Source organism: Capsicum annuum, chromosome 3 (genome assembly GCF_002878395.1).
Source record: "Capsicum annuum cultivar UCD-10X-F1 chromosome 3, UCD10Xv1.1, whole genome shotgun sequence".
NCBI lineage: Eukaryota > Viridiplantae > Streptophyta > Magnoliopsida > Solanales > Solanaceae > Capsicum > Capsicum annuum.
The window spans coordinates 199,099,628-199,168,103 of record NC_061113.1 but is presented as its reverse complement, the minus strand read 5'-3'; the positions used below and the strand labels follow the sequence as shown (position 1 = coordinate 199,168,103).

The following is a 68,476-nucleotide window of genomic DNA, read 5'->3' as shown; positions in this document are numbered from 1 at the left end:
ATCATACAATACATAGCCTTTTTGAACCTCAGAATATCCCAGCAATATAGTAAATTTAGCTCTTGTCATCAGCTTGTCATGCTCATTAACCACCTTGGCATAGCACAAACAACCAATGACCCTGAGGTAATTATAACTTGGTACTTTCCCATGTAATCTTGTATAGGGCGTTTGATAGGCTAGAAATGAGTTTGGAAGCCTGTTTATTATATATACAGCAGCTAAAACACAATAGCCCCAAAGATGTATAGGAATTCCTGCTTGAAACCTTAGAGCTCTAGTTACTTCAAGAATATGTTTATGCTTCCTCTCAGCCACACTATTTTATTGAAGTGTGTAAGCACAAGTTGTCTGATGCACAATACCTGAAGCTTTAAACAATCCATCACACACAGAGTTAACAAACTCAGTCCCATTATCTGTCCTAACCACCTTCACAATTTTATCAAATTGAGTTTTAACATAAGCAAGAAACTGTTGAACTAACACACATGTTTCAGACTTAAACTGTAGTAAGTAAAACCAGGTAAATCTTGAAAAATCATCCACAATAGTTAGAAAGAATCTTTTATCATTCATAGTGGAAACTTTATAAGGACCCCACAAGTACATATGAACAAGATCAAAGCATTTTGAAGTTTTAATACTGCTAAAAGTAAATGGTAATATCTGTTGTTTGGCACTAGGACATACTGTGCATTATCTAACACTTTCATCAATTACTTATAAATTTCCATGAATTAACCTTTGTAGTACATTAGTGGACACATGACCAAATCTCATATGCCAAATATTTACTTCTGCTTTACTATGTCTTCCTTTGCTTAGACATGATCCACTTGATTCTTCACGAGGCATCACCTTGAGTTTACTTTTGATATCTTGATCCTGTAGCAAGTATACAGCTCCTTCCATTTTACCAATTGCCCTCACCTTTCCAGTATAAAGATCCTGAATACACAAAAATTAGGAAAAAAGTTTACTGAACACTTCCACTCTTTTGTCACTTGCGGTACTGAGAGCAAGTTGTATTGAAACTCAGGCAAGCGATAGACATTAGCTATGCCATTCTCATATATCAAATAGCAACTTCCAACATGCTTAACTGAGGTGGTATCACCATTTGGTAAGTAAACCTTCTTAGAGGTTATAGGATGAACTACCGTCTTACCTTCAAGCAGATTTAAGTCGGACACCATATGGTTTGTAGCACCGGTATCAATTATCCGTTCTTGCACTTTAGAAGACACCAAAAAAACATTACTAATACCTGATGCATTTCTGAATCATGAGCAGTGGGTATTTCTTTTGTCTGGTTGATCATTTGCACAATCTGATTATATTGTTCTTTTGTGAACGCTGGTGTTCCCATCTGACTTATGTGAGACACCTGAAGTCTTGATCCCTGTTGTGCTGCTTGCTTAGTGGAATAAAACCATTGTTCTCCATTTGAACCATATGAACTCTGGCCAAGAACATCTTGAACTACAGGTTGAGAGTAAGGAACTTGTCCTAAGATAATACCTAGATCCAAAGTTATATTATAGGCTGTTGTTCCATCAACTCTAGGTTTCTTCGTAATCTTGAAGTCGGCTGGATAGCCAATAATTTTCTAGCAATTATCTCTAGTATGACCCTTTATTTTGCAGAATTCATACTGGATATTATAAGATTTCTTGAACTTATGATATTGACCAGTTCCACCAGTATTTCTTGAATACATATCAATGTCACAATTTCTTGAACTCATAGCAGGAGTAGACTAAGAATCCCTACAGAATTAACCACTACTGACTTGTGACTTTCATCAATCAGGATCATTGTATATGCTTGATTGACAGTAGACATTGGGCTCATAAGAAGAATCTGACTTCTTGCTTGAATGTATACATCATTCAAGCCCATCAAGAACTGAAATAACTTTAATTTTTGCAAATGTACCACAAAGTCTCTTGACTTCTCACAGTCACACCCTGGTGCAGGTACCAAGGCTTCAAACTCCTCCCAAAGATCCTTCAACTTGGAAAAATAAGTAGTTACAGATGCACTACCTTATGTACACGTAGCTATCTTTTTATGCAAAGTGAAGGTCCTAGCACCATCAATTTTGTTAAACCTTTTATGTAGGTCATCCCAAACAGCTTGAGCGACAGATGCATACATGATACCACCTAGTAAGCTCTTAGAAACAGATTTCATTATCCAAGATAATACAATTGCATTGACTCTTTCCCACTGATTTCCCATATCTGCAGGAAATTTATCTTTGGTACATGTTCCATCCACTAATCCCAACTTGTTTCTCCCTAACAAGGCAATTCTCATGGATTGAAACCAAATAGCATAGTTTTCCATACCTGTTAGTTGAAATGAAATTATTTGAATGCCACTTACATCAGCTGGGCTGAGAAATAGGGGATGATTGTGATCAATGACTGTGGTTGAAGCTCCAACTTCAGCACCTCGCTCAAGACTTGCCATTGTTGAGTTTCACATGAAAACAGAGATGTAGTATTATAAGAAAAAATTCCCAGATAACTGGTACCCCAATCACCAGAAACCTTGGTTCAAGATTGACTAATACCATCATGATCTTGAACCCTTTCTTTACACTTTACAGATCGAATAACTTTTTAGTTATAGTATCTGGCTTACCATGTAATTATTCAGGTGTATTTGACACCATGAACCCAGTCAAGCAGAGGATGAAAATAAGAAATAGGAGAAGAAAGGGGGAAGAAGGTGAGAGCTGAAGAATTGAGTATTATCTCAGAGAAAGAGTAGTAATTCTTATTAGAAATAAAGTGGTAAACAGAATGATCCAAGTAGTAGGTATTTATAGTATGCTAACAAGTCTAGGTTTAACTAAACATGTTAACTACCTATCCATTAGTTAGTTATAACTAACTTCTTGAAAGCACCTATATACTTGTGCAGACTACATTACATCCTAAAGTTGATTTCTTCTTCTTCTCTTAACACCTTCATTTGCCAAAAAGCTGCACGCTAGTTGCCTTTCTCCAGATGTAAATAGTAATATTTATCTTATTAGCTTTTGGTAGATATCTGCAATCTTCAATGGTAACTTTTAGAGAATGACTCTACATGTCGTCTTTGTTGATAAACTTGAACGCAAGCAAGCAGTATGTTTTCACTTCTTGCTAATTATAGCCATGTTTAATGCTACATAGTCCCGTGTTGAGACTAAAGATAAATCACATCTTACTTAAATATTTTAATGTTCACCTTCCTTGATCATACATCAATTGCAGATGTTAGATACACATACTCATGGGCTAAGCTATAGGTCATTAGGAATTACACTATTTACGAAACCAATATTGTTGAATCCTCCTCTTCTTTTTAGTTACTTTTTATATTCGAATTATTTAACGAAAATTTAACTTTATCATTATGCACACACACAATGTATATCTTTGTGTGTGGCCATTAAGCATAGCCAAATATAGTGTTGCGATATCAAGTTCAAAATGAACCCGACACGTTTAATGTGAAACATAAATTTAATGAATGAAAAATCATCAAAATATCAATAAATAAGAGTAATATATATTATATAGGTCAAAAGCTATAATTTAGAAATAAATAAATTCAATAATGAAATCCTTAATGTGATTAAAATCCAAAGAGTTTAAATTGTGGACCAATCTCTACCGGTAGTTGAAAAAAAAAAGATTGAAACGGTAAATTAAAACTTAAATAGAAGGATTTATGCTCTATGGTATATGTGCACGTGTATGTAAATGAGTACATAGCAGAATCAAGTGGCCAATTAACTCCTTTTAGAAATGTTGCTTCTTGTTTAATCAACTAAATCATTCAAGTGTTTATAACCACCATAATATTACAAGTGACTATTAATCATACATATGCTCACTTTTCTGCTCCTTTTATGGAACTGATTACGGGGTAACAAAGATGTGTAGCCAATTAGTCTTACCCTTGATATTAATAATCATCAAGCACTTCACCAAATGCTAAAGATTTATTATTTAACTATCCATTATCTCCAATTGTTTAATTGGTCAGACATTCTTTCCAAAAGAAAATAAGTTTATGTGCCATTATAATGTGCCATGTCCCCGTGTAATCTTGTATACAGGAAGTGAATAATGCGTATGACTTATTAGCCCACTAATTAAGCCTACATTATGATCTCATTAGCTTAGTCATAATCCTTTTGTTAATTATTGGAAAAGTCAAGATGTAATGCACTAATTATTCTTTTGTTGCCCTGGAGGTGATTACATAATCGTAAAAAAAAAAAATTAAGGGCAATAGTAACGTAAATGTTGTTAAATAAAGAAATAGAAGTTTAGGAATATTTCAAGTAAAATAATACTCACAATTTTAACATTTTCTTTTTAAAAATAAAAAATAAAATTCAGGTCTAACCGTCTAAGCACACAATTCTAATTGTGCTAGTATTGAACGAATATATCAAATGCTTTAAACACTTAAACTCTTCTTATATGATTTTTTGTTTGTTCATCCTCATTTTCCCCCCTTACCTTATTTGTCAAATCTATTTTTTAATAATTTAAAATGTTTATCTTAATAATTATGTTATTTTACGTTTCTATTATCTGAAAGTAACTAGATTGGAGTATTTGATTTTGTACTACGCAGAGAATGAAACACTTTTTACTAACGTGGACCCACTAAGAAAATGAAATACATAGTATTCTAAGTGATTTTCTATTTTTAAAGCTCTAATCCTAAGATTTCTTATTGAAAATGAAGAAAATTCAATTCATTATTTGCAGTAAAAATCAAATAGCAATAGTCTAAATACAAAAAAAACAAGTGCAATACGAGCACTTTTTAGAGAGTCACTCATTAAACGTGCATATTAATATCAATCTTTTTAACCTTACAAACTTGGTAACCAAAACAATCACCATATAGCATGTCAGATTTGCATAATTTTTATTCTTAATAGATGAAACTTGATTATAATTCCAAAGATGAATTCAAATTTCAAAGTTAACAAGTTTCATATTTTAGAACCTTTAGAATTTTTAAGTTTTTATATTTATGATTTGTATTTTTATATCGTAGACGAACAACCGTCGACACCACTACTCTATGGCATTGTGATTTCATAATAAGGGTATTTTGGTGTTTTGTAATTTTTGATGCTCGATGTGTTGTATCTAAGTGCTTTGTCAATTTATATTTTATTTATTGGATAATAAAGCCAGCCTAGGATTGATTTATTACACACGGTAGTTTTCTATAGGTGTAGGTCCCACCTACTTTTCCATTGTCTTTCCTTTTTTAATTCCCATTTATTTGTATTAATTTTGGACCCCATATTTAAATATCGGCTATTCATTTTATTTTCTTCTTTTGTCAAGTTTCATGGATGATCTTATATTTTATTTTATGTTAATTCAATTTTATTTTTCTTTTAACTCTTTTGATATAAAACATATTTAAAAATTAAGTAATAGTATTATAAATCATAATAATTAATAATTTAAAATATCAATGAAATATAAATTTCGTTAACTCCCAAAATTATATTTATACCATATAAATTGAGATAAAGAAATACATACCACAATAACTAACAATTTAAGATATCACATTTTTCTTGACTTTTAAAATTTTATTTGTGTCACATAAATTAAGATAAAAAAATTAACACATATTATATGAAGATTATGTAAAGAAACACAGTTTAAAAAATATAAAAATATAAAACATATTTGATTGACTTCAAATTTTATTTGTATCATATAATTGAATTAAAAGCAATATATATTGGGTCAGTGTTATCAGGGGACTCTCTATACTTATATAAGGAAGTGTCACCTACTGAAGCAGGGAAGTAATCTATATTGGATCAGTGTTACCAGGGGCCTCTCTATACTTATAAGAGGAAGTGTCACCTACTGAGGCAAGGAGTAGATCGACATACCTGCTTAAACTGCCTACTTGAATATATATATATAAATAATGTAAAACATACTACAAATTATAATGATTAACAATTTAAAATATTAAAAAGACATAAAAATTTGTTGACTCTTAAATTTTTATTGATACCACATAAATTGGGACAAAAGAAAAAGTACTGCAAATCACAATAATTTACGATTTAAAATATTTAAAAGATATATACAAAATTTAGTGAACTCTCAAAACTATATCGAAGCCACATAAATTGGGACAGAGAAAGTAAATATATTATTTGATAATTCTGTAACGATTATTATGAATCACAATAATTAACAAATTAAAATATCTAAGAAAATAGATAAAAATTTTAGTTAACTCTCTAAATTTTATCAGTGCAACATAAATCATATAGAATAAAAAGTACTATAAATTAAAATAATTAACAAATTAAAATATTTATAAAGTATATAAATAATTAAATAGGCTCGTGAAATTGTATCAACACCATATAAATTAGTAGAAAGGAAGTAACATATATTCTTCAAATATAATAAAAATTTAACAACTTAAATTATCTTAAAATAATACTACCTTCGTCCCATTTTATGTGTCGCCATTTGATCGGACACGAAATTTAAAAAATAAGTGATGATTTTGAAAAATTTACAAAATTGCCACCTTTAAAGTTATTTTAATGTTACTTTTTTATTGTCTTTTCATAATAAGTTGGGGACCCACTAAAAATAAAATGGGTATAATATCATTAAATAGTTACCAAATGAGGAAAAATGATATTCTTTTTAGGACGGATCAAAAAGAAAATGACGCCACATCAAATGATACGAAGAAAGTAGTATTTAAATTATGATTGACAATTCAAATTGTTTCTTGTCTTATAAAATAATATATAGTGAGTCGTACTAGCCCGAACTCTTTATATCTAATATATTTAATAAAGTTCTAAATATAAATACGTAGATACCCTCGAAATATAAATTCACTTTGTGCATAAAAAAGTTAAAACCATTCCGGTTCGATTTGATCGAGTAATAATTAATGATTGGAAAAGTTTGTTGTATAAAATCCAAATTAGAATTACATAATCAAAATCAACCGTATAATCAGCAAGTCAATTTTTCCCCAAAAGGCAATCTTATATAGTAGTACTCCACTATTTTGACCCTTATGATAATTGGGTGAAAAATAGAAATACAGTAAATACACCAAGCTGTCATCCGTGAATTTCATTTTCTACATAAATCAAATCGGTCTACTTTGATGTCAGCCTGAGCAGTGTGTATCAGTCTCCAGTGTTGACCATAAGTGGAGGAGTCAATTCCCATTGGCTCCAACATTTTCTGGGCCCCACTTACTCCTCTCTGTTGACAAATCTTTCTTTTTCCTATTTATGTCCCAAATCTATTGAGATTGATTAAATTTAGATTTATATCGAAAAGTCTCATTAAAGTAGACAAAAACCGAGTTAGTAGGAATATACAATTTGCGGACTTCGGTTGAACCCACTATTTTTAGTTTGAAGCTCGTATTTTTCTTGCAAAATTTATTAAATATATATACATAATTTAATTTAAAACTTATTAATTTGAAAAAATTACTTACAATTTTGAATCCATAAATTTTAAATTTTGACTCTTCTAGGATAGAAGCTCCTAACAATCAATTTTATACCCAACAAGACTAACAAAAATGACTTTATATACTCAATCTTAAATCTCTAACTAAAATAAAAGAGTACTTGTCACTTTACCACACTATCATAATTGGTTGTTGACAAATCTATAAAACACCGTTTCGGTAGATTTTCACACACGCGCTATAATGAGCACGTGGTACCAGGTTTTACACGCCCACAGCCCCCATCCCCCAACCCCCTACAGCGCAGGTTGTCTTCTCAATTGTGAGCGACAAAAGTAGCATAATAAGACTCCAATGAAGTCACTTTCTTTTTCCTAACCAATTAAGCATTCTCCCTCTTTTCTCTTCTCTCAAACACAACAATTCTGTTTAACCATTCTCTCAAACACATAATTGCAAATTACCCATTTGTCAGTCTCTCTAAGTTCTTCCTCATTCCTCCAGTTGGATCGCCGGTTTCCGGCATGGATGGAACGGAACCCGCCTCGTTTCCATCGAACCTTTTTTTAAGTCAACACAATGATGGTACTCAAACACGCATAGCAAAGTGATAACCAAGTTAGTTCAGCAACAACAGTAGCAGACCTACAAACAAACCTCCTAACTTTTGGCTTTTCTGCTGAAATGGCTGACGTCAATGTTAACCTAGTTGACCCTATCTCTTCGCCTTCGGGCGAAGACATGGCGGTGAAAGCAGTACACAAGCGATACGAAGGGCTGGTTGCAGTCCGTACAAAAGCTATAAAAGGGAAAGGAGCTTGGTACTGGACTCATCTCCAGCCCATTTTGATACAAAATCCGGAAACAAACGTCCCGAAAGCAGTGAAACTCAAGTGTACTTTATGTGATGCTTCGTTTTCAGCTTCAAATCCGTCTCGTACTGCTACAGAGCATCTTAAGAGAGGTACTTGTCCCAATTTTGGCTCTCTTTTGAGGCCAATTTCACAATTGCCTCCTTTAGCTTCACCTTCTTCACAAAATCATCGCAAAAGAAGTTCACCACAAACTGGTAGTGGTACTGGTACTTCATCAAGTTCGCAACAATTTGGATTGGTGAACACTTCGCCGCGTTTCTGTGGCGAAATGGGCTATTCACCAGTCCAAACGGCTCAAGCAATTGTTACTCATACGGGTTTGAATCAACAACATTTGGTGTTGTCGGGTGGGAAAGAGGATTTAGGTGCTTTAGCAATGTTGGAAGATAGTGTAAAGAGGCTTAAAAGTTTGAAAGGTTCACCTGGTCCAGCTTTGAGTAAGGACCAGGTTGATTCAGCTTTCAATTTGTTGGCTGATTGGTTTTATGAGTCGTGCGGGACAGTGACACTTTCGAGCCTTGAGCATCCGAAATTCAAGGCTTTCCTTAACCAAGTTGGATTGCCCGCTGTGTCGAGGAAGGACTTTGTAGGAGAAAAGCTTGATTCTAAGTTTGAAGAAGCAAGAATGGAGTCAGAAGCCAGGATTCGGGATGCAGCATTTTTTCAAGTTTCTTCAGATGGATGGGGGAGGGATATTTGTAAGTATGGGGAGGATCCTGTGATTAAATTTATTGTAAATCTTCCTAATGGTACTAATGTATTTCATAAGGCAGTGTATAAGGGCGGTTTGGTGCCATCGGAGTATGCAGAGGAAGTTTTACGTGAAACGATTAAAGGGTTGTGTGGTAATGTTGTTCAAAGATGTGTAGGAATAGTTGGAGATAAGTATAAAGGTAAGGCATTGAGAAATTTGGAGATTCAAAATCATTGGATGGTTAACCTTTCGTGCCAAATCCATGGATTTATTAGCTTGTTGAAAGACTTTGGTAGAGAGCTTCCGCTTTTTAAAACTGTAACTGATAATTGTTTAAAGATTGCAAATCTTTTCAATAGCAAGTCCCAGATCAGAAATCATTTTAGGAAATTCAGGTCACACGGTGTTGAGCTTGCAGGGTTGATTAGAGTTCCTTCGGCTGACTGCAATCTCTCTAAGAACTACGGTCCTGTCATTGCAATGTTGGAGGATATACTAAGTTATGCTCGAATATTGCAGTTAATAGTGCTGGATGATTCGTATAAGGTCTCATGCATAGAGGATCCTGTTGCTAAAGAAGTTGCTGAAATGATACAGGATGTTGGGTTTTGGAATAATGTGGAGGCTGTTCATTCACTAGTGAAACTGATCAAGGAGATGACTGATGATATTGAGGTCGAGAGACCCTTAGTTGGTCAGTGCCTTCTACTTTGGGAGGAGTTGAGAGCTAAAGTAAAGGACTGGTGTGCCAAATTTAGCATTGCCGAGGGACCTATTGAGAAGATAATCAATACACGGTTCAAAAGAAACTATCACCCTGCATGGTCAGCTGCATTTGTGCTTGATCCATTATACTTAGTGAGGGATGCAAGTGGGAAGTACCTTCCGCCATTTAAACGTCTGACACATGATCAAGAGAAGGACATAGACAAGCTTATAACACGGCTAGTACCACGGGAGGAAGCTCCCACTGCACTAATGGAACTTATGAAATGGAGATCAGAAGGGCTCGACCCACTGTACGCTCAGGCTGTTCAAGTAAAGCAGCGAGATCCAGTAACTGGACGAATGAAAATTGCAAATCCTCAGAGTAGCAGGCTTGTATGGGAAACTTGCCTGAAAGAGTTCAAGTCGCTGGGGAAGATTGCTGTTAGGCTTCTCTTCCTTCAGGCAACCTCATGTGGATTTAAATGTAATTGGTCCTTTATGAGATGGGTTTCTCTGCAAGGACACTCGAGGGTTGGCATGGATAGAGCTCAAAGGATGATCTTCATTGCAGCTCACGCAAAACTTGAGAAACGGGATTTTTCCAGTGACGAGGAGAAGGATGCTGAGATGCTTGGTACAGCAAATGGTGAGGATGACATGTTCAATGAAGTCTTTGTAGATGCACCCTCAGTTTAATTTATTTTCTTCACATCTCTTTAACTCTTGTAGAATATTGATATTTAGGGTGTATAAATTCTTTTAATATTCTCTTTCCTTCATTTGTTACTTCTAATAGACGGTTTTGGATATATTGTTTGTAGACAATATGAGGAAATTGAGCATTGTAATTTTATCAATTGCCTATTGATGATATAATGACCTGTTACATTTGAAGCTAGAGGTACCTGGTTCTGAAGAAATCTGCTCATGCTTGTTTGTAATCATAATCTTTCGGGGATAGAATGGGACTTTTAGTAATATCTTGCATATTTGGGGGGTAATATCAAGAACTTTGTCAATGAGTTGAGTCAGGGGCTTCCTAATTTATGTTCTAAAGCTAAATCCTTCTCACTTCCTTTGCTGATATCAGGGGGAGTTTTGAAGTGGCTAACTTGTTTAAGTGGTAGTGTCAGCAAAAAGATTTAGGAGGTTCACAAGAAAGTGACAAAAAAAAAAAAAGAAAAAAAGGCTTGTACTTTTTTTATAACTAAACCAAAATTTCACCATATTTATGTGCCACTTTACTTTCTAACTAGTATCTGTGAATTGACTTACCTTGCCTGTTTTTAATCAATAAAAATGTTTCAGGAAAAAATTAAGGAAGAGACTAACTAGTATTATCAATTTTGTTCAGTTGTCGGTTTAATTTATTGACCTAAGCAATCGACATGCCAATATTTATCATATTGAACCAGGTTCATTCATACAGTTGAGAGAATGTATATCCATGCAACGCTTTCTCAATTTTAGTCGCCCAAAATGCTAAAGCTTATCCTATACTGTGTGTTCTAATTAATCTATACAAGAACATTTGGATTCAGCTGTTATACTCCTTGCTCTTGCCATGTACTTTCTTAATTTCAACTTTGCTTTTAAATTTTCTTCTCTTATCCAAAAGAAGTTGATATTCATGCTGATAATGATCTTATTATTTGACCAAATGCAACTTGAAGTTGATATTTCTCATTAAGTTAGCAATGTGAATTATCAGAACTTTGATATGTCACGTGGGGTCACTTGGGGGAGAGGGGCAAGAGCATCCAAGAGTACATATTTTAGGGTGGAAATATTATGGTGGTCTTATAAGCAATTCCTGGCTATCAGATCATCAACTTGTGCTAGTTTTTATGCATATATTGGGTAGCTTTAACACTTGTCATTGTACATATAAAGTTCGACCAAGTGGAAAGGGAAAGCTACTTGAAGATGTTAGTCATATGAAGTAATAACTTTCCATTAGAAATTTTTTGAAATGTTGGAAGACGTGTAGAATAGTTGTCTGAATTTGGCGTGCTTCTTTTCTCTAGTCAAGTTTCTCTTCATTGGTGGTTGCATGAAAATCTGATAAGCTTTTATGAGATGAGTCAACCTAAAAACCGTCTGGAAGAAGATCCTTGTAGCCAGAAGAATGACTCCAGAGCATCTGCTTTACGAGCCCCACAGTCATGAGTGAATCACTGGATTTCACATCAGCACCTCAGACGTTGTATCAAGAAGAAGGATTAGAGGGGAAGTTCTCTGTTTTTTCCCTATTTTCTAAGTATTTAATTGTTTATTTTATTCTTAGCAGCCAAGAGCCCAAGACTGCTTAAAAAGCTTTAGGTTAACTGTTTATTTAACCATCATGACCATCTATCTTGCTCACATACAAGTTGGTACTTTGTTGAAAATTTCACACCAGATTTTGAATTTAAAAGTAAAGGTTTTTCCCTAGTACTTGGTTATTTCACTTGATTGAAAAAAGCTACTTTGAGCAAACTGTAAGCAAGGGGTCTGTCGGCATTATGGATTGCATATCAAAGCTGAAAAGATTTTTCAACGAATTTCAACTGACTTCTGGTTCTACTTTGCTGCCTATAACATTGACTACTAATATAATTTGGTATTTATGGAGGTATGCTGTTTTTTCTTCTTTTTTCTTTCTTTCATGTTATCACATACATGCACCATTCATATGTACACTGCAGATAATAGGACTTCACTAAGTTTTGGTTCAAGTATTCGTCTTACCTCACTTTTGCCTTCAAAATTTTGTCTGGGATGAGAAGTGTTATAGACTCAGTTGCTTATAGATTTCTAAGGAATACCTACAACTCATTGACTTGCGTGCTGACGAACTAGTTCCATAGCTGACTTAATGAATTCTGATCTTGGAAACCTCTATGAAATGATTGTCAATTTATAATTACACTGAAATTGGATACATTTAACCATCATTTGATTCCTTTTCTTGTGGCATCATTCTTGGCAATCTTAACAGCATAGTACCCTACAGGAAAAATTTCCAATCTACTGGGCATATTTATGATTATTCATTAACATCTTGATGTGCAATAGTACAGGAAAGGGTGAAAAAAGTGGAGAGATGAAAAATACATAAGGTAGGGCACTACTGCATATGGGTTGTATGATTTATTTGGTTTGCAATTCTCATTATTGTTTTAAAGTTTTGCTGCTTTAATTTGCGGAATCTTCAATCATTCCTTTCTACAGTGTAACTCTGCTTACATTATATACAAAAAATTTCTTCTGTTGCAAATAAAATTAATTCCTTGATCTTGCAGGACAAACAATGTATAGTGTACAAGAAAAGAGAGATGGGAAAGGCCAATAGGAGAAACGAAATTAAAAAGCAGTTTTTCCTGGAGGATGATATTGTTACTGCTAAGTTCACTTGTGACTTGTCTATAGAATTTGCTATAGGCACTAATTAATGGAGAGACAAGAGGAATGTGCTGATAATTCTAACTACTAATAGACTGCTCAACGAACTAGAGGAATTGAAAAGGCTTTTTCACTAGTATGGTATGTTTTTTGATTTCATAGTTCAATGTTGTCATGTTCCTGTTTTAAAAAAGAGTGAAACAGAATGATGATTATCAACAGGAAACCAGTCTTTTTCTACCAGAATCTACACACTTTCATTGCTTCCTCATTATTACCCTTCTCTTTTCATTCTTGCCTATTTCATACGAATCTTGATCAAATTATTAAAAGCTCAAATTACATACTTCTTTTGCTGTAATTTTCATTGACTTGAGCTGCTTATTCTGCCTTGTTTTTTTGGCACATTCATTTTATTGAATTGAAGGAAAGCCTTGGTGTGACTGGTAAAGTTGCTCCCATGCGACCAGGATGTTACATGTTCGAGCCAAGGAAACATCATCTTGCAAAAATGTAAATGTAAATAAAGCTGCATACAAAAGACCTTTATGGTTTGGCCCTTCCCCGGACCCCAAGCATAGGCCTTTTTCTTTTTACTGGATTGAGTTACTTAGCTAGGGAATTGGAATGCTGAGTTCATTTTTTCGACTCGAATATTAGCTCAACGTATTTTCTTAAACCTTGTGGCTTCCCATCAAGTCTACTCTAGTTATGTTACCATCTTCCTTAGTGATTCAACCACAACAGATTTAAGTTAGTAAAATGAAGCGGTAGATGAGAATGATATATTGTTTTTCTTAATTTGGAAGCAGCTTTGGTCCTGTTGCATTCTAATTGGTAGACAACCTCTTTCTTAGCATTACGAATTTCTTTGTATAGTTAGGGAGTCTCCTTTTGCACCTAATGGGAAGACTTTTGCCTCTGGCCCCTTTCTCTATTTTTCTTTCTTTTAAGTATAAATTCATGTGACCTTAGTAACTTTTGCATGTTGTATATGAAATCTAGCTTTTGTGTAGACTTTGTATATGAAATTTATTGAATATTTTTTAATATTTGACGGTAAATCTTGTTACTATTGTATATTAGCTTATATCGTTGTTAGAACTAATAAACTTCGAACCGTAGATTCACCTCTGCCTTTGTTTCTTCGCTTCAGCGCTTTCTTTTGTGGCCCTCTTAAAACAAATTCTGCCGAAATATTTTTGAAATGTTTGTAACCATAATTTCATCTTGCGAAGTTGTTAATTTTAGTTGTAACTTTTGTGGGTTTGGGGAAGAGCCACACATAATCTACTCTTAACACAAATATTCCTCTCGGTCCATTTTTTTTGTCTTGTTATTTTTTTTTTTTGCATGCCCCCCCTTAAGAAGATTTTAGCTAAATTACAAGTTATTCTTATTCTTCGATCTCAATTTTGATAGTACTTTTATTCATCACATTAATCGTCTCTATATTTATTGAGTAAGGATAAAGGTGAAAGCTAATAATTAATTACATCTTCTTTGATAGCATGACAACTATTTTAAACCATCTATTTTTAATAAAGGTGACAAGTAAACTGTATCGAGAAAAGTATTAACAATTGAATTTACAGCTCAAACTCGGAACTATCAATCAAAAAATTAATACTTTGAGATACATAAATGGCTTTCCTCTTCATTCATATATATAATCATATCATAATTAATAATACTAGAGAACATGTGTTGCAACTGTAGAAAAATCTATCAATCACTTGTTATTCTCATTGTGTTATATCAAACAATAAATGTGGTCCTAGGGAGCATCTTATCGTTGTTATTTTTGTGGTCCAAACTGCTTAACTTGTTACAAACACATAGTTAAAGTTAATGGTGTTTTTTTCAAGATTATGGTTTAGTCGTCTTAATCTACAACAGTGAAAAATACACATTATTTTGAGTAGACTTTTCAAGCATTGGGTGCCCCTTTGAGTAATGATACCCACTTGAGTTAACCATTCAAAGATAAACACAACCAGCCAACTACTAATACATCTGATTAGACATAAATTGGTAGGTTTCACACTATTAATTTTGTTAAGCTGAAATTTTATACCCTCCTTTTCCAATCTTAACATTAAAGGGTTGTTTAGTATGCTAGGGAAGTCTCGACAGATTTGGAATAAAAATTTAATAATGTGGCAATTAATTTTGTGATAAAACAATGAGATGACAAAAATACTTTTGAGGTCCCTCAAATCTCTTTTTTATTAAATGTAAATAATTTCTTAGAAATTATACAATGCATATAATTTTTAGTAAACTAAACAATCAATAAAAATAAATAATATTAAGATAAAATCTCATCAAAACTAATTTCAACAAACCAAAGGATCCCTAATAGTCGGCTAAGAATTTTTACACAAAAGGAGAAAACAGAAGACTAATGAAAATTTATGTCAAAAATTGGCCAGTACAAAGGTACAGAGTTTTTAAAAAAAATTCTCTATTAGTTCTTTGAAGATTGATTAGAAGATTTTTTTTTTTTAAAGAAGAAAATCTTTAGTTCAAATTTTAATGGGAAGGAGTTTTTTTTCTTTTGGTTGTAATTCAATACAGTTTTAACCATTGTCTGCCAATGGAGGAATAAATGATTAGTGCCATCAAATCTCTACTTTGGTTATTATTATTACAGTGCACTGTAATTATAACAAAACCTCTAATGTAATTATTGTAAATTGGATTATATTCTTGTGGTTCTATTATTACATTACATTACATATGTTGTACGGTGCATAAAGTGACCACATACCTAAAACATATTATCATTTCTATCATTACAGTCTAAAAAGTAACGCATTATCTACCGTTTTGGGGTCCATCACTTTTGCAGCCACAATTATTTATTATTATCGACATACTTTTCTACATGAACCTTTTGTTTGTAACTGATCCACCATTTTCGCAATTTGTTAAATGCTTTACATCTTTTATTTTATTTTTTCCCTAAGTTTCTCCATTTAGTATATATATTCTACTCTCTACATATGGAAATCATCAATTTCTTCCTCAACAAGAGTAACAGTATCCTGTGTGACTTAAAAATCATGAGTTTAAACTATAAAAATAGAGATTAATACATATATTAGATTACAGTGTCTATATCATACTTCTTAGAATATACGCGACCCTTCTCTTAATTTTGTTACACAGAATGATTTGTGCATTTGGATGCCCGACTCTTTTAATAATTCGGGTTACTAACCATTACTGCCTCTCGTCCCTAGTATTATTTGCAGTTATCTATCAAATTAAATATATTTTAAAATATTTAATTGGAAAAACATAAAAACTTGTTTGTTTATTTTTTTCCAAATATACATGCCCTTACTATTCCAAGTAATGGAGTGTTAATTGTTGTTTTTCGGGTATACTAAATAAAATATGTATTTTTTCAATAAAGAATTCAATCATAAGTTCAAACAACTTATGAATAACCACACTTATTTTTAGATTCTATTGTAGAGTGGGCAATACATGTCTGTTTGGATGATTTCCAAGAGGCTGCTCTTCTACCAAGAGTAAATACATTTTCCCGCGTAGATTTTACTTCATTTGATCCGATGATACAATTTGCATCACTATATCTTTCTATTAATGTTGTATATTTGTTGTAATGCAGAGTATACTTTTGAGTATGTTTTAGATATCCCAAAACTCTTTTCATTATCATCCAATGAGTTTGATTAGGATTACTTGTGTACCAACTCATTTACTAATTTACAATTCATGATATACATAAAACTTCCCAATACTCTTGCATGGTCCAATTATGAGTCATTTTCATCTCCATTCTTTTGAAATGCAAAGCTCACATCTAATGAAATCTTGGCATTACTAAAATCTAAATACTTGAACTTGTCAAGTACCTTTTCAATATAATGAGACAATGACGATGCCAAGCCTTGTGGAGTTATATGAATTCTTATCTCTAAGATCACATCAGCAACTCCAAGATCTTTCATATCAAATTTGTTTTCTAGCATTCGATTCGTAGCATTTATGACAGAATATCTCTATTGATGATCAACATGACATCCATATACAAACAAACAATTACTTTGTGATTTGAAGCGTCTTTAATATAAATATATTTTTTACATTCATTAATCTTAAATCTGTTTGTCAACATGGTTTGATCAAATTTTGCATGCTATTGTTTGGATGCTTACTTTAGTCCATAGAGTGACTTAATAGGTTTGCACAGTTTCATTTTCCTACCAGGATTCACAAAACCCACATATTGTTCCATGTAAATTTCTTTCTCCAATTCTTCAGTTAAGAAAGTTATTTTGACATCCATTTGATGGATTTCAAAATCATAAACTGCCGCTAATGCAATCAATATTTGGATAGATGTAATCCTTGTTACTGGCGAGTATGTGTTGAAATAATCAAATCCTTCTTTTTGTCTAAAGCCTTTGATAACAAGTCTTACCTTGTATTTATCAATAGTTCTATTAGTTTTTATTTTTCTTTTGAAGGTGTATTTTGAATCTAAAGATTTTTTTTTTTTAGGAAGATCAATCAAATCTCAAATATGGTTATTTAAGATTGAATCAATCTCACTATTGACAGCCTCTTTTCAAAAGTATGAGTCCAAAAAAGACATGACTTCTTTGAATGTTTGAGACTTATTTCCAAGAAGAAATATTACAAAATCTAATCCAAAAGAAGTAGATATTCTTTGATATTTACTATGCCTTGGATTCTCTTCATTAAGTACATTCTCCGTTGATTCTTTTCAATGTTGTTTAAATCCTCCACTGGACAATTCATACCTAGTTTTATACTGATAAATGTGTTCAATAAACTCAACATTATCTAATTTAATTATCGTATTGTCATGAATATCCATATGTTCAGATTTGTGAATAAAAAATCGACATGTTTTACTATTTATTGCCATCCTTTTAGGGATAAGAAGTTGGACATTAGCTAGACACTCCCACACTTTAAAATATTTCAAGTTGAATTTTCTTCCTTTTTATTTCTCATATGAAATTGATTGTGTCTTGATATAGACACTCTATTTAGTATTTAGTTTTCTGTAAGGATAGGCTCCTTCTCCCCTTCTACTCCTTCCAAGTTTTATGGTGAATCAGAATTAATCAATAAGATATTCATTATTTTCTTTAATATTCTGTTCTTTCTTTTTGAGCGATTTCATTGAATTGTGGAATATATGATGCAGTATTTTGATAAATATCATATTTCTTCAAAAGGATATTCACATTCGTTACCCCGATCACTTCTAATCATTTTAATTTTCTTGTTAAGTTGTGTTTCAACTTCATCATGTATTGCTTGAATATGTTGCCTTATCTTTGTTATTACGCAGATAAATATAACAATATTGAGTGTTATCATCTATGAAAGTTATGAAATATTTTTTTCAGAGCGAGATGATATTGACTTCATAATATTTGTATGGATTAAGTCTAAGGGATTTAAAAATTTCTTTCTATTGACTTATAAGGATGCTTAGCATACTTATATTCTACACATACTTGACACTTCATATTATTACTTTTATGGCAATATTCTCAAGTTAATCATTTTTTGTAAAGTTGTATATATAATTACATATCCTAACATGCATGTCATAAATTATTTGTCTCAAGCATGTAAGAAGAAGTAGGATTTTTATACATATCAACTGCAATTACATTTAGTTTGAAAATGTCCTCAGTGAGATAACCTTTTCTTATATACATATCATTCTTGTTGATTACAACTTTATCAATACAAATAATATTTAATACTATTTTTGACTAGAAGTGGTATAGAGATCAAATTCTTTCACATTTCAGAAATATGAAGGACATAGTTAAGAGTCACCATCTTGACCAAAGTCATCTTTAAGCCTATCTTGTCAGTTTTTTCTATCTTTGTCATTGCAGAATTTACCATAAAAAGGATCTCGACGAGTGTTGATGAAGGATAAGAAGAAAATAATTCTTTATTAGAATACAAATATGGTGAGTAGAACCCATTTTAATCAACCATTCATTGATATGTTCTACCAAATTACATATAGTAAGCATTGTACACAAGTTGTTTATGTCTTCATTCATGTTTGCTTGCTTCTTTTTATTATGTTTCTGTCACGACCCGATTCACGAGTCATGATGGCACCTACTAAAATTCATCAGTAGGTAAATCAATACCGTAACTCAGAGCTAAGGAAATAGGTTACTTCAGTAGAAATGCCCAACTGAGCCTAGATACACGAATACAATTATAATCAACAATATTTCACTAAAAGAAGACAGTTAAAATACGAATGCCAATTTAACGAACTGGTAATGATAGTACAAGAGCATCTAAGTATGATAATAGGAAATACAATCTATAAGTCTAAATCAATCAATACATTCATCCCGGATACAAAAGACTGAATAAAGATAGAGAGAAATGGGCGACTCAAAACACCAAGAGCTCAACTTGTCTTCGGAAGATCAATATTGCACGATCACGACTCAGCGACGGCAACTAGTACTCGAGTCTGCACTGAAAAGGTATAGAAGGGTAGTATGAGTATCAAAACAACGGCTACTCAGTAGGCATCATCGGTCGACTGAGCTAAATCATGATTAAAGATGATATAAAGTAAGACAATATCTCTAAGTCAAGGTACAAAATCGAACCTAAATCATCTTCATCAATATCCTATATAATAAATTATCAATCTAGAACAAAAATATGACATATCAAACCAATTTACGTTAATACCACCATATGTGGGAAGTAAATGATCCAAAAGCATAAAACAATGCTAGTACAATCACAATCATGTAAATACCAATTTGACGTAGATATATCCATCTAAGCATAACGTAAAATAACTCACCATCGCGTTCCATACCACCGAAGAGTACACCCAAGAGAGCATGAAGTTAAGAACCCATCACAGAGTCCCATACCACCAGAGAGTACATAAAATGATCAATTTGTCAAGTATATAAACATGTAGCCAACTATTCATTATCCATGGGTCACAATACTTTGCATCAACAATCGTTTGCCAAAATTCATAATCATCACAAATTACCGCAATAGAAATAACATATACCAAAATAACCATAACCATAGTCATGTAGCCATTTAGATATCTATGTCATCAATATACTCCATCTACTAATTATTAACTAACCAACACTTAGTATTATTAAACTACTAATTCACTAGCCATTATAGGATCTCCAATTATAGCCTAACCAATTCTTTACAAGATCCTTATTCACGGGATAGCAACTAACTATTATTCACTAAGGCTGACATCCACAACTAATCGAGATGCAGTACTAAACCATAGTCACTATTTAACCAAAGCTTTTTTCTAGTTATCATTGATGCACTAGTCATCATATTGGGAAAGGCTACATATCATCAAATACACTTATCCATCTATCACCCAACGACTCTTACTATCTAGCACACTAAATCAACCATTCCCCATTTAACAACCAACAAAATTACACTTTAGGCATCAATATCACTAAGGATTAACAATGCTAAACCTATTATCGTCATTAGCCATGTAACAACTATAATTGTCAATTACCATATTTCAACTTAACAAGGTTCACCAACTAGTATTCTAGACTTCTAGTCATCAAATAATATAGCCACGCAAGAGACAAATAGTCACTACACAACTCATTTTACTAGGCAATGTTTCTCACGAAGTTCCTTTATCCAAACCAAATATACCCACTAGGTGAATTCGTATTTCTACTCAAGATTCCACTTCACAAATAGTCTTAACTCTTTATTAGGCATATTCTACTTCTATTCAGTATTTAGCATAACATGAGCCATGTCGCTTAACAAGTAATTAGTATTAAAGAACTATAACCAACATCCTAAGAATAACATCATCACCTTAAAACACGCACAAATATAATAATAATAATAAGACATAACCACTCATAAACACATATATACTTACCGTACATAACATTTATATATCTTTCGGATGTAACGGGAATCATCATACCTTCCATATATCTTTCATACTGACCGAGCATCATTATACCATCAATATATCCTCTGGATGTATCGGACAAAATCATAACATCAATATATCTTCTGAATGTGTTAAACATCATCATATCATCAATATATCATTCGGATGTATCAAACATCATCATATTAACTGGGTATCATCATTTTATCAAGATACCCTCCGAATATACCAGGCATCATCATATTATCAATATATCCTCCGGATGTACCAGACATCATCATATTATCAATATATCCTTCGGATGTATCGGGTATTATCATATTATCAATGTATCCTCCGAATGTACTGGACATCATCATATTATCAATATTCATCATGACATCAATGTGTGTGTGCATGTATATATATATATATATATATATATATATATATATAGAGAGAGAGAGAGAGAGAGAGAGAGAAATCCATAACAAAGGCAAGCCCCACAAAGAAGAGAGTGTAAAAGAGGTAAGGAAAAACATATCATGGTACCTCACCATTTATTATCAATACATTATATTAGTAGGTGTATGAATAAGTATATTCATATGGTATGAACACTAAATACATTACTGTGCTTAACATGATTATTAGCATGGTCAATTATAAGCCATAATTATACTTTCTAGAATTTCTCTTTATTAGCGTGATTCACAATACTAGCACAAAGGGATTCGTTTGCACAAACATTAGTTTAGTTACTAGGCTTGAACATAGTATGAGTAATGACATAATCCAAGGCTCGCATAGTAAACTACCCAATAAGTTAAGTGATTGCATAGTCATAGGTTCAATTTACAAGACTTTCCATTCCTATCCAAATAATGACAATAACATAGCGATCAAGTATGCACATTATTTACAAAATCAACATCATAAGTAACCATTTACCGGGTTTGGCCATCACATGACCAAAAACATATTCTATGCATTTAACAAGTATCTAGGTCACTAAGGACCTACATAATCCAATCTTAAGATGGGTCAAATCCCGCTTCTAATATCCCGAATTATTTCTTCAAGTCTAACTCTACGCGGGACTAAACTAAGTTATCTAAATCATGTTTTAGAGGTTTATCATACACAGGTAGTCCTACGATACAACTCTTTCTCAAGTATTACTCCTAATTCAACCAGAGCATCTAAGGACAATTTCATAATTATGCATATCTAAGGTCAACTTAATCTTAATATGAGCTAACAGGGTCACTATTGTCTAACTAGAACAACTAGAGTATTCTCATGTTATTCATGAGATAACAATTCCAACTAATCAAGGTTTTAGACTATTAGTCAAGTATCATAATTAATGAGTTTGATAGCCTACAAATCCCAAACATAAGCATTTATCATGGAAACACCTAAAACACTTCCCAATCTGAACAAGATATCAAAGTCATACTATAATAAATCTCAATCTAACCAAAAGTAAGCCTAACCTACCTCGAATCCAAATATAGCTCACGAATTGATAACCTTTATTTCCCTTTCCTCGAAGCTTCTTCAAGTAGCCAAGCTATCAAAAACATAATCTATGTATTATTACAAAAATATCAATATCCATATTGCACCATTATGATTCGGTCCAAAACGACACCAAAATCTCCAAGTGGGTCCCACATATGGAAAATGAGTTTTTTAGACCAACTCACTGTTCAAATATCATTAAGGAATCATAACCTTCAATAATCAAAGTGAGTATTAAGCTTATTTGGGCTAAAATCATGTCCTCAAGCCAATTGGGATTTTGGGTCAAAATCAAGAATTTAACACTATAAATAAAGGATTCATACCTTAGATTCAATGTAAATCACGATTACGCAAGTTATTTTTGCTACCAATCAATACCCAAGACTCAATTTGTTGACTACACACTTCATTAAGGTTTATTGGGTTCAAGGCAATTTGGAAATGACCAATTCTCGACCAAAGTAGGCATTAAATACCCCTGCCCAGGCCTTTAGATCGTGCAATCGTGAATATGCGGGCTGTGATCGCGGCATCACAATTGCGATACAACCTCTGCTATCATGGTACTTAGATGCATCAAGATAACAACTGAAACTTGGAATAAAATACCTCGAGATACATTCGAAACCCAATATGAGCAAATGAAATATGTAACCACACTGATTTTGACATTCTAGATGTGTTGGCAAAGTTGAATTTTCTATTCAAGGTCATTTCGACAAAAATATGGGGCCCACACCTAAATTTCTAATTTATTAACTATAAGATCAATAGGTTGAAATAAGTTCGGGTGCAGTAGGACCCGAACCAAAAGTCTACCCAACCTAAAATTAATATTTCAGAGTTATTCGAGCAGTTAGAATCTACATCTAATATCGTTTTACTAAAGTTTCTGCTCGATGGACATTTGGAACCAGTGAAGACTTCTAAACAGGGAAATGATTCTAAAAACCAAACAAACTGCCCCTAACCGAACTATCAGTTCCAGAAAGTCATAAATGACTTGGGAAAGCTATGGGAGAGCTCTAACAGCAAAAATAAGCAGAATCACGAGAGATAACCTGAAGGGTTATTACAAAATCCACTACTAAGAAACTTTCTTCCCAAAAGTTGAAGATGAAGAAAATAGCTGAACCCTTAAACAGGTGAGGATATTGGGCCTACATCTCACTCTCGATCTCCCAAGTGGCCTTCTCCAAAGGGTGGTGCCTTCACTGAACCTTAACTATATGAATCTCACTGGTATGCAACTGTCTCATATCACTAGCTAAAATAAGCACGGGCTCTTCTACAAAGGTCAAATGCTCGTCCAATTGGACTGAGTCCTACCTAAGCACATAAGAGGGTTCAGGAATATACTTTTAAAGCATCGATTCATGGAAAACTAGATGAACGACAACAAAATCTAGAGGCAAGTCTAACTCATAAGCCACCTCACCAACTGCATGGAGAATCTAAAAAAGACTAATATATCAAGGGCTGAGCTTACCCTTTCTTCCAAATCTCATCATACCCCTTATAAGCAAAACATGAAGGAACACATGGTCACCAACTCCGAATCTCAAGGCACCAAGTCTACGGTAGGCATAGGCCCTCTGCCTACTCTAGGCTGTTCTCAGCCTATCCTAAATTACCTTGACTTTATCTAATGAGTCTTGAAGCAAATCAGTACCATGAGGTCTCACCTCAGAAGTCTCAAACCATCTTATTAGAGAATGATAGCTCCTCCCATACAAAGCCTCATAAGGTGCTATCTCAATGCTCGAATGATAGCAATTGTTGTATGCGAACTCTGGCAATAGTAAGTGTTGATCCCATCATCCTTCAAAATCCATAAAACAGGCTCAGCCGCTCAGAGCATATCCTCAAGCACCTGAATAGTCCGCTTGGATTGACCATCTACCTGTGGTTGAAAAGTTGTACTCAAATCCACTTGAGTACCCAACTCCTCTTGGAATGCTCTCTAAAATAGCAAAGCAAACTACAAAACCATGGTTTGATATGATAGAAATTGGCTCTCCATGTAAATGAACTATCTCGCACACATAAATATGGGCTAATCTCTCAGTGCTGAAAGTCATCTGAATAGGAATAAAATATGCCAACTTGGTCAAACAGTCTACAATAACCCAAATACCATCAAGGCCATAGGGGGTACGAGGTAAACCACTAATGAAATCCATAGTAATCCATTCTCATTTTCTCTCGGGAATGGGAAATCTCTGAGTCAATCCTCCTGTACGCTGATGTTTGGCCTTAACCTACTGGCAACAAATGCAATGAGCCACAAAGTCTGACATATCTCTCTTTATGTTGTCCCACCAATAATACTGCCTCAAATCTCTATACATCTTAGCTATATCAAGATGAATAGAATATCTAGAACTGTGAGCCTTATTAAGAATAGGTTGGATCAAGTCATCAAGCCGGGGAACACAAATACGGCCCTTAAAACTCAAAATACCCTCGAAATCAACAATGTGCCTCTCAAACTCACCACTCACTACCTGATCACAAAGAAAACACAACTTGCTATCCTCATACTGACAATTATAAATCTACTCAAATAGGTAGGACCCTGCCTCTATATAAGCTAAAATCCTCCAGGATCTGAAATATCAAGGAGAACCATTAAATTGGCTAAGAAATGAGTGTCCCGTGCTATAGGCCTCTGAGAAACAAATATACAAGCCAAGATACACACACTCACTGCCTTGTGACTCAAGGCATCAACTACAATATTCTTCTTACCTGGATGATATAGGATGGAATATTATAGTCCTTTAGTAACTCCATCCATCTACGTTGGTGAGCATTAAGCTCTCGTTGGGTCATAAGATGCTGAAGGGTATGATGATTAATGAAAATCTCACAATGCACACCATATAGATAATGCCTCAAAATCTTGAGCACGAAAACTACCGTCGCTAACTCCAAATCATGAGTGGGGTAGTTGCACTCTTGTACTTTAGGTTGTTTAGAAGCATAAGCAATAACATGACCCTGCTACATTAACACCATCTAAGACCAACACCAGAAGAATCATAAAACACGGTGAATCTCTCGCCCTCAACTGAAAGAGCTAACACTGGAGCTGAAGTAAGACAGTCTTTGAGCTTTCCAAAGCTCAACTCACACTCCTCAAACCATCGAAATAAAACTTCCTTTTGAGTCAATCTAGTCATAGGGGATGAAATAGTAGCAAAGCTCTCAACAAAACGCCTATAATAACCAGCCAAACCAATGAAACTATGAACCTCAGTTAGAGACGTAGGCCAAGCCCAATCACGAATCACCACAATCTTAGTCGAGTCCACCATAATACCGACTTTAGATACCACATGCCCAAGGAATGACACTATCTCAAGCCAAAACTCACACTTATAGAACTTGGAAAAAAACACATGATCTGTCAAAGTCTGGAGCACTATCCTCAAATATCGTAGATTCTCCTCACTACTCCTCGAATACACAAGAATGTATTCAATGAACACAATAACAAAAGAGTCTAGATAGGGCCTAAACATTCGATTCATCAAATCCAAGAATATGGTTGGGGCATTAGTCAAACCAAAAGACATCACCAAAAACTCATAATGACCATAACGAGTACTGAAAGCTGCCTTCGGGATATTCTGAGCCTGAATCCTTTAATGATGATAATCAGACCTCAAATCCATCATGGAAAACATGATTGCACCCTAAATATAGCCGAATAAATCATCGATAAAAGGCATAGGATAACGGTTTTTCACCGTCACCTTATTAAGCTACCTATAATCAATACACATACGCATGGAGCCATTTTTCTTCTTCACAAACAATATAGGATATCACCACAGAGATACACTCAATCTAATGAAACCTTTACCAAGAAGGTCCTGAAGTTGAGGATTCAGCTTCTTAAGCTAGGCAGGAGCCATTCGGTAAGATGCCATAGAAATAGGTCAGGTACTAAGATCAATATAAATAGTAAAATCATTCTTAAGGTCAGGGGGGATACCAAGTAGGTCGATAGGAAACACATCAGGAAACTCACAAATAATAGAAACAAAGTTAAGTGATGGACTCTCTACACGAGTATCACATATATATGTGAGATAAGACTTGTAACCTCTCGATATAAGTATCGTAGCACAAACATAAGAAATAATCCTCATCGGCTAGTGGCTAACCACTTCCTGCCATATGACTAAGGGTACGCCAAGCATGACTAAGGTAACGATCTTAGGAAAATAATCCATGACCACATGATAGTGGGATAACCATTCCATGGCAGAATCACATTGAAATCCAGCATATCTAGAGTAATAATATCAGCATAAGTATCAAGATCACTAACTGTCATAACACATGATCAAAATACTCGATCCACTGCTGAAGAATCACCCACGAGAGTAGATACACACAATAGTATAGATAATAAATCACTAGTCAAATCAAACTGTGGTGCATAATAATTAGATATATAAGAATAAGTGAATTTGGGATCGAATAAAACAAGAGTCGACTCGCGGCACACTAAAATCGTACCTATAACTACAGTATTCAAAGTCTCAGCCTCGAGCCTAGAAGACACTATATAAAACTGACCACACTCGCTACTTGGCTGGGCACCTGACCGACCTCCTGTCCTCTCTGCCTGAGTACCACCTAGAGAACCCTGATAACCACCCCTGTAACCTCACGAACCATATCTACCTGAGGGATAAACCGCCCTAATAGGGGTAACACCCTGGGTTGAAACAACCATCACCCCACGACTAGGGAAATCTCACAAAAATAACCAAGAACCCCACAAGTAAAACAAGAGTCACGAGCACAACGAGAACTCATAGATCCGATTGAACTAGAGTAACCACCATGTCTAGCATGGCCTACAGATGAACCCCTCAAAGACTAATCAATACCCTTACTATAGAGACCATTGGTACTAAACTGTCCTTCGTTAGTAGTCTGAAGAGCTGCCTGAATTGGTCAATTAGTCTGACTCTGAGGCTGAAAAGATAGATGCAGAGGATGCCCAACATACGAACTGCCACCTCTGAATCAGGAACTACTGTGACTCTCACCAAAAGACTGAATAAAGATAGAGATAAATAGGACACTCAAAACTCCAAGAGCTCACCTTATCTCTTAAAGATCAACACTGCATGATCACAACTAAGCGGTGGCAACTAGTACTTGGGTTTGCACCAAAAAGATATAGAAAAATAGTATAAGTACCAAAATAATAGGTACTCAGTAGGTATCATCGACCGACTAAGCTAAATTATTATATAAAGTAAGATAATATCTCTAAGTCAAGGTGCAAAACTGAACCTGAATCATCTTCATCGATATTGTATATAATAAATAATCAATCTTTGTATATAATAAATAATCAATCTAGAATAAAAATACAACATATCAAACTAATACATCTTAATACCACCACATGTAGGAAGTAAATGATCTAAAAACATACAACAGTGCTAGTACAATCACAATCACGTAAATACCAAGTTGACGTACATCCATCCATCTAAGCATAACGTAAAACAACTCACCACAGTGTCCCATACCACCGGAGATTACACCCAAGAGAACATAAAGTAAAGAACCCATCACGACATCCCATACCACCGGAGAGTACATGAAAGGATCAAATCATGAAGTATATAAGCATATGGCCAAATACTAATTATTCATGGTTTACCATATTTTGTATCAACCGTCATTTCCCAAAATTCATAATCATCACCAATTACCGCAATTGAAATAACATATACCATGATAACCATAACCATAGTCATGTAGCTATTTAGATATCTATGTCATCAATATACTCAATCTACTCATTAAAACTAACCAACACTTATTATTATTTAACTACTAATAGCCATTATAGGATCTCAAATTATAGCCTAACCAATTTTTTACAAAATCCTTATTCACGGGATATCAACTAACTATTATTCACTAAGGCCGACATCCACAACTAATCGAGATACAGTCCTAAACCATAGTCACCATTTAACCAAAGCCCATTTCTAGTTATCATAGATGCACTAGTCATTATAAGGGAAAGGCTACATATCATCAAATACACTTATCCATCTATCACCCAACGCCTCTTACTATCTAGCACCATAAATCAACCAATCCTCATTTAACAACCAAACAACATTATACTTTAGGCATCAATATCACTAAGGATTAATAATGCTAAACCTATTATTGTCATTAGCCATGTAATAACTATAATTACCAATTATCATATTTCAACTTAAAAAGGTTTACCAACTAGTATTCTAGACTTCTAGTCATTAAATAATATAGCCACTCAAGAGACAACTAGTCACTACATAACTCATTTTACTAGGCAATATTTCTCACAAAGTCCCTTTATCCAAACAAAATATACCCACTTGGTGAATTCTTATTTCTACACAAGATTCCACTTCTCGCTTAGTCTTAACTCCTTATTAGGCATATTCTACTTCTATTCACTATTTAGCATATACATAAGCCATATAGCTTAACAAATAATTAGTATTACAGAACTATAACCAAAATCCCAAGAATAACATCATCCGCATAAAGCACGCACGGATATAATAATAATAAGATATAGCCATGCATAAACGCATATATACTTACCGTACATAACATTGTACCGGAAATCATCATACGTTCCATATATCTTTCGGACTGACCGAGCATCATTATACCATCAATATATCCTCTGAATGTACTAGGCAATATCATAACATCAATATATCCTCCGGATGTACCAGACATCATCATATCATCAATATATCCTCCGAATATACCGGGTATCATCATATTATCAATATATCCTCTGGATGTACCATGCATCATCATATTATCAATATATTCTTTGGGTGTACCGATTATCATCATATTATTAATATATCCTCTGGATGTACCGCACATAATCATATTATCAATATATCCTCCAAATGTACCAGACATCATCATATTATCAATATATTCTCCAGATGTACCGGGTATCATTATATTATGAATATATCCTTTGAATGTACCAAGAATCATCATATTATCAATATTCATCTTGACACCAATGTGTATATATATAGCCAAATCTATAACAAAGGCAAACCCTACAAAGAATAGAGGTATCAGAGGTAAGAAAAGACACATCATGGTACCTCACCATTTATTATCAATGCATTATATTAGTAGGTGCATGAATAAGTATATTCATATGGTATGAAAACTAAATACATTACCGGGCTTAACATGATCATTAGTATGATCAACTACAAGCCATGTTTATACTTTTTAGAATCCCTCTTTATTAGCATTATTCACAATTCTAGCACAAGGGGATTCGTTTGCACAAATATTAGTTTACTCACTAGGCTTGAACATAATCCAATCTTAAGGTGGGTCAAATCTTGCTTCTAATATCCTGAGTTATCTCTTCAAGTCTAACTTCTACCCGGGACTAGACTAAGTTATCTAAATCATATTTTAGAGGTTTATCATACACCATAGTCCTATGATACAACTCTTCCTCAAGTATTACTCTTAATTCATCTCGAGCATCTAAGGCTAATTTCATAATTATGCATATCTAAGGTCAGCTAAATCTTAATATGAGCGAACAAGGTCACTACCATCTAACTAGAACAACTAGAGTATTCTTATGCTATTCATGAAATAACATATCTATTGAAAGATATCTTAGATAAGGGATTCATCAAATCCAGTATTTCCCCATGAGGTGCTGCAGTCCTCTTCATGTGTAAGAATGACGGTTCCCTCAGAATATGTCTTGATTATCATCAGTTGAACAAAGTCACTATCAAGACTAAGTACCCATTCCCCAAAATCGATGACGTGTTTGACCAACTTCAGGGTGCCAGTTATTTCTCTAAGATAGACCTCAGATCTGGCTATCACCAGCTCAGGATAAGAGAATATGACATATCGAAAATTACTTTCAAAATCTGATATGGTCACTTCAAGTTCCGAGTCATGTCCTTTGATCTAACGAATGGCCCAGCAGCTTTCATAGACTTGATGAACCGAATGTTCAAGTATTACTTGTATATGATCATTATAGTCTTCATAGATGATATCCTTGTCTATTCTCGTAATGAAAATGATTATGCAGACCACCTCAAAATAGTATTACAGACTCTTAGAGCTTATTAATTGTTCATAAAATTCAATAAATATGAATTTTTGCTAAGATAAATATCTTTCCTTGGACATATTATTTTCGTTAATGGCATTAGAGTTGACCCTTAAAAGACCAAAGCAGTGAGAAATTGGCCCAGACCCATTTTTTCATTAGACACCGAGAGTTTCTTAGGTTTGGCTGGCTAGTACAGATGGTTTGTTTAAGGGTTTTTATCTATTGCATCCCCTATGTCCAGATTGACTCAGAAGAAATTCAAATTTTAGTGGTCAAATTCTTGTGAGAAGAGGTTTCAAGAGTTGAAGTCTCAACTTACCTCAGCCCTAGTTTTAACATTACCAGATGGGTTTGTTGTGTACTGTGATGCTTTCAGAGTTGGTTTGGCTTGTGTGTTGATTTAGAAAAGTAAGGTCATAGCCTACACCTCTAGACAACTTAATCCCCATTAAAAGAATTACCCTACCCATGATCTTGAGTTAGCAGTTGTTGTGTTTGCCTTAAAAATTTGGAGGCATTAGCTGTATGGGGTGCATTTTAATGTGTTCATGGATCACAAGAGTTTATAGTATGTGTTTTCGTAGAGAGAGTTAAATTCTATCAGAGAAGGTGGTTAGAATTATTGAAAGATTATGATATGAGTATTTTGTATCATCCGAGTAAGGACAATATAGTGAAAGATGCCCTCAGTAGATTGTTGATGGGTAGTGTTGGTCATGTCAAGAGTGATAAGAAGTTAGTTTCGGAGGTTCATCAGTTGGCTAGATTAGGCATTCATTTAGTTGACTCAGCTGAGGGTAGTGCGTAGGTTTAGAATAGTTTGGAATCTTCTTTGGTGGCTGAAGTAATAGAAAAGCAAGATAAAGTTCCTAGATTTGTCAAGTTAAAAGAGTCAGTCAGAGATAAAAAAATAGAGGTTTTCTCCCAAGGGAGAGATAGTGTGTTGGGCTGCCAAGGTAGACCGTGTGTGCTATGTGTAGACGATTTAAGACAGCGGATTCTCATAGAAGTGCATGATGCAAGTTACTCTATTCACCCAGGAACTACTAAGATGTATAGTGATTTGCAGAAAATCTCTTGGTGGAGCGGTATGAAAAGGGATATTCTTGAGTTTGTAGCCAAGTGTGCTAATTATTAGCAGGTTAAAGTTGAGCACCAACGGTCTAGTGGCACTATGCAGGTGTTCAGTATTCCTACTTAGAAGTGGAAAGAGGTGAACATGGACTTTATAACGGGTTTTCCTTGTTCTCATTGTCAGCATGATTCGATTTGGGTCATTGTGGACAGGATGACCAAATCAGCCCATTTCTTACCAGTCCATACTTCTTATTCAGTCGAGGATTATGCCAAGATCTATATTCAAGAGTTGGTTAGATTACATGGAGCCTCATTATCCATTATTTTAGATAGAGGTACTCAGTTTACCTCTCATTTTGGGAAGGCTTTTTAGAAGGTTCTTAGTACCCAAGTTCATCTCAGTACAACCTTTCACCCTCAGATAGATAGTCAGGCAGAGAGGACCATTCAGACCTTAGAGGACATATTGAGAGCTTATGTTATCAACTTTAAGGGTAGTTGGGATGATCACTTGCCATTGATTGAGTTCGCCTACAACAACAACTATCATTCCAGTATTCAAATAGATCCATTTAAGGCTCTATATAGGAGGAGATATAGATCTCCTATTGGTTGGTTTGAGGTGGTGAGATAGCGTTGGTAGGGCTAGATTTAGTGTTCGATGCTTTGGAGAAAGTTCAATTGATCAGGGAGAGGCTTAAGACAGCCCAAAGTCAACAGAAATCTTATGCAAATGTGAGAAGAAAGGATCTCGAGTTTGAGATTGGTGATTTAGTATATTTAAAGATCTTTCCCATAGAGGGAGTAAAGAGATTTGGCAAAATTGGGAATATCAGTCCCTGATATATAGGCCCTTTCAGGATCTTGAGTTATTTTGGGAAGGTAGCCTATGATCTTGAGTTGTCTGCAGGTTTGGCATCAGTGCATTTAGTGTTCTATTTTTATTTATTAAAGAAGTGTATGGTGATCCAGCGGTCATTGTTACTTAGTGATCTTAGGTATTTAGAACGAACTTTCTTACGAAGAACACCCAGTTGAAATCTTAGATCGCCAGATTCGCAGACTAAGAAACAAAGAAGTTCCCTTGGTCAAAGTTCTTTGAAGGTATCAATCCATTGAGGGAGCTACTTGGGAAGCAGACATGCGTACCAAGTACCCTCACCATTTCTCCGTAAACTCAGATTCAACTCAAGGTAACAATTTTCCTAGAGATCCTCCTTTTTATTCTCAGTTCCAGCGATATAATTATGTTTATGTCATTGCAGCACAAATTAGTTCAGTCATTCTCCATGTTTCAGACTTAGTCATGTAGTCATATTTTCAGTTATGCATAATTGGTATGTTATCTCAGTACCTCCGTATTCTCAGCTTAATAAGTCTCATTCGAGGACAAATATTCCCAACGAGGAGATATTATAATACCTCATAATTGTCTTAGCTCAATTCAGCCCATAGTACATGTACAAGAGTCTTAGAACCTGGAAATTTGGCTAAGTGTTGGAGACTTAGTTTTATTTGTGGCCTCTTAACTTCGTTGATTTTTTTAAAGTAACCTTCCCAACCCCGAGATGTAATTTTTTGAGTTGAATCATGTTCAGGGGTGTAAGTAGTATGTCTCAGGTAAGTTTTGGATTTTTCGAATGAGGTTTGGACCATGTTTGGATTTTCAAAATAGTAGCTCATTGCAATTGGACTGCATCACGGTGAGTATTACGATGGAGGGGTCACCGTGTCGTGGTGAAGATTAAATTATCAATCGTCAGATTCTAGCAAGTCACCGCGATTGCACCGCATCACGGTGGAAATCACAATGATAGCCTTGGCGCGTTGCGGTGAAGGCCCAATTGGCGTTCCAGTTACGAATTTTAAATTCCAAGGGTAGTCTTATCTTTTTTCCTCACCCAAATTCGTTCAAAGCATGAAACTAAAACCCCAATGGTCCATTAAATGCCCCATTATTCACAATTTCTCTCAATGAAATTTATTCTCTCTCAAGAACAAACCCTAGACCTTTAAGATTCAAGCACAAGTTTCAAGAAAATCACCAAGAATTCTTCAATTAAGGTATGTTAGATGTTCATCCATGGACCCTTTTTACCTGTGGAGTCCAAGAATCAGTTTTCCAAGTTCAAAGATTTGATTTTTTACATGTTATTATGAATATTATCCATGAACTTCCATGAATTTTGACTTTATACCATGTTTGAAGGATGAAAATTTGTATGTTAAATCCTTAACCCATGATTGTAGTATTGAAGTTATGTTACTAGCATATGTTTTAAACTATTTCCATACTTTAACTCATGAACCCCAAGTGTTTAGGATAATGCTTACTTATTATGATTTTAAATGCTCTTATGTGTTCTTATTGATTTTGCTATTGAGTCCTAGGGGTTATAAATACCCGATAACTTAGCTTTTTACTTTATTTCAGTATTTCCAGAATGGTTTGGATATATTAGAGTATTATCAGTCCAATCATTACATTATGTTAGTACGTTCAGCTCAGTCCAGTAATTAAAGTTAGTTCAGTTGGGAGTAGAATTTATCACCGAGCAAACCCATGGATGAGGGCTCACCTGCCAGTTGAGGGTGTGACCTTTAGTAGCAGTCCCAGCTTTTTGGAACTACGTAGCCACCATAGATTAGAGAATTTAACCTGCTAGTTGAGGGTTGACCCATATCTCACTAGATCACCTACCTGTAGGGGGTGACTCTTTAGTCCTTCGAGATTTTATTTCAGTGGATCCACGTAGCTAGTGTTAGTACCCGTGGCACGGTACTGACGCCCTTTCAACTGTAGTCACAGGTTGGACCCCAATTAGCTTTTATTGGGGCATGTCAGTTAGATGATAGCTCTCACAGTCTCAGTCCGGTATTCAGTTCAGAGTTTAGTTTTCAGGCTTGCTTGGCCATGGTATACAGTTATTAGTTATCCAATATTAGTATTTCAGTATTTCAGTTTACAGACTATGCCAGTATCATGTCATTTTCTTGGTCATGCATTCTCAGATTTTATAGTTTCCTCACATACTATACATCAGTTATCTCATGCAATTTATTCAATCAGTTATTATTATTATTCCTGCATATGAGCAATGCATACCAGCATAACCTCATTTAGCATACCAGTATATTCAAAGTACTGACCGCATACCCGTTTTTTGTGCTATGATGTCTCGTATCATAGGTTCAGACACTCAGGCTCTTAACCGTACTTAGACTTTCCAGTCCATCAGCAGCAACAACAGTGGTGAGTCTTCGTGTTTTGAGGACATTTTATATTTATTTTAGTGTCTCATTCCAGTTATTTAGTTAGCTGGAGTTAGTTGGGTACTTGTCCCATTAACTCTACATTCAGTCAGTTTAGAGGCTTTCAAACTAGTACAGACAGATAGTCAGTTTTCAGTCGTTATTATCATTTATTTTATCAATATTGATAGTATGTTTTAGACGTTTTAAACTATGATCCAATATTGATTTTCAGTTTCTAAAACCTTCTGGCATCTCCAGGTAAATTCCACACATGTTTTTTATTATTTTATTCAATGCTCACAGCAGGTACCAGCATGGGTTAGCTTGCGAATCCTTCGTGGCTGTAAGCACCGTGTGGCATCCAGGGTGTACTCTCAGGGTATTACATGTGCTCTTGGTATTTTTTGAGCCATCATTTTGATGGACCATCCCGACCTGGTCTGTCAAACTCAAAGCCCGTGTGGGCTAGCCCGAATGGATTGGGCTGACCCATATTGACAACTCTAGGTGCAAGGCTTGTCCTCTTCTTTCGTCATTCTCCACATGAATGAGTGTTTCTGTATTTAAGCATAAGGATTTTCCTTTCTCCCACCAATGTGGGAGAAACACTCCTTTATAAAGTGAACACATACTTTCACTTTTTCTTCATTTTTCATTCACATTTCATTAGAACCTAACATTGATTTAGTAAGATATTAAAGGATTGAAAAACAACAATTTAGATTATACTTTTATGACTAATGAGGTTGCTTAAATTATCTTTAGTAATTAGTCACATTCTTAATCTATAACTAAGCACAAGTGTGGTACTTGACAACTTGCCCAGGTTCTTGCACCATTTATTAACGATTTTGCTATGCTAAGATACTAGAAATCGCTAAAAGAATGATAGAAAGAATACAAGAGAATTATTAGAAAGATTTGTATCATATAGGACTTGAATTATTTGTTTGATGATTTGCGAATAGATGTCCCTCTATTTATGCTACTTATATAGAGACTAATTTACAAATATAAATTGTGTACAAGTCCTTCCAAGGATATTCCATGCAAATCAAAAAAATTCTAAAATATTCCAAGAAAACTCTATTTATGTGTCTAGAATGTTCGACTATGGACTAGTCTTTTTCCTTTGTGGATCTTTTATATGAACAAATTTATGCCATGTGTTGCCTACATGGCGTGATGATATAGTGGTCATCACATTAGGATACAAGATCCTTAATAGATTACAAGGATTAGAAATAATACGAGTTTCTTCTCAGAAGTGTCCAAGTTAGAGACAAAAGGAGCTCATGATTTATTTAGGCTCAAAAGAATTTTTTTCTTAAAAACATTCTCTCTATCTTTATGAGATAGAAGTAAAATTTGTATATACTTTATTATTTTTTTACTTTATTTGAGAAATTACATAAAGTATATTATTGACGAATACTATATATTGTTATTATTGATGAATATTATCATGCATTAGCTTGTCACCATTTTCATTCCTTTTTTAGATAAAATAATTTTGATAGGCCTTGAATTAAAGAGATGGTTGCATTTCAATTCTTTTTAAAAAGTACTTCCTTTATTTATTTTTATTTTTCATAATGAATTTTGAATTCTTCTTGAAAGACAATAATAAAAGACATATTTTGACATAAAATTTATAGTAATTTATGTATAATCTCTATTGACTTTAAAAAAAGGAGTAGTTAACGTTAAATTAAGATAAAACATGAAAAATAAATTATATTTCTCTTGATATGTTAAGTGAACAAGTACATAAAAGTAAAAATCTACTTTTACCTGTGGTGAAGAGGTAAGTACTCCTTCATCTTTATTCAGTGATTTTAGGTTCGAGTCTTTTTTAGTATGCAGTACCTTTTGTTAGGAAGTACTTTACCGCCTCCCCCCCAATATGGGGCTTTTCATATGAATTTAAATTTAGTTGGGCTCCAATTCAAGTATCAAACACTGGGTGGAATACTAATAAAAGAATATTTTTAATATAATAGATAAATAAAAATATAAAATAAAATAATACGAATGAATTTTTGACTTTCAAATATAGATAATAATGTCTCGATGTAATTGCTGATAGGTCATGGTAAAGGTACTAAAAATCAAAAGGAAAAAGATATTAGAACCACCTTAAACTATATCTCAAAAGTCGAGACACACGTAAATTATTGAAGTGGCCTATTATACATATTAAAAGTAAATTTATACCACCCAGAAACGTATAAACCACTCTCACAATATGTGGTGTTTTACAATCTCCCACCATGTCATCATTACATCGATGCCATGTCAGAAATTATAATTGTTATAACTTTTTTAATTTATTTATTAACTTTTTTATTAATTATATTTTGCACTATTAGCCCCTAATTAATCATTAAAAATTTCACTAATACATTTTCTTTATCGCTAAACCCATTCACTCCATATCACATCTCATCAAAAAATTATGTCTGACCATCATCACCACCATTTCTTTGCTCTTACCATCACCATATCACCATCGGTTCTTCTTCTTCTTCTTCTTCTTCACCACATACCACCATTATCGCCATCAATTTCTTCACCAGTACATTTAATTTTTTCTTCTTCGCCATATCCATCACCCAACAAACCCAACACACCAATCAAAGCTGAAATTCTTACAATTAGTGAAAACATTAAATCAAAATAAACATTAATTCTTACAGTCCAAACAAAAAAATTCAACATCAATCAAAGAACTCAAAAATTCATTCTAGGTATTCTTTAAGTTCAAACTAAATATAAAAATGTAAAACATTTGTCGCAGTAAAATCAGAAGATATATATACATTTGAACTGATAGAAAAAGAACAACGTATATCCAAAGAGTTGGTATCAATTTGAAAAAAGACTATTAAAATTTTTTAGCTTTTAGACCATTGGATTGGTTACTCCGTTGAATTAAGTTTTTTAAAAATTAAAAACTTTAATAAAAAATTATTTCAATTTTTTTTTAACTTTGTGATTTTTCATTCAAAAAGTTATATTTTCTTAACTTGTGGCTTGTTGATTATTTAGATTTTTCTCATTCTTTTATGAAATGAGTGTATGATTTTTTCTCAGAAAAAAAGATGAAGATGGAACGATTAATGATGAAATACATATGAAGGTTTGAATGATATTGAAAAAAAAGGAAAAGCCTATGAATGAGTCATAGCTCTCTTCTCTCTCATGCCTTCGCCTAAAACCTAGCCTTACACCACCCTTAAAATTCTTTTCCTAACCCCATATCCTCAGAATTCCTGAACTCTTCTGAAGTCGTTGTGCCATAAACCAATGAACCTGAGCCTAAAGATTTGCCTATGAAGGGAGATAATCGAAGGAAAAATAGGAATAAATTAAAATTTGTTGATCTTATGAAGCCTACTACATTAAACAAGATTTTGAATGATAAAAATTCTTCAGGTCTATCTATACCAAATAAACTACTCACTTATAATAGTGGAATTTCAAGGGTAACATGGACGGAAGAAATAGACAAAATGAATTGCTGGAGCAATTATAATACACCATTTTGGATAAATTTTGTATGGTTGGCCTGAAATAGATAAAATTCCCACCCAAGTTCCAAAATAATGCAATATCAATGGTGAATGCAAGATTGATCTATCGAGAAATCATTATATTTTAATAAGGCTAATCTCATAGAGGATTTTGTGAACTTACTATCCAAGTATGTGTACTATATTTTTTCTCTGAACACTAGTCTGCTTACGATTTACCCATACAAGTGTACTAAGTCTTATGACTCGTATTCTTCTGTAACTTAAACTCTGAATAGCAGCCTAAGGTTTTGTTCTCTTTACGGTTTCTTGACACGACTTGTATCCTCATCTGACAACTTGTATGACTGAGTCGTATCTTTTTTTCACTTAGCATTTCTTCTTGGCCTTTTGTTCTATTGTGACTATGAGTAAACCTATGAGCCATATAATGTGTTGATGACTCATAAGGTGACTTGTATCATCTGCAGACTTCATTTTTTTCAGGTCTTTTTCTTCCAATTTTAGTCCCAGGCTTTTATTAACCCGTCTTACCTGCAACAAGCACAAAACCACCTTATATCTACTAAAAATTATTTTAAGCATCAAAAGTGTTGTGTTTTCACTGCGCATCATGGATCGACAGTTAAACTCCAAATTACTGTTGTCATTATCTTTTCCGAGTCACTACTCCTCTTTTGGATTAAGTAGCAATAATCTAGGTGGTATCCTAATTTTTGCAATCGCTAAGATAACTATTAAAAGTGAATATAATACAATACATACGTTAGTATCGGTTCAGAACAACAATAACACTTCCCCTACTTCATCAATCCATCGAGGTTTCCACAACCCTAGCTAAGGGTTTTTAGCCGCTCATACTTGTGAATAATCAACAACATTCATAATGGAAAGCATAAGATGAAATCACAACAATCACAAGTAAAAACCCAAAATCGTAACTGAATTAATCAACCAAAATTAATACAAGAGAATTCCAAGACTAAAATTGAATCTCAGAATTCAAAATATTTGTGAGTATCAAGAGTGCATAAATTTTATTAAAAATATATAAGGGATATTTATAGTACATGAGGAAACCCTAAAACCAACTCCCGAATGAAATAGGAGAAAAAAAGGTCGGTGGCTACATGTGGTCACCACGTGCGGCCTGGCCATGGGCGCATGTGTTACATGGCTGGGCGTATGTACTAACCATATGTACACAAACCAAAATTTCCTGCAAGTTAGCTCTTAGGATTTTGGACTTTTGACATATGCTCTTCCCACATGCGATCCACATGTACTACATGCAGCCCGCATGTTGATTTAGCAAGTATCAGAAGTTATTTTTCAGCTCTTCTTCAATTCCCGCACATGTTTTGGTCACGAACAATTCGTAAAGTGTCATGAACACCCATTATTGTTCACATAATGTCACTACTCGAGATACCCACTTGTCGTAACACAATGCTTCAAACCACAAGTGATCCCAAGCTAACCCATGAGCTGGCATACTGCTTGACCAACTGATTCAATATATTAAATAGCTAGTTCTACTGTGCGGAAACATAATCATAATGAAATCTGAATAAGAAAATATAGATATAGTTTACATCATGATAAAGTTGAAGAAAGAAACTTAAATTACATGACTGACTCTGACTGATATCTATAAAGCCTCTACTATGCTGACTATAGATAGATGGGACATGCCTCCAACTATCATTAATCAATACACATAAATAATAAAGATAAATTACATGAAAAACATATGACTGGAGTCCCTAAAATAGGGGAACTCATCACCTGCTGACTGAAAACTGCAATTGTCTGATCATGATGTGCGGGCTACAACTGGTAGCTACATTATAAAAAAATATAGCCATACAGACGTATATGTGGATCAATACTTGTGGAATATACTGAATAAGCGTGGGTGAATGTAATACGTAAAACTAAATACTTAATCTTAAAACATGCATGCTAAGTGCAAGTAGACTCACCAAGAGACTGAAATCAATTGAAATTTGAAGTACCTTAAATCATGAGTAACAAACATAATTTGGTAAGCTGGTGAATCACTACACTTAGTTTCTTAAAACTTTACTTTTGTAGAATAAGTAGAACTAAAGCTGGGAGGCGGTAAAATATGAATAAATGAACATACGAAACCAAGCATACATGTACTGAGTTGATCTAATTAACTGATTAACAAATGCATGGGTAACAGAATGATTGAAATCTAATTAAAGGGATAACTAATGCGTATATATAGAGTAGCTAATATATGAATACGAACTACCGATATTCGAACACTAAATAGCTGATAACTGAATACTGAATAACTAATATCTGAATACTGATTATGTAAAACTGAACTATACTTAGTTGGAATAACTAGACTAAAACTATGGGTTACTGTGCATATGAGATAAGGACTAGCTGAACAACATGAAATATCTGAGCATGAATGTATGAAAACTATAATATCTAAGAATGCAAGACTAAGCATAAATCTATAGTGAGATAAATCTGTAATCTGAAAGATTGATAACTGTATAACTAAATAACGAAAAGTCTATACACTTGGTCAAGAAAACCTATACTGAGAGCACACTGAATACTTTACTGAGATTGTGGGAGGTATTATCTAACTGACATGCGCTAGTCTGAGCTAATTGGGGTCCAACCTGTAACCCCAATTTGAAGGGTGTCAGTACCATTCCACGGTTCCTAACACATGGCAGTGCAGATCCACTCAATTGGTGTCCCCAAGGACTAGGGAGTCATTCCAAAACTGGCGGGTGACCCCTAAGACAATGTCAGTCCTAAACTGGCAGGTGACATCTCAGAGAATGTCAGTCCTAAACTGGCGGGTGACATCTCATAATCCTACATTTTCTACATAGTTCTGGAACTTCGAGACTGCTTTTAAGGACCCAATCCTAGCTGGCGGGTGATCCCCCATCCCTAAGTTCGCTCGGTGCTAAATCCTACTCCTAACTGAACTGACACTGATTACTGAACTAAATTAAGATTAACCGAACAAACAACTGATCATAATAACTGACTGAATGATAATGCTCATCATGAATTGAATATCTGAGTATACTGATAAGATTTATGAATTAACTACCTGAATACTTGAAAATCTGAATTTATGTAAATCACATAGGTATTGGGTGTTCATAACCCACCAGCACTGAATGAGTATAAAATATGATATCAAACTTGAAATACTGTAATAACTGATTATGGTTCAAAGACCCAAAAGCATAGACATTTCATCAAACATTGGGAATTATGAACTTGAACATGGGAATGCCTTAAAACATATGAAAACAACATGATTACATGGCTAAATTCACAATTCAATATTTAGACATGAAATTCAATTGAACACGACATGGGAAATTGAAACTTGAGACATGAGATAACCAATCTTTTCATGGGATCATACTAGGGCATGAATTGAGTCAAATTACTTAGGAGAACATGATTTAAATGCATCTTGAACATATAAAATGTCATAATAATTGAAAAATCCATACTTTAATTGAAAATAAGATTTTTGGGCTCCATAGGAGAAAAGGGACCCATGGATGAACTCCCATACACCTTAATAGATGTTTTCTTAAAGATTACTTGAGGGTTTCTTGAACTTGGAATCTTGAATTCTTGATTTCTTGAGAAAAGGGATTGAATTTTGTTCTTAGGGAGAGAGGAGGGTTTTTCAATTGTACACTAATTATTTTAGGGTGAATGGATTGGAAATAACATGTTTTAAACCCCTTAATTCGTTTAATGGTGATTAGGGATAGTTTAGGGGTGTGAAAAGACTTCAACACCCTTAATTATGTCAAAACAAAGCACTTTTGGCACTGTGCAATGACCCAGGTAACGCACAGCCAATCCCATAGCCCTTAAGCGGGCGTTGCATGGCCAATCCCATAGCCCTTAAGTGGGCGTTGCATGGCCAATCGCACACCCTTTCCAGTGGCCCTCTGTGGTTTGTCAGGCGATGCACGACCCTTTGCATAGCCATAACTTTTCGCTCGGGTGTCATATTAAGGCAAAATTGATATTATAGGAAAGCTAATTCAATCATCTACAACATGTTGGGTCTGAAGCTGCAAAATTCTACTTACATCAAAAGTTATACATAGTCAAAGTAGACCCTTGTATAATCAAATATCAAACTTTGGACGAATGAAAGGTTCTTAGATCAACTTTGTTCTAAGTGATTCCTATGAATACTTTTTACCTTGAAAGCACTTCACACACTAGTAAAAAGATCATTACATATGAATTCAAAAATTAATGATTGGGATTATAGTACACACGTAAGAACGATGCTTCAAACTCTATCCTAAAAATGGAGGGAGTTACACATAAGTAACCAAAACCCCTTTTTCCCTCTTTTTCACGAACTTGGCATCCAAAATCTAGTTTTCTACAAAACATACCCAAAATGGATCATATATAACAAAACAACCTTAGAAACTTGCATATTTTCCTTGTTTTAAGCATCAAAAGTGTTATATTTCTATAACACATCAACACCTCAACTTAAAACGTTTGCATGTCCTCAGGAAACAAAACACAACAAAACCCACAAAACTCTTAATTAGGAGAATCTAAGTTATTCAAGGCAGCCAATCAACACTTTAAGCTCAAATCGTAACACCCCTTCCAATCTCACTTTTCAAAACCAACTGTGTATAAACACGAAGCACAATAATGTGACACAATGGGATCAAGGTATGGCATTACATTAGTAACAGACAACCATGCATATGTACAAGTTACACTACCCAAACACGCAATCAACTAACAATATGACTTATATGCCCTCACAACAAATAAGTCCCAATCACTCATATGGATTAATGCATATCAATGTAAGAACAGTCAAGAGGCACTCACACTCATAAGAGAAGTTCCAATCAATGTGCATCAAATACCATAGGCTTGCCCTTATTTTCTTTATCTCAGCATTCAGGCAGTCAAGGTAGGATTACTATAGGACTTCTCTCGGCTGGTATGGTACGTATAGACATATCAATTGACTAAGCCTCCTTTGCACTACACTAACCTTGGGGTCTCACTTATGAACCAATTTTTTCTGTATTCCACCTTTTTATTTTAAAGAACATTTAGATTGGGTGTGTTCCTTTACTCTTTATTTTTCACTCTTTCACACTTTTTTTCTTTTTTTCAGCTTTTTCTACCACACCCAGCCCTACTTTTTTTTTCTTTTATTTTTTCCTTACTCATACCTTCTTTACATAACGTACCCCTATGATAGCCACTCTCAACTTAGGTGATTTTCCTTAGTTGAGGTGCACAATGTCCGAGGAGGACCAGGGCCAAAATAGGTCTATTGTAACATAAATGGGAAGTTGAAAGGTAAAAATAAGAAAAATAGGCCATTAGGATCAAACTTAGGGATCAAGGGATATAATTCACACATGGAAGGTAATTTAGGCTCAAAGTGGACTAAAATAAAAAATGACCTATGATTCTTTCCTAACTGACTATCCTTCAACCTAGGCAAGACCAACCGAGTAAGTTCTGGTTCAACACACAAAGGGAACTAAGTAGCATCTCACACACACATGACACAAAGTCAATATTACAAGCTACTACTTATCCGTTTTATGCAATTGTTAGCAAGTGATTATCATGTCCCTAATCCTAATGCCATAACAATATTCACATTTTTCACACATATGTACATTCAGACAATTCTAAAACACAAAATTTAGAGGGGTATTAAAAATCAATTAAAACATGACTAATGCCCTAAATACTTAATTACAATAAAACACAACACAGTGTGAAACAAAATACAATACTACACAAATTTACCCTAGACATGCCGATTATACAACCATATCGTGACCGATAGGAAAAGAAGCACGGAGAAAAAACCCACGGCATCTATGGTATACGCCATCCCCAACTAAAAACTGCTCACTATCCCTAATACTCTAAAATAATACAAAACAAAAGGAAGTAAGAACATACCTGGGACGCACTAAGCGTCTTTGTACCTTGGGTTGCCTCCCAAGAAGAGCCTGATTTACCATCGCGGCATGACCCAATTCCCTTGGATACTCAGACTTCACTAAAGTCCATATCAACATAGACTCTAACTTCCTCCAGGTTTTCCATATAGTGCTTCACTCGCTGCCCGTTTACCTTGAACGAGATATTACTATCATGCTTTATTTCTCTCACACTATGTGAGAATAGCTTAACCACAGTGAATGGTCCAGTCCACCTAGATTTTAGCTTACCAGGAAATAAGTAGAGTGTTGAATTATACAACAAGACCAAATCACCGGGTGCAAATACTCTTTTCTTAATTTTTCTGTCATGATACAACTTCATTCTTTCTTTATATATGGTCGAGCTCTGATAAGAACGGGGTTGGAATTCATCCAACTCATCAATCTTGCTCAACCTCAAGTTTGTTGCATCACGCCACTCAAAATTTAGCCTTTTCAATACTCATAGTGCCTTATGCTCAAGCTCAACCGACAAATAACATACCTTGTCATATACAAGATGATATAGAGATGCACCTATGGGGGTCTGATAAGCTATCTAATAGGACCATAATGCGTTGTATAAATTTCTAGACCAGTCAGTCCTATTGGCATTCAGTCTTTGCCAAGATAGACTTTATCTCTCTATTGAAGACTTCTACTATCCCACTTGTCTGAGGATGGTGAGGTGTCAACGCCTTATGCTTTACACCATATCTATCAAGCATGGCTTTGAACAAGCAGTTGCAGAAGTGAGACCCACTATCACTGATAATTGCACGTGGAGTGCCAAATTGAGAAAAGATATTTTTTTTCAAAAAGGCGGTGACTATTCTACCTTCATTATCTAGAAGAGCAACTACCTCCACCTATTTTGAAACATATTAAACCGCTACTATAATGTATCTCATGCCATAGGAGCTCATAAATGGGCCCATGAAATTGATCCCCCACACATCAAACAACTCCAACTTTAGAATAGGTGTCATGAGGAGTTCATGGCGCCGTGAAATGTTGCCTTAACAATGACATTGGTCATAGGCTTGCACAAATCATGAGCATCCTTACAAATTAAAGTCCAGTAAAACCCACACTGCAAAATTTTATGGGTTGTGCGTGTGCCACTATGGTGACCCCTAACTGGTGATGAATGACAAGCTTCCAGAATGCTCATCATCTCTACCTATGAAATGCAACTCCGAATCACACCATCAGCACAAATCCTAAATAGGTACGGCTCATCCCAAAAGAACTTCCTTACCTCATGCATAAATCTTCTTTGTTGCTGGAAGGATAAGTTTTCTGGAATAAGATCGTTTGCTAAATAATTGGTAAAATCAGCAAACTAGGGAATTAAATCTTTAGATGCCACCAACACCCGCTCATCTGGAAAATCATCATCTATCTCAAGATTATCCCTTTGTTTCTGAATTATCTCCTCCTCTTAAGTCTAGATAAGTGATCTGCAACCTGATTTTTTTTCCTTTTTCGATCCTTTAATTCAAAGTTAAACTCTTGCAGCAAGAGACCCAACGAATCAATCTTGGTTTGGCATCTTTCTTTGACATCAAGTATCTCAAGTCTATATAGTTAGTGTGAATTATGTCCTTAGGCCCAATCAAATAAGACTAAAATTTTTTGAAAGAAAAAACCACTGTTAGTAGCTCTTGTTCTGTAATTGTATAATTTTTCTGTGAGGGGTTTAAAGCTTTTCTAGCATAGTAGATGGGATGCAAGATATATTTTTCTTCTTTGTCCTAGGATAACACCTAAGTCCACTGATACCAGAATTATCAATAAGATAAGAAAACACACTCAAGAAGACAAGAAAACACACTCAAAACAGTCCACGATTTGAAGAACCAAGGACCTCTTTTGGTGACCCCTCTCGGATTTACTACACAATAACAATACAAGCACGATAACAACAAGATTCTAAGGTGTTCAACACCTATAATAAGCGATCCACAAACTAAGATTACAACATAATAACAAGAACAAAAATGACATAACAAGGTCTCAGGTTTGGACACCCAAAACCGAGAATGAACACAACAACAATAATAAGATAGAATGATAGATAACTTGACATACAATGCACAAACACTATGAACCAAAGTGTTTATTGAACACTAAGACCCAAGAATTCAGACAAATAACATCAAGTTCTTACCGTGAGCTCAAGGGAACGGAATCCCCAAGCAACCAACGTTTCAAAACAAGCAACCAACACAAGTGATTCCACACTTGTCACAAGTGATATCCACACTTGTATGAACACTCTCAAAGAGCTCTCAAAATATCATTTAAGTTATGAAAAAATGACCTAACATGTCCTATTTATAGCCTAGGTTTCAACTTAATACAAAATGACAAGAATGTCCTTAATGAGCCAAGACAAAAGGGAGGCCTTGGAGTGTGCATATTGGATGGCTTTGGAGTGTTGGGACTTATTCTCTACACTTCAAAGCTTTTTCCATTGGTTGGGCAGCCACCCGACCTCGAGTCTTTACGTATTGATCCACAATCACGATCGTACTTGTATCATCCACTCCATTTGCATCACATATTACCTTAAATGGTGTAGATCAGTCAGAAGACTTAAAAATGGGTGCCAAAATCAATCGTTCCTTTAGGCATTTGAAAGCCCTGAGACAAGTATCATCAAACACAAATTTCACCTCTTTCTCTAAAATCTTGCATAGAGGATTTGTAATTTTATAAAGTTCTTGATGATCCTCTTATAAAAGCCTACATAACCCTTAAAGCTCTGTATACCTATAACTGACATTGGCGGTGGCAATTTCTCAATTACCTTAATCTTCGCTTTGTCCACCTAAATGCCATATTTGGAGAGCTTGTGCCCTAGAACGATACCTTCTCTCACCATGAAGTGATATTTTTTTCCAATTTTGCACCAAATTGAACTCTTCATATCTCTTCAGTACATTGGATAAATGGGCCAAACAACCATTAATGAATCCCCAACCACAAAAAAGTCATCAATGAATACTTCGATCGTTTCTTCCACTATATCATAGAATATGGAAATCATACATCTCTGAAAAGTGGCAGGTGCATTACATAATCCGAACGGCATCCTCTTGAATGCAAAGGTCCAATAGAGGCAAGTAAATGTAGTTTTTTCTTGGTCTTCGGGTGCAATCTTGATTTTATTGTAACCTGAATACCCATCAAGAAATAGTACCAACCCTTGCCTACTAGTCTGTCCAACATTTGAGCTGTGAAAGACTTAGGGAAGTGGTCCTTTTCTGTCCACTTGTTCAGCTTTCTGTAATCTATGTAGACTCTCCAATAGGTCACTATCCTCATCAGTACTAATTTATTCTTTTTATTTGGAGACATTGTGATTCCCCTTTTCTTTGGCACACATTGAACCAAGCTTACCCACTTGCTATCTACAATGGGAAAAACTACCTCAACATCTGACAACTTGATTATCTCCTTTTCACCACCTTTTATATAGGAGGGTTCAGTCATCTCTAACACTCAGTACTGGGAATGTTGTATGGCTCAAGTTGTATCTTGTGTGTACATGTACCTGGTGGAATCCCTATAATATCTGCAATGGTCCACCCAATAACTCTCCTGAATTTCTTCAATACCGATGTTAAAACTTTCACCTACTTCTGCCAAATCTACCACAATGATCACTGGTTAGGTATTTTTATCCCCTAAGAATGCAAACTGCAAATGAGATGGGAGGGCCTTTAATTCCAATACCAGTGTATAGTTTTATAGGAGGTGTGGTTCTATTCTTCAAGCCAAGATCTAGCTTCTTAGGTTCATATTTGTAAGAACCTATGCCATGTATCTCATGACCCAAACCAGGGCATGGCCGTATGGGTATCTCAAGTCCCACATGGACTGGAGATCACCCCATTCACCTAGGAAAACTAAACACACCACCCCAAATTTGACTAAATTTTGAACATATAATAAGATAGCATACAAAAGTATAAGAAAGTTTAAATACATGACCATACCCAACCACCGTCGACCGACCAATCGACCGATTGATACCGCCCAATAGCCACAATAGTCCAAACAAATCCTTTTAAACTATGATCCAAAACTGAATATCAATGAAGCGTCAGGACCATATTTAAAGCATGAAAATCATATATAAACCATAAGAAAAAACATTGTTCAATTTATAAACATTCAAAACCCCCTACCCATGTTTCATAACCATCACAATAACTTCATGAATAATACTTTAAATTACATGCTTTTAAAAATTAACAATGAGGAAAGAGTAACATGCCTGTAATAGTAAGATGAACAGAGAGAAAACACCCTTGAGAGTCCTAATTGATCAACTTTTTGAAAACCCTTAGTGTTGTTGACCTTGAGGATTTAGGAATATTTGAGGAGTTACATAGATGTTTATGTGAGATAATAACACTCTAAAATGGTTAAAAATCGTGGGGTTCTATTTGGTTAAGAGAGGAAATATTTAGAATCCCCTCAACTTAAAAGCTAAAAAGTACCGCGTTTGATTAAGAGTCAACCCTTAGTCTCGTAACCACTCATTATGACTCATCACCACGAGTCATAACAAAGACAGTACCACCAAGATACCCTACATTATTATCCTTACAACTCAATGGCACCAATCATAATGGGACCCCATGAATCGTAGGGTCCAGTCGTAGCCAACACAGAACCCAATTTGAGACATACACTAACACCCTACGATTATATCTAACAACTCGTAACATCTCATTATGACTCTTAGTGAGCCACTTATACTCAGAGCAAAATCAAGCCACTAACTTACTAGTTTGGTTATGACTCGTCAAGACACCCTATAACTCAGGGGTTCTAATCATAACCGGGGCAGTGAGCTCAAAGCTCAGGAAATTTTCAAAGGCTAAAATCTGAGGTGTTTCAATTTTCCCCTACTTGGATCATTTGTCCTCGAATAATGGGACAAGGAAATTACTAGCACGATTTGACTCCATGTACCTCTACTCTTACCTTTAACAAAGAAAATAAGAATGCCAAGGAAATAAATCTTTTCTTTAACAAAGTCTAAAAACAAAGATGTTAAGACTAACACATACCTTACGCATGATTATGGAGAGCAGAAAACAAGAATGGATACTTGCACTTCATGTCTTCTTTGGCTTCCCAAGTAGCCTCGTCAACCTTGTGGTTCCTCTGTAGAACCTTTATGGAAGCTACATCCTTCGTTTGCAATCAATAAACTTGCTGATCCAAAGTTTCAATCGAGACTTCCTCATACGATAAGGAATCCGGAATACCAATATCCTTGATAGACACATACATTGATGGATCACCCACATATTTTCTCAACATTGACACATGGAACACTAAATAAATGAAGCTCAAACTAGAGAGAAACTCCAATTCATATGCAACACTACCATTCCTCTTCAAGATCAAGTATGGGCCGACATACTGGGGATTAAGCTTTCCCTTCTTCCCAAACCAATACTCCTTTCATGGGAGTTACCTTCAAGAACACCCGATCGCTAACCTCAAATTTTAACTCCCTACGCCTCATATCTGCATAGGACTTTGGGTAACTTTGGGCAGATTTAGGTCTATCTCAAATCACCTTCACCCTCTTTATCGCTTGGTGAACCTAATCTGGGCCAAACATCTCTACCTCACAAACTTTGAACCACCCAATAAGAGACCTATACCTCCTACTATACAACGCCTCAAACGGAGCCATCCCAATACTATAGTGGTAGCTATTATTATACACAAACTCTATTAAGAGGCGAATGATTAACTCAACTACCACCATAGTCAATCATATAAGCCCAAAGCATATCTTCTAATGTCTAAATAGTTCTTTCAACTTACCCATCCAACTGCAGGTGGAAACAAGTACTAAGGCTCACCTTAGTACCCAAACTTCTCTAAAACGAACGCCAACAATGCTATGGGAACTGAGTACCATGATTTGAAATGATAGAAACAAGTGCCCTATGCAACTTAACAATCTCATGGAGGAATAATTTCGCATAATCCTCTGCTGAATAATTAGTCCTCACTAACAAGAAGTAAGCAACTTAGTCATCCTATGCATGATGACCCAAATAGAATCAAACGGATACCGAGATCGATTAAGACCGGTAATGAAATCCATATTAATCACTTCCCATGTCTACACAGGAAATTCAATCTCTTGAGTTAACCCACCGGGCCTCAAGGGCTCAACCTTCACTTATTAACACACCATTTATTTAGCCATAAAATTGGGCACATCTCACTTCAGATTATTTCACTAATAAATCTCCTTAAGATCATGATACATCTTTGTTGAACTAGGATAAATTATGTAATGTGACTCATGAGCCTCAACTAAGATCCTCTCTCCCAACCTATCTACATCGGGAACGTATAATCTACCTTGGTACCTAAAGATACCATCACCACCTATCTCAAAAGGTACAATCTTTTGTTGACCCACATCTCCCTTAATCTTTATTAAGACAAGATCTAGTACCTGCTTTTCCATTATTTCAGCAATAAGGGATGACTTCGCCACCTCTTGCACAAATACACCACCATCCTTAGAGTCCAAGAGACGAACTCCAAGGTTGGCCAAACGGTGAATATCTTTCACCAATTCCTGCTTATCCTAATCCATATGAGCTAGAATACCCATGGATAACCTGCTAAGAGCATCAACAACCACATTAGCTTTACCTTAGTGATAGTGGAGAATCATGTTGTAATTTTTTAGCAACTCAAGACACCTTCTCTATCTGAGATTCAACTCCTTCTAGGTGAACACATATTGTAAGATCTTATGATCAGAAAAGATATCTACATGGACTCTATACAAATAGTTATGTCAAATCTTAAATACGAACACCACAGTCAACAACTCCAGGTCGTGAGTTGGATAATTCTTCTCATAAACTTTCAACAACCTAGAAGCATAGGTCATTACCCTGCCGTGCTGCATCAACACATAACCAAGTCCCATATGAGATGTATCATAATAGACAACAAAACCATCAATACCTTCAGGCAGAATCAAAATCGGAGTTAAAGTCAACTTATCTTTCAGCTTTTCAAAACTACCCTCACAAGTGTCAAACCACAAAAACCTCACCTGATTCTAGATCAATTTATTCAATGGGACAACTATAGTCGAGAAACTCTCTACCAATCTCTTATAGTAACTGGCTAAACCCAAGAAGCTTTGAATATCGGTTGGAGTCATGGGCCTAGGCCATTTCTTAACCATTGAAACTTTTTGTGAATCCATCTAGATCCCTTTATTAGAAATGACATGACCCATAAAAGTAACAACCTTCATCCAGAATTCACACTTTAGAAACTTAGCATACAAATGTATATCTTTCAAGGTTTGAACATGATACAGAGGTGATAAGCATGATCCACCTCACTCTTAGAATACACCAGAATATCATCTATAAATATGATGATGAACAAATCCAAAAACTAATAGAAAACCTTATTCATCAAGTCCATGAATGCCGCTGGGGCATTAGTCAAACCAAAAGACATGACTAAGAGCTGATAATGACCATACCGGGTTTGGAAGGCAGTCTTAGGGATATCCACCTCCCTAATATTTAGCTAATAATAACCAGACCTAAGATCAATCTTAGAGAAACATCTAGTAAGAGAAGTATAAATATTACCCTTTGGTGTAGGAGTTGATGAAGCGGCAACATGAATCTTGTTTACCCCCAAAGTAACCTTAGAAGGATAATCCTTCTGCAGATGACCAGTCTAGCTATATTTAAAATGTGTTCCTCTCTCCTCTACAGAACCCATGGTGCACATGCCTGCAGAATCTACAAGAAGGATATGATGGAGTGAAATGATCTCCACCAGCCTGAGATTAGGCACTCTGTGACCTAAGCCCATTATCATACTGGGAATGACGATCACCCGACGACTTTGGATAAGGAGCACTAGCCATAGATTATGAACAGAACTCATCCACTTCTTCTTAAATAACTTTCCATCATCTGTACCACTCTACTATTGACCTCCACCCTGATAAGAAAATCTAAACTTCTTATTCTGCCTTCCCCTATCTCCACCTGCTTCTTCTTTTCTTTCTCAACCTGTTGTATATAAAAAACCAATCTGTAGATATCCATATCTTTATTTAATAAGGCAGTCTTACTCTCTAGAATTAAATCATGGGACAACCCAAAAGGAAATTTCCTTATTGTAGCCCTCATGCTAGACACAAACTCAGGATCATATCGGGATAACTGATGGAATTTCAAGGCATACTCCTTGACCGCCATCCTGTCTTGCTTTAGATTAACAAACTTTCCCACTTTCACCTTCTTTAACTCCTGAGGAAAGAAGCAATCCAGGAAAGCACTCAAGAAATCATCCCACGGTGTAGATTTGGTACTATCTCCCCTAGACTATTTCCATTCCTTATACATTGGTATGTTACATTCTTCAACTGATAGGCTTTGAATTCTACACCCTCTATATTAGTAGCATGCATGACCCAAAAGATCTTATCCATCTGGTTGATAAAACCTTGAGGATATTTTCTCAATATTAACACCAATGAACACAAGAGGGCTCAACCTTATAAACTGGCCAACCTTTGTAGCCTCAAAAGATAAAGTAATAGAAGTTGTACTCTCAGACTGAGAAGCTACCAACTAATCCAACATATTAATAAACTGATAAAATTCTATATTCGACACATTAGCCTGAGAAGCTCAAGAAAGACTAGAGGGGAACGGTGGAACTCCAAGAGGGCAATTGGGAATTAGACCCTAAGACTAGGTATGTACCAAATAAGTAGGGCTTATCCCATCAGTATTATACTCAAGTGGGACGGAGGAGTTTCCATGAGCTTCAAATAATCTGGAAGGCATGATCTGAAAAATGAACAAATGAGGTGTGACACCCCAACTTAGAAGAAAGAGTCCAATATCGGAAAAATATAGGAGGGATGCAGGATATATAAGTAAGCAAGCCTTAATCCCGAGTGATATATTTTAAAGCCGTGAAGGCTGGGCCAGAGCGGGCAATATCACTAGTGGGTTGAGGAGTTCAGGGGTATCTCGGGCCTTGATGGTTCGAGATGCCCATCATGGACAGGGCCCCAGGTCGGGTCATGACAGAATGGTACCAAAGCTGCTCTTGTTTTAGCCCTGTCAGTATGGGCCAGGGTTCAAACTGAGTGTAGGCAAATCTCGGTAAGGTGGGGCAAACCTCAATCCTAAGTCTAGGCAAATCCCATTCGGTGGGTCAAACCTCAGCAAGGACGCTGAGTCCATAAAGGGGGTGTATGTGATACCCCTACTTAGGAGAAGGAGTCCCACATCGATAAAACACAGGAGGAATACTGGATATATAAGTAATTAAGTCTTACTCCCTAGTGACATATTTTAAAGCCGTGAGGGACTGGGCTTAGAACGAACAATATCAATAGTAGGTTGAGGAGTTAAGGGGTATCTCAGGCCAAGATGGTTTGGGATACCCGTCGCGGACAGGGCCTCGTCTTAGGTTGTGACATGAGAATTAGAGAGACTCAAGACCTTAGACTCTATAGCTTAAAAAACAATAAGAAAGAGAAATATTCCTAAATATATCATAGCCTCTCCCTTATAAGTGTGGCACACTACAAATCCATAAAAGAGACTCTACTCGACATGGCTTTATTGGAAACCTAATGACACCAAACGTAGGCTCTGATACCTCTTTTGTCCTGACCCAAACCAGGGCCGACCATGATGGGTATCTCAAGTCCCATGTGGACCAGAGATCACCCCCTCCACCTATCCAAACCAAACACACTACACTTAAAGTTTGGCTGAATTTTGAACATATAATAAGATAGCATACAATAGTTTAAGAAAGTTTAAATTCATGTCCATACCCAACTACCATCAATCGATCGAACCATCAAATATATTCCATTTGAAGGTGATCTCCTCTAAGTCTATATCAATCAACACCCAACCAGTGGACAAGAAGAGTCTAGCCAAGATAATAGGAGCTTGGGCATCTATTTCATAATAAAAAATCATGAAATCTGTTGGATGGGTAAATGATGCCACCCTTTCTTCTACAGTGTGCAGTACCCACTGGATCCTTTACAAATGAATCAGTCATCAACAGCCTTGCAATGTAGGCTTGATTTATCCTAACCCCAACACCATGTATATCACTAACAATATTATATTTATTTCTACTCCTGAATTACATAGAGCCTGATTAATATCAAAAGGGACAATCAAACATGGGATGGTGACTACACTTGGGTCCCCCTTCTTTTCTACTAATGGTGCATAAGAATTCGTGCTAAATTATTTCACTATATCTTGGAGATCCTATGCAAATTAGTTATCACCGTAATGACTCTCAAAATTATCATCACTATAAATTAGCTTCTTAAACTCAGCTTTAAGTGGCTCGTCAGCAACAATATTATCCTTCTTTAGCTTATTAGTAGTAGGCAAAAAAATGTTCATCAGGTAGGAAACCACTCCTAATGTTATTATCTAGACAATTAACAAATGTCAAAGGATTCTGCACAGTGTTACTAGGAAGGGCACCTGGTTTTCTTTGGGCTAAAGTAGTAGAGATTTACCCATACTGCTGCTCCAACTGCTTGATAGCAGTTGTATATGACTCAACCTTTTGGGTCAATCCTGAAATATCAGCTTTAAGTTCTTTAAGGCAGGTCTCTTGACCCTTCATCATCTTAGTCAATATTTTTTCTATTCTTGACTATGCATCTCGTCTGTCAGGTGGAATGTATTTGTCTTTATCATAATAATAGTTCTGACCTTGATTCCCTTGTGCTTGGGATCAAAAACCCTCTAACTGATGATCTACATACTTTACCTCCTCCTCTAGTTCAGATTCATGAACCCTAAAGGCTGCACCCTATGCCCCTACCGCATTAACCTTAGCAAAATTTATTATTTTAAATTATTTGGCCAACTCATCAATATCAGCCCTTAATAGTGAAATCTCCTGAGCTAAAACAGCCTCAGTTACTTTCCACTCACCAGAAGCTTTAATGGCATAAGTGTTAGAACCTCTCTCAACCTTTCTAGTTTGCCACCCCTTGCCTAGTTAATTAGATCTGATCCATAATACTAGAAGCAATCTCCCATCATAATATAGATACTCCTCCAGTGATAGTGTCTACCATATCTCTAGAATTGATGGTCAGGGCATTATAGAATATATCCAACAAGTTTATCCCCAAAATTTGGTGATTGGTCACCATGCTAAGCTTCTTCTTGAACCTAAACCATCACTCGTACATAGATTCTAATTGTAATTGTTTGAAATTATAAATATCATCCTTCAGTTGTGACACTTTAGATAGAGGGAAGAATCTATTCAAAAATTATCCATGTAGCTTATTCCATATAGTGATGGATCCTCTTGAAAGTTCCCCTAGCCATGACGATGTTTCTCCAATAAGCGAAAAGGGAAACAAGCTCAGTCTAAGTGCCTCCTAATCTATCCTAGGTATGGTATGTGAAGTACAAATCCCCATAAAATTTGCCAGATGCATGTTTGCGTTATATATAGTCAACCCCGCAAACACACCCTTCAAGTATAGGAGCTAGATCATAGCACTAAAGATATTAAACTTGACATCAAGGGGTAAAACAGGAAGGATAATGACTCCAATTTCTGCTGACTCAACGTATCCTAGACTTCTTCATTATCTATATATGGCTGCAAATACTAATAAGCTGGGCTCACTTGAACACAGGCACCTCTAGCTCTATTCTGATTTTCACTGAGTACTGCTCGGCGGCTTGCTTTTTGTCTTTATCCAGCTATCTCTGCCTCTCTAGCTACCTGTTGAGCTTGTTCCGCTACCCTTCTCTTATTTTTAGCTTGACGTAAAATCTCACCAATCTGTTGATCAACAATATCCTCTACTCCTTCGGGATAAAGGAGAGGCATATTATTTTGAACCTCTTTAGAAATATTATCTATTTTTAGTTCTATCATCCTAATAGGTGTTTGTAGGATCCTCTCTAGATTAGGATTCACTAGAGTAAGGGATTGCCTTCACTCTGTGTATTAGGCATACACCGGTATATATCCAACTAAGAGAAAATACAAAAAGAAACACCCAAGAATTACAACAACTTTACTTTACAAATCAACGCCATATTCCCCAACAACGGCACTAAAATTTGGTGATGCCCAAGCTATGCCTCTACTCTGAAGATGATATGGTCGTTGCCAAATATAGTAACCCCAAAAAGGTTGGGTCGAATCCCAATATAATACGTGGAATCGTGGCTCTCAATTATTGTAATCAACAGGTAGAACAAAAAAGTAAATAGGGGTTTTGAATAGCAATATCAAACAAGTGGAAAATATCAACTTCAGTTGTAATCAGTCATAGGTAAACACTAGGATTGTGTCCCCCCTGGCTTCTCAACTCCATAGGCTTATCATGCTTTCTTAAACCAGCCTGATACCTTGCATACAAAATTGATAAGTTATGTACCTTCTACAGTCTTTTGGACGAGCAGAAGGATTTCATCCTTATCTTTTGAGTCTCAGGATATCGCCTTACTAACTCTTATCTTGATCCCACTTAACTATTACCTTTTGAGTCTCTAGTTATTAGATTAAATCTAACCATCTTACTTAGATAAAACCTATTAGTGTGGATCGATAGTTAAACTCCAAATTACTATTATTATTATCTTTTCTTAGTCACTACTCCTCTTAGGTGGAATCGTAATATTTGCAACTGCTAAGATAACTATTAAAGTGAAGATAATACAATGTATACGTGGGTACTAGTTCTAAACAACAATAGCACTTCCCCTACTTCATCAATCCACCAGCGTCTCCACAACCCTAGCTAAGGGTTTTTAGTCGCTCATGCTTGTGAAATAATCAAAAACATTCATGATTGAAAGCATAAAATGAAATCACAATAATCACAAGTAAGAACCCAAAACCTTAACTGATTTAATCAACTGAAATTAATACAAGAGAATTCCAAGAATAAAATTGAATCTCGGACTCAATATGTTTGTGAGTATCAAGAGTGTGTAACTTTTACTAAAAAATACATAAGGAGTATTTACAGTACATGAGGAAACCCTAAAACTAAAGCCCAAATGAAATAGGAGAAAAAAGGATCGGTAGATACATGTGGTCACCACAGTGGCCTGGCCTTGGGAGCATGTGGTACATGTGGCCTGCAGGCTGGGCATATGTAATGACCGTAGATGCTAAGATCACAATTTCCTGCAGGTTAGCTCTCGAGATTTCGGACTTCTGACACATGCTTTGCCCACATACGGTCCAAATGTACTAAATACGGTCTGCATGTTGACTTAGAAAGTGCTAGAAATTATTTTTTCAGCTCTTCTTCAATTCCTACATATGTTTTGGTCACGAACAATTCAAAAAGTATCACGAACACCCATTATTGCTCACATAAGAAGCCTAAAACACATTTTTTTCTCTTTTTCATGAACTTAGCATCCAAAATCTAGTTTCCAGCAAAACATGCCCAAAATGCAGCATATATAACAAAACAACCTCAGAAACTTGTATATTTTCCTCATTTTAAGCATTAAAGTGCTATATTTCTATAGTACATCAAAAGCAAAGTTGATTATTATCACAAATTGAGGACAACACAATTGATGAGGGTAGTAACAAACAAGATTCAGCAAAAGTTAATGTGCATGAGAAGAAGCAACATAATGAAATAGTGGTGATAAATATAGACTAAAAAATGTAATAGAGTTGGTATCACAGAAGATGATGCAATGTATGATGAGTTAAATGAGACCAAGGCTCTGTAAAATATTAAATACATGGTGCCATTAGAGATGGATAGCTCAGCAGCTTTTCCAGTTGAAAAATTGGATTCACCAACTACATTGGATGATCAGTTTGTCAATGTTCTTTTACAACAAAGATCAATTAATTTTTGCAGGAAGTAAAGAAGAGTGCAATCAATTAATGATGTTTTCCAATTAAGACAGGTTAATCTTCTAATAAAGCACTGCATGATATTCTCACCCATAAGGTGGATGTTTTAGCTATAAAGGATGAAAATAAAGATAGCTTTGATAAAAACAAGGATCAGATCTTCAGATATGTAGTCACATCACCTCGAACTGCAAAAGTTGTTAATTCAACTAAGAAAGACAAAAAACATGGCAATCGAGAAGTTAATCAGCCAGTCAAAGTTCAACTAAAGAAGAATATGACCTCGCAACAGGTTAAACAATGATGAAAGTCATAATTTAAAATATTAGGTTAGTAAAGTCACAAAAAGCATTTTAAAAGGTGCAAATATTACACAACTTTTATAAATTTGCCTTTGTCTCCTTACTAGAGTCTTTTCAATATATTAGGACAGTTATGAAATACAAGAACCGACTGAAGATGCCTATAGTTCTTCATAACAAAAATGGTAAAGTTTGAATTTCTGTTAATCATGGATATGATGTCACGGTATTTAGTAGTTTATACAAGCAAATATCTATTAAAATGCTCAATCAGACCATTTCTTATACCTTTGTAGTTTAGTGTATACTAAGTGTGATCAGAATGAAAGGTTAGAGTTATGGATTAAAATTTGCACTTTGAAGGCTGAAAATCCATTCTTGAGTAATTGGGGGAGCTTTAAATGTTATGTTAAATTAAAGAGGAAAAAATTGAAGGCAATTCAGTTATTGCGGTAGATTGTGATAGTTTCAAAAAATATATTGAATCTTGTGATTTAATTTAAAGTCAGTTCAAAGAAAATCCTTTTACATGGTGGAATGATAGAGGAGGGGATGATTGCATTTTTTAGAGACTAGATAGAATTTTGACTAATTTAGCTTTTTGTATGAATTTTCTCATATGAAAGTTGAACATCTTTCTAGAACTAGTTTAAACCATGGTTCATTGCTTCTGTCTTGCAAAGGAACATTTAACACTGCTAAGAAATTATTTAGGGTTCTTAATTTCTAAACGAAACATGATTTTTTTAAAGATGTGGTGATTTTAAATTGGGATTCTGAGGTTTCCTCTAATCCTTTTCTTAATTTTATAATAAGGATTAAGAAAGTGAAGAGAGACCTTTTTTTGTAGAGTAAGTTGACATATGAGAATATATTCCAGTAGTTAGAAATAAGGAAAGTAATTACAAAGGTGAAAGAAAAGCTCTTTGATAAATTTCTATCTATAGAAAATAGAGTTGTTACACAAAAAGTTAAAGTTGCATATACAAAATATCTTTACTTGAAGGAACAATTTTGCAGCAAAAGTTGATTTTTAGTGGTTTGTGAATAGTGACAGAAACATTAAATTTTTTTATAGTATACTGAAGGTAGAAGATAGAGATTAAAGGTTAACAAAAGTCAAAATACTCAAGGTTGTTGGTTAGAAAATTAAGGAGAAATAACTGAAAAAGCATTACAATTTTTTCATAATCAGTTTCAACAAAAAAAGGATGCATCAGATCTCACTCTTTTGAATCACATTCCAGAAACTATAACAGAAGAAGAAAATGAGCTGTTGAGTGCTTTACCTGATTCTGAAGAAAGAAAAAGAGCAATTTTCATGTTTAGTAAAGATAGTTCTAGTGGTCCTGATGGTCTGACTGGTAATTCTATAAGGTTTGTTAGGAGATAGTTGGGCCAGATATTATAAGGATGGTGCATGAATTCTTTGCAAGTAACTCCCTTCTTAAATCTACACTTACACAAACCTGGTTCTCATCCCCAAAAGAAAAATGTGCTCTCCTTATCGAATATGAGACCAATTAGTTTGAGTAATTTCATTACTAAAATTTTATCAAGAATTATCCATGATAGACTTAAAGATTTGCTCCCCAAATTGATTTTTGCTAATCAATTAGGCTTTGTTAAAGAAAGAAATATTATTGAAAATGCTTTGCTTTCTCAAGAGTTGATATCTGATCTGGGTAAAAGGAAAAAATCATCTAATATTGTCATAAAGCTAGACATAGATAAAGCTTATGACAGAGTTTCTTAGTTATTTTTTAGAAGGATTCTCAAGAAAATAGGGTTGTCTTTATTTTTATTTATATGATATGGAGGTTGGTTTTTAATAACTACTATTCAGTTCTTCTTAATGGCCAGTCTTATGGTTTTTTCACTCTACTAGGGGGTGAAATAAGGTGACCCACTGTCTCCTGCCCTATTTATATTATCATATGGGGTACTCTCCAGGGATCTAAATTATTTTTTTGAAAACAGTGTGGTTGTAAGATATGGGATGTCTAAGTGGAGTGCTAATTTGAATCATTTATCTTATGCTAATGATATGAAAATCATATTTACTTCTTCTGATGACTACTCTCTAAGAAAGATAATGCAAATTTCATAAGATTATAAAAAGCAATCAGACAAAATATTAATAAAGAAAAGAGCTCTTTCTTTATGCATCAGAATATTGTTGGATCATCTTCTATATTGGTGGGAAAAATTATTGTTTTACTAAGGATTCCTTTCCCATTAAATACTTAGGTTATCCTATTACTCACTCTAGGAAGAGGAAAGTGCACTATGCATACTTGATTGACAAGGTCAAGGATAAACTTCATGCTTGTAAAGGTAAAATGTTACCATATGGAGTTAAAGAAGTACCCATCTCAAGTGTTATACAAAGAATCCTCATTTATACTTTATATGAAATTGTGCCTCCCGCTAGTGTGATCAAAGAGCTTCACAAAATTTTTGCAATACTCTTTTGGAGCAACAAAGAATCACACAGAAGTAAATATTGGTCAGCATAAAATAAAGTAAGTAGTCCTAAAAAGAAGGGTAGACTTGGTTTTAGATCTGTATTTGATATTTTAAAGGCCCTTTATGCTAAATTATGACGAAGAGTGAAGACTCAAAATAGTTTGTGGGCATTCTTTGGAATAAATATCATAAGAAATAGATCCCTTCTCTTGTTCTGTGAGAAAGTGAATCTCAAGTGTGGAAGTATATACTATGGAATATGGACATAATAGAGCAAAAGTTATGGTATAAACCTAGAGGGGGCACAACAACTGTATGGTTTGACAATTGGACCAATTTATTCAAACACCCTTTAGAAATTCCTACTTTTTATGACTCGAAGGAGATTGGAGACCTTCTTACAAGTGAGGGATAGGACCTTCATCAGATGAAAATTTTAGTTCTTGATTATGTGGTGGAAAATGTAAGAAGTACTACGGAGAAAGTTATGTTGTGCAATCAAAGTGATAAACATTTGTGGATTCACACAAGCTCTGAAAATGTTATAGTTACCAGTGCATGGAATATACTTAGACAAAGAAAGGAAAAATAAAGACCTGTAGATTATTTGGAATAAAGATTTGTCCTTTAAATTCTCAATTTTTATTTGGAGAATGTGGAAGTGTATGATTCCAGTGGAAGATTTGATGCATGCCTGAAAACACAACATTTCATATAATTACCGTTGTTAGTTAAATTCTGATAGGGAGACTATAAAGCATTTATTTTTTAAAGGAGAGGCGGCTATCACAGTTTGGAATTACTTCACAAAGGAAACTAATTTTAACCCACTCAACTACCTTAAGGAAAGTGTCAGAAAATGGTGGAGATCTTATGGATATGAAAGAGTAAGGATTACATTTCAGGTGGTTCCTATAATCATATTGTGGTTTTTACGAGAAATAAAAAAGAAATAATAGACTGCATGGAGGAAACTACTCTACTGGTAAAGTTATTTTTTAGATCATTAGTACTATAATTAAGTGCATAAAGTGTAGATTAAAGATGGATGTAAGAGTAGAAAATGGGCAGATGTTCTGGAATGTTGGAAGGGAACAAACCTAATTACTCTTTAAAGATAGTGAGATATTATCACCCCCAGACAATTGGCTTAAGTGCAATACTAATGGTGCTTTTAAAGGTAATTCGGGACCTAATGCAACTATTTTTTGCATTAGAAACCATGAGCGAGATGTGGTGGTGACCAAAGGTTCTGTTACAGGACACTACAAGTTTGGGCCAGAGGCTAGAGCAATCAGAGAATGCCTATAGTTTTGCAAAGAAAAGCAATGGAATAATCTTGTTTTTGAGACAAATTTAGTGTACGTGGTTTAAATTTTGGAAAGAAAGTGAGAAACCCTTTGGTCTATATCAGTTGAAGTCAAGGAAATCAGCAACCTTATGAATTTTCATCAACAAGAGTACAACATTCCCTTCGAAAAGGAAATGTTCTTGCTGATTTTTTCACTAATCAAATTTTTATTTTTACAAGTAACTTTCAGATAGAGCATTTACAGGATATGCCCAGTGAAGGAAAGAAATTACTACAGCTTTACAAAGAAGGAACACCACATATTCGTTGGAGGAAATTTGATTAATGCTTATACGTAGCTTAAAAGACATGGGCCGCATTTACCACAGCTAGTTTATTGTTCACAGAAGAGAGCACAAATAACTACGTCAGAAGAAAATTCATACGATGAAGTATCCGTACCTGATGAGAGTTTGGGGTGTTCAAAGATACAAAATCAAGACGTGGATATTGCTTAAGCTCTCAGATCTATCAATAGTTCTAGGTACAAGTTAATCTGGAATAAGTCATCAAATAGAGAGCATCAGTTATTTCCTTAAAAGTTTTTTGTATCTTTTTTTAATGGAATAGATGGTGGTGTCAATCTCTTGTTAGATTCAACCCACCATTCAATTAAATAGGAGGGAAAATTAAGTTTTAAGGAAAAGAGAGTACATAGCTTTCATGAGCAGGATTGAGCTGATAATTACATTTCACTTCAAATCTCAAACCAGCTATTGTGGATGATCTTGAAGCTGAAGTTGAAGCTATGAAGCTTCAATATCAATCAAGGTTAGAATGAACCTTGCTGAATTTTAATGAGAGTTCAACAAACAACAATCCCAGTTGCTGATCTAGATGAGGATCTTCATCTTGCGGAGATAGTAACTAGTGTGATGAAAAGTGTTTTGAAGAGACTCGATATGATTGGAGTGGGAAGCTCAAGCTGAAATTGATTTAGCTTATTACTTTTCTAATTTCTATTGTACATCAGATCTTGCAAGTTTCTTGGCCAAGACGTATTTGGACTTGATTTTTGTACACTTATTGATTTGTGTTTTGTTTTAATAAATGGGCTTAGCCCATTTAAACTAACAAAAACATAGTGAGGAGAAAGAAAGTGGGGGAATAAAGTTTTTTCCAAATATATTGTTGAAAATAGTGGTTCACTGTAGGTCTTGGGGAAGAGAGAGGAAAATGATGATAAAGATGCAAAAAAGTAAGAAAGAAGAATATAAAAAGTGAGAAAATCTAAAAAAAGGAAAAACATAAATAAATTTCAAAAGATGTTCCTCCTTTTTATTTACTTTTACTAGTTTAGAGTACGGGCGTTGCACGTGGACATTATGTCATTATAAAGATTGTACACAAAAAAAATGAAGTATATAATATTATAATTAAAATTACAATGCATGTGCCAATATATTCAATTGGAGAAAATGTGTATTTTTCTAATTTTGGTAAACCGATGTTTTCTCGATCCTTTTTCCCCTATTTATTTTCTCAAGTAGGATAGCACTGATCTCTATACTCACCTATTTAATTTCTAAAGAGGCTTATTGTTCAGTTGAGTCATGATCATTATGTGTTGCATGTGTATGTGATGTTAATTAATTAGCACAAAATACATGAAAAATTTACATTACTACAAAATAACAAGTTATGTTAAGAATGTAATCAGGTAAAGATAAACTATGTATTCAGAGAGATTAAAAAGCTAAAGATATGATGCAATAAACATGTAAAGTAAGGAAACTACTGTTTGTTTAAGACGAATTGATGACAACTTGCCTCTTTGCAAAAAGTTTTCAAGGGAATTGGATCTGCACATTTCAATAGCAATTCGCCGAGTTCAATTCAAGGTGCATCTTGCTTTATTTTAGAAAGCACAATATGGTCTGTACTAAAAATAATTCTGTTCATTGCTAAGGTTCTTAACAACATAATTTTTTTTTTAAATATCATCTAGTGTAATTAGCGTATTTACCAATTGAAAACTGATAAATCAAACAATAATTCATAAAATTAAATTGAATTGACCGGTATGTACCCTGACATTTATTATAAAAGTCTTTATATACATAATTCAAAATAGAAAAAAATCAATTATTTAGTAACTTATTTTAGGAATTCAAGACTATCATTAGTAATTATTTTCAACCATATCCTTTAAGAAAAATAAGTTATTCAAAAATTGTTATTCCACCCTTAATGTGAAATAAAATAGCATTACAATCACGGGATTAATAGACCACAAACTAATTAAACTTAGAAGGAAGTAATGAAAGAATAGAGATAGACCAGAATTAGATTAAATAGTTGAATTCATCACTTACAGTTCCCCACTTGCCAGTTATGCTAGATTCTCAGGCTAGAACAATTGATATACAAGATATAAGAATTGATGTCACTGGCATAAGTTGGCAATATTTTTCATTAAGTTCTATTACCTAATTATTATCACTATATCATACTACTAATACAAAATAGTTATTCATACTTTTTTAATAACTAAGATATTCCATAACCCATTGTTCATGGTTTGATACCAGTTTTAACCCGATATAAGAAAACAAAAAAAATCAAGAGATATGCACCTCCTTCACTCATTGTTGATTAAAATCACCTTTCACTCACTTGATTTTTTTTTTCCATCCATCTTTTTCTAAATATTACATAAGATCAAAGTTCATCATAAATTTTGACATATGTGAGCACGGACTATGTTTTTAGACTTCCTAAATGTCAAGCACTACTTGTTTATCAAAGTAGGATCACTTGAGCTCAAATGAACCAAAGTAACACTATGAATTTAACCAAGTGCACTAGCATATTTTAGCTTCGAGCCAAAGTAACATCATGCAAAAGATCAATGGCCCTCAAGGCTTCTTCATCATCTAATGATAAGGTGTTTGAGATTGAACTCAAAGAATCTTCTACTCCTCAAGAACTCCAGACTGGAGGTAACACCAGTAGGTTAAGCCTTCATCAGCCTGCAAGATGTCCAGGTATTTCACAACAGACTAAAGAATGGGTTTCAAAATTAAACCATCAAGCCAAAGGGAAACAAATTCAACGTCACCTCTCCATATTAGCTAACCAATCAAACTTTTTGGATACAAGAACCATTCACATGTTTGCCGAAACTCGTGTTTTATCTCTTTTTTCTTTTCTTTATTATTATCACCTACAACAATGGATAGCAAGCATATTAGTATTACCTAACAGGCAGGTCAACAAAAGGAAATCTGACACTAAAAAAAAAGGAAAAAGAAAAAAAAAAGGCAAACATCTTAAATCACCAATCTTAATTTAGGTCCTATTTGCTAATTTCAATGAAGTTTTCTCCTTAAATGCTTTGAGATTTCGGATAACAACCTTGTCAATGAGATCAACTAAGAATAGGACCTGGAATAGGAATTAGCCAACATCAGTGAATCTAGAAAGAAGAAGTAGACAAGAAACCAAACAAAGTTAGTTCAAATGACTCATACTTTAATATCTTTTTCAAGAAGTTTTTTCAGAAAAGGAGTGTGTGCATTGTGACTATTGTAGAGAATTTTCAATGTGTTAATAATTTTAGTGGTGCATTCTGATACTTAACTTTATAACTAGAATTACATAAATAAAGAAACTTTGACCTTAAACCATATTTAATTACAATCTAGGAGATAGAAGGAGTTTACCAGATCACGTTTTTGCTAAATTATAATTAAAGTATTATTATTTATTAATCATTATAAATTGATTTCAGCAAGTTTACTTTATTCCAAAAACAATGGTAGACTTCTTCCGGGAGTTGTTTTTATTTTATAAAGTTCTCACATGATCAAGCAAGCAACGATTCTCAATAATGAATAGCTAGATGACAATTGACTTTTCAGAAAAACAACCTTTGTTACATTAGTTTCAAAACAAATAAAATAATAGTAGAACTAACATGAGAATGCCCAGAACTATCTACAACGATAGTTACGGCCTCGGCATATCAAACCTTTGATGCATATACAAGAGACGTTGACTCCTTAGACTTCTCCAAGTGCTTACTTCTTCATATTTTAAACCCGTTTACTAAAAATTCTTGCTTCACTACTGATTAAACACATAATTAAAGTGGTTATATATAGAAACTGAGTACATCAACAATACCCAAAAAAATACTCAAGGACGTATAAAAATTCGTCACATACATAGCAATATGCTACCAATGTGAACTAAGACCATAAAAAAATTTACTTAATAAATAAATGCAAATAAAACTTTGTTAGGTGAAATCAAAATCAAATTTTTAAACAAAGATCATAGCAATTTAAGAGGTAAATTTATTGGTGAGCATTCGAAAGTAAATACAAAAAATTGATACTCCCTCAATAATTGATGATGGAGATGAATGAGAAAAAAGTTGGAGTTTGAATGAAAACAAAATAAAAATACTACACCACTGAAAATATAACGATAAAATTAATAAATAAATTTACTGAAAAATTAAATTAAAGAAACGTCAAAAAGTAAAAACAAATTAGAAGAGTTTTTTTGTTGTTATTTTGCAAGCTTCACGAGCATTGGGAGGTTAGCAAACACAGTTAAATTTACAAAAACAAATAAACCCAAGTTGTCAAGGACAGGTGCTACAACATTACCACCATTACCTATAATACCATTCAAAGATGAAAGGCAGTCATTGAAATTAATGGACTCTTCATTTCAATATTCAAGAAAAAACCCTATCGAATCATGCTCGACACCTTTCATAAACTCGAGAAGAGTCAATATGTCCTGGGAGGGAAGCTGCCTGATATGGCTAAACCAAAATAAAGAACAAAAAACATAAAAAAAAAATTGATTAACTCAAATACATAGAACAAAACAAATAAATTGAAGCGTGGAACAAACAAGTATGTATAGAACATACACAGAACGCAAAATCATGGAACATATATAGATAATACAACATTGATTTTTTATAGTTGAAAGCGAAGATCAAGATCATAGAACATACATGGATGATATAACGCTAATTTTTTATAGTTGGAGGCAAAGACAAAGACAGTGTTCTACGATGTATGTTCAACTAAGAATAATATTATAAGATAATCTTTATTTACCTATCATCTATCATCAAGCAAATTGTGTTGCTGCAAACGAAGATTAAACAAGTTGTACACTTACAGTCGTATTGCTCCTAATCAAAATCCATTATCACCAATAAATTTGTGATTCAATTATCATCGCCAAAATTTGTTTCTCTACATTTAAGTCAAAACTTTCCTGCTATGCGCAAAGTTACGGTAGAAGAATTTTTTTCTCCCCCTCTCTATATATAAAAGAATCCTAAATTTAAAAGATCTAAATTTTACCTAAGAAGACATAACATGAGAATTACTTTTCTTAATTGGTTAAAGAATTATAATACCCTATGCTTTCTAGGTCACTATGGAACCTATGACTCATTCCTCAAGTCGTGATAACTCATCACGAGTTGTATGATGTAGTCGTAACCATGAAAATGTGAAATGATTAAAGTACTATTTTGGGTACGACTCGACCCTAAGATTCGTAATGAGACTATACGAGTCGTATAGTCCAGTCGTGACCAGCTCAGTAGAAAGGCCTAAAGTTTTTGGTCACATAACGACTCGATCCTAGGAGT

At 34.6% G+C, this 68,476-nt stretch overlaps 1 protein-coding gene across 3 annotated transcripts; it reads left to right on the top strand.

Moving 5' to 3' along the window:
• Positions 1–7,767: 7,767 nt before the first annotated feature.
• LOC107863404 lies at positions 7,768–14,154 on the top strand. Of its 3 annotated transcripts, XR_007053193.1 has the most exons (3): positions 7,768–10,447; positions 11,829–12,902; positions 13,086–14,154. XR_007053193.1 is itself a non-coding variant. In XM_047408568.1 (2 exons), the coding sequence occupies exons 1-2, from the start codon at positions 8,209–8,211 to the stop codon at positions 13,133–13,135; spliced, it is 2,289 nt and encodes a 762-aa protein (XP_047264524.1). In that variant the 5' UTR covers positions 7,768–8,208; the 3' UTR covers positions 13,136–14,138. The 3 variants fall into 3 exon arrangements, 2 of the variants coding, with proteins under 2 accessions (XP_047264524.1, XP_016564791.1); XM_047408568.1 differs by lacking the exon at positions 11,829–12,902 and having other exon boundaries at positions 13,086–14,138; XM_016709305.2 differs by lacking the exons at positions 11,829–12,902; positions 13,086–14,154 and having other exon boundaries at positions 7,768–10,699.
• The last annotated feature ends 54,322 nt before the right edge of the window (positions 14,155–68,476 follow it).

Bases quoted from the DNA above. Each gene is read 5' to 3' on its own strand.
- LOC107863404 (XM_047408568.1), top strand. From the start codon at position 8,209: ATGGCTGACGTCAATGTTAACCTAGTTGACCCTATCTCTTCGCCTTCG. The intron at 10,448-13,085 runs GTGAGGATGACA...TTGATCTTGCAG, and splicing joins GATGCTTGGTACAGCAAATG to GACAAACAATGTATAGTGTA.